Source organism: Aplidium turbinatum, chromosome 13 (genome assembly GCF_918807975.1).
Source record: "Aplidium turbinatum chromosome 13, kaAplTurb1.1, whole genome shotgun sequence".
In the NCBI taxonomy this organism is placed as follows: domain Eukaryota; kingdom Metazoa; phylum Chordata; class Ascidiacea; order Aplousobranchia; family Polyclinidae; genus Aplidium; species Aplidium turbinatum.
Window position 1 is genome coordinate 9,865,603 of NC_137484.1, and position 71,068 is coordinate 9,936,670.

General features: G+C 37.9%; 5 protein-coding genes across 6 annotated transcripts; 1 reads left to right on the top strand and 4 right to left on the bottom strand.

Annotated features, from left to right (window-relative positions):
* The first annotated feature begins 9,627 nt into the window (after window positions 1-9,627).
* LOC145782625 (oxysterol-binding protein-related protein 9-like) lies at window positions 9,628-30,638 on the top strand. Of its 2 annotated transcripts, none has more exons than XM_082594437.1 (20): window positions 9,628-9,810; window positions 10,008-10,137; window positions 10,375-10,448; window positions 10,772-10,864; window positions 11,361-11,411; window positions 11,566-11,595; window positions 12,622-12,672; window positions 13,049-13,247; window positions 13,637-13,876; window positions 15,543-15,624; window positions 16,981-17,156; window positions 17,873-17,922; window positions 18,355-18,467; window positions 22,981-23,167; window positions 24,537-24,726; window positions 27,058-27,262; window positions 28,147-28,225; window positions 29,177-29,246; window positions 29,569-29,723; window positions 30,201-30,638. In XM_082594437.1, the coding sequence occupies exons 1-20, from the start codon at window positions 9,700-9,702 to the stop codon at window positions 30,261-30,263; spliced, it is 2,349 nt and encodes a 782-aa protein (XP_082450563.1). In that variant the 5' UTR covers window positions 9,628-9,699; the 3' UTR covers window positions 30,264-30,638. The 2 variants fall into 2 exon arrangements, with proteins under 2 accessions (XP_082450563.1, XP_082450564.1); XM_082594438.1 differs by having other exon boundaries at window positions 15,546-15,624.
* Window positions 30,639-31,711: 1,073 nt separating this feature from the next.
* Window positions 31,712-34,273, bottom strand: LOC145782626 (uncharacterized). The gene is made up of 5 exons (XM_082594439.1): window positions 34,174-34,273; window positions 33,847-33,992; window positions 32,722-32,913; window positions 32,026-32,465; window positions 31,712-31,871 (listed from the first exon to the last, which is right to left on the bottom strand). The coding sequence occupies exons 1-4, from the start codon at window positions 34,271-34,273 to the stop codon at window positions 32,034-32,036; spliced, it is 870 nt and encodes a 289-aa protein (XP_082450565.1). The 3' UTR covers window positions 31,712-31,871; window positions 32,026-32,033.
* Window positions 34,274-35,596: 1,323 nt separating this feature from the next.
* Window positions 35,597-40,834, bottom strand: LOC145782509 (tetraspanin-18-like). The gene is made up of 5 exons (XM_082594310.1): window positions 40,714-40,834; window positions 39,250-39,447; window positions 38,829-39,014; window positions 37,051-37,233; window positions 35,597-36,938 (listed from the first exon to the last, which is right to left on the bottom strand). The coding sequence occupies exons 1-5, from the start codon at window positions 40,774-40,776 to the stop codon at window positions 36,777-36,779; spliced, it is 792 nt and encodes a 263-aa protein (XP_082450436.1). The 5' UTR covers window positions 40,777-40,834; the 3' UTR covers window positions 35,597-36,776.
* Window positions 40,835-53,756: 12,922 nt separating this feature from the next.
* Window positions 53,757-57,704, bottom strand: LOC145781624 (ras-related protein Rab-22A-like). The gene is made up of 2 exons (XM_082593299.1): window positions 57,493-57,704; window positions 53,757-56,062 (listed from the first exon to the last, which is right to left on the bottom strand). The coding sequence occupies exons 1-2, from the start codon at window positions 57,702-57,704 to the stop codon at window positions 55,561-55,563; spliced, it is 714 nt and encodes a 237-aa protein (XP_082449425.1). The 3' UTR covers window positions 53,757-55,560.
* A 2,202-nt stretch (window positions 57,705-59,906) lies between these two features.
* Window positions 59,907-68,824, bottom strand: LOC145781625 (ras-related protein Rab-22A-like). Its single transcript, XM_082593301.1, has 3 exons — window positions 68,622-68,824; window positions 67,902-68,191; window positions 59,907-60,082 (listed from the first exon to the last, which is right to left on the bottom strand). Exons 1-3 carry the CDS (start codon window positions 68,822-68,824, stop codon window positions 59,907-59,909), a joined length of 669 nt encoding a protein of 222 aa, XP_082449427.1.
* Window positions 68,825-71,068: the final 2,244 nt, after the last annotated feature.

Here is a 71,068-nt window from a genome sequence, read left to right on the forward strand (position 1 = left end):
GAGACGTAGACCTGATGGTTTCGGCCAGTAACTCTTGACGCCAAAAGGAAGCAGTGACAGATACGGTTAATGATATTAAAGGAAGATGTAATCTAAGTAAGAGAAAGCTGAGAAGAGTAGGCTAGCCTACTACTTGCAAGCTAAAGTTGTAGTGGCAATTATAAATTTAAAAGAAAATGATTTTTTTTTCCTGAGGACAGAACGCTTTTATAACTCCACTTAACTAGCTGAATCATTCGAAGGAAATGTATTCTACCGTACATTGCAAAGCATTCGATAGTTGTTGGAATTGACAAATGTATCAACAAACTCAAATATATCGTCGATGAGTTTGAAGTTCCATGAAAATTTCATCGTATGTCTGTTGTGCAGTTGCGGGCATGTGGGACATAAATTTAAACCATTTGTAGGCTACAACAATGACATTTTTCAAGACATTTTGGATGCGTTGGTACTTTTGAAAGAAAGCCACACAGCAAACTTCAGCTGCAAACCAGATCGAACCACCCCATAATCTCTGCACAAGGAATCATTGATTGCAACTTTCGAAAGGTTTTTCCAAAAAGTTTTGTTATGATTTTTTTTGTGTTCCGGTAGCTACCTCCAACGCAGGCCCGTAACTAGGGGGGGCGCAGGGGGGGGGCGAAGCCCCCCTGCAAAAACGTTGGCACCCCCTGGAAAAAATTATGTTAATTTGCTCTATCGCTGACTTTTCAGTTTTATACTCAATTTGTTGTATTGTTTAATTTTAAAAATTGTGTGTTTAATGGTGTGGTAGAATCAGAGTAGAATGTTGTCTCTAAAACAAAGTTTTCATAATTTTAAACGAAACTGCATTAAAAGAGCGAGTTTTGCCAATACCAAACATTCAAATATCTCAGCCAGGAATTAGCAACAAGAAAACATAGAGACTTAGCTTTATTACTGAAAAATGGCCTAGAAAACATGATCTTATCCTTTTGCTATACCACCGGACAGCACCATTTTACAGGAATATTCATACCCACATTTTTGTTGAAATTGCTCTCAGAATGCACCAAATTCAAAGTAATTTTTTCAAAAATTTCTGGGGGTCGCCCCCCAGACCCCCCGCTGCTGGGTGTCGCCTTTGGGTATCGCCGTCGGGCTTCGGCCGCCGGCCGTCAAAAAAAAAAAACCTTTCAAAATTCCTGGCTACGCCACTGACTGTTTGTCTGTTTCTATGATAAATTATTCTAATATAAACGTTTTATTAAGCCTACGATGAATGTTCTTGCGTAAATATACCCACATTGTGTACAAACGTCGTTTTCGTACATGATACGGAAGGTAAAAGTTGGGCCCCCTCTAGAATACTTTTTGCCCCTCCTGCTGCTCCAAGCTAGTTACGGGCCTGCTCCAACGGTTGCGCTTTGAGAACGTGGTGTTAGCAATTGTAGACCTGATGGTTTCGGCCAGTAACTCTTGACGCCAAAAGGAAGCAGTGACAGATACGGTTAATGATATTAAAGGAAGATGTAATCTAAGTAAGAGAAAGCTGAGAAGAGTAGGCTAGCCTACTACTTGCAAGCTAAAGTTGTAATGGCCTAGGTGTATGTCGGAAGGCGTCAGGTGTCAGGGTCAGGTGTAGTGTAGGGGTGGTGTAGGTGTAGGTGTAGGTGTAGGTGTAGGTGTAGTGTCAGGGTCAGGTGTAGGTCAGGTGTCGGAAGGGTCAGGTGTACGTCGGAAGGCGTACACCGATGCATAGCGCTCAAGTCCGCTTTCCCGCAATGCAGGATAAAGATAATAAAACAAAAACAAAAACAAACAATTACTGAAATTTGTAAAGAATTGTTTGCGCTCCAGTAGGCCAATGACCCAAAACCGATTGAAAAGCCTAACTATAGGCCTACATGTTGTGCATCAATTCAGACGTCGCAAAATTTTATCATTTGATGCTGTGATCCGTAACTTTGCATTGCAAAAAGTCCAGAAAGGGTTGAATTAAATCAGAGATGTCCAAAGTCTGGCCCGTGGGCCAACTCCGGCCCACGAGACATTTTTGTATGGCCCGCGCCGTTGTTGTACAATGTGTTACAAAAATCATATAAATTCAACTTGCAGTTTTCAGAAAAATTATTGTGACTGTTGGCCCGCGAAGACTTATTATCAAATCTGGCTCGCGTGGGAAAAAGTTTGGACATTCCTGAATTAAATGCTTGGTTGAACTATTTTCGTTGCCTGTAGGCCTATTGCGTGTTTACAAAGCTTTCTAGACAAAATAGTTAGCCTCAATGGCATTTTTGCTGCAAGTGTAATCCAGTGATTATTATGATTTTTACAGTGAACGAAGTTCTTTTCATGCTGAGGAAAGTAGGCTAATTTCAGCTTAACACGAACATGCAACGCAATATTTGCTAAAAAATATTATGGGGCCCATTTTTCGTATTGTTTTCCGACCAGTGCTGTCTTCTCTCGGAGGCCCTGCGCTTGAGCAACGCATTTCAGGACTGCTCTTCATTCAGCGGCACCTAGTGAATGGAATAATTTCCCGACAACAACACTTCAACAAACGGATAACCTAACTTCACTCTGCCAATCTTGGTAACCGGCTCTGCGTCAAAAGCCTCTACAAGTATGCGAAGCTACCAGGAATAACCAATCAAGGCTTCGTCAGTCCGAGGATAAAGATTCAAAACCAACCAACCAAACAAAAATCCGGGACTTTGGAGACAAAAATTATCATTTGGCCAAAGATCACGCAAAAAGCGACACAGGACCTTAATAAAGTTTCAAGGCAAGGCCACAAACCTCCAGCTCTAATCTTTGCTTCTTCGGAGTTCAACTTTTGCATTGCCCACATGCTCTCACTCAACTGCCGCAGCAGTAGCCTAAAGTTTTTTTTTTCATTTTTACTGAACATCAGCCTATCTTGTTTCAAAGTAATTTGCCGATGCTTGACATTTGTCAAATTAAGAACACGGGAGGCAACTGACTCGATGACTGATATAGTCTTTTTATGGGTAGGCACTTTTGACATAGCACAGTTTTCCTTGCGAATCAGCTGATTTCAGTCATGCGACTCAGCACGTACGTGATATTCCGACCGATCTACTTGAAAGATTTTTGACACAAAGAAAATTAAGAGAATGTATCACCACAACCAGCGTGGCTTAATGGGTTAAGGTTAGGGCAAGGGAATATTCATTTCGATTGCGTGGGTTCGATTCCCACCCTCTGCTAATGTTCTTTTTTCTTCTGCAACTGAACTGATCGAGTGCAAGAAGGATCTTTGACTGTAATCAATTGAGTTATTGAGTTTATAAGGAAAATTGTCCTACTTTTCTTAACCAATGCGCCGCGGCGCAATGGTGGTAGCTGGTTCGCATGGAAAACTTACCCTTTTGCTGCGTTCTGTCTGTTGTGGAGTCTAGATTGTTGTGGTGGTATTTTATTCGTATTGTGTAGGCTGTAAATTGTACCGTACTATTCTTACAACTGACGAAACAAAAGTTTTCTCTCCCTCTCCTTCCCTTTTCCTTCTTCTTCTCTCTCTCTCTCTCTTTCTCTCTCTCATATTATCAAAATAAATTGACTTGACTTTTTCATATTTGTGCATATTTCAAACATGTACCTATCAGTGGCGTACCGTGACCACTTTGACAGGGTGTTCAGTGACGGCAAAGCAACAGCGGGGGGTCTGGGGGGCCTCCCCCAGAAATTTTTTAAAATTAGTATTGAATTTGGTGCGTTCAGAGAGCATTTTCAGCACAAATTCTGAACATAAACAGAACTGACAAAAATAATGTCGGAATGGAGAAGAATACAAAATAGATCTTTATTTGACAGCGCCTATTGAATGAAAGACTTAACAATATCAAACATTAAGTTGCATTTCTAAAGTCACATAGCATACTTCAGTTCACTTTTTATTTCCGACCATCAAAACGAACAATATTACTTGCCATAACACAGCAGGAGTCTGAAAAAACGCGAAAGTTAAAGCGTGCTCGAGATGGAAATGATTTACTTCATGCAAGGATTAGGCACGGTCGCAACACCTTGAGAAATGTACAAGCGAATTAAAAACAAACAGGTGAAAGTTAAAACAAAAAACAATAGCAAAGCAACTCGATAATAAACAAGAAAAGAAAGTCGATTGCTATGTTGGTCGGCTGTACTTTTTATCCGCCGTACTACTTAAGTTAGTAAAAACGAAAATGTTTAACACCTCGACTGATGATGATTATGTGCCTGATCTGATACAGACGTTGGCAATCATGGTCTTCCAAACTTCTCTGTCATTTGCCATTCGTATAAAATCGTTCGTTTTAACTGTTGTGTTTGTGGCCCATTGATTCAAGCTGTTTAAATAAGTTAATCTTTGTCGACCTCTGCTTCTTTTTCCCTGTATCATCCCCAATAGAGCTAATTTTTCCAAATCTCCATGTCTGTGAATATGACCTACAAATTGCATCTGACGCCTTCTAACTGTTGTTATTAATCTCCTTTCTGCATTTGCCAATTTCATAACTTCGTCATTACTCTTCTTTTCAGTCCAAGATATCCTCAACATCCTTCTGAGAAACCACATCTCAGCAGCCTCTAGTCTTTTCTTCATATCTTTACTTATTGTCCAGCATTCACATCCGTAGGTTAGAATTGATTCTACATATGCTTTTAAAACTTTAATTTTGGTCTTTATTGTCATTTTGCGATTCCTGAAGACTGTGCTCATTTTACTGAAAGTATCCTTTGCTATGGCGATTCTCTTTTTAATTTCAGTGTCACTTTTGCCATCGGAAGTTATAATATATCCAAGATATTTAAATTTATCAACTTGTTTCACTGTAACACCATTGAGTGTTAGGTTGCAATTTGGATAAGTTTTCTTTTTTGATACCGTCATGCATTCTGTTTTTCTTGAATTTAACTCTAAACCCATTGCTTTACTGTTATTGACAACAGAATTTAATAAGTCCTGTAGATTGTTTGCAGATTCTGCTATCAAGACTGTATCATCAGCGTATCTCAAGTTTGTTATATTTTGTCCTCCAACCTTTACTCCATTCATATTTTCGATGTCTCTCAAAATCATCTCACTGTAAACGTTGAAAAGATCTGGAGATAGGACACATCCTTGTCTGACGCCACGTTGTATCGATTTGAATTCGCTAAGATCGTTATTTATACGTATTGCAGCCGTTTGTTCCCAATAGAGGTTTCGTATGACTCTGAGGTCTTTACCGTCGATATCTAAAGAATGCAGTATATGGAATAATTTGGCATGTTGAACCTTATCAAAAGCTTTAGAAAAGTCTATGAAACATAGATAAAGATCCTTGTTCTTTTCTATACATCTCTCTGTTAACATTTTTAATGTAAAAATTCCATTTCTGGTCCCTTTGTCTGGGACAAATCCAAACTGTGCTGTTGAAATTTCGACTACAGAAGGAAAATTCATCTATAGCATAATTCGATTCTTCTTGTTTGTGCAATAAACTTTTGAATTACATCGTCGTAGAAAGCTTGCTTTTGCTTCAGTTCTAGCAAAAGTTGTTTCCAACGCTGATCACCTCAAACTCTAATCCAACAAGCTAAAACTTGCTATTGCCTGGGATTCCCCCAATGACGCGCCAAGGTGTGCAGATCAGCGAGTGCACAGCCTGGCTGACCTAAAACCATTGCTGTTTTCGCTGCCTTGTGACGTCATTTTTCTTAATTGTTTATTTTAAATAGCACTCGCAAAGCTGTCAGTGCACACCCAGCTTAAAGGTAATGACCGAAAAAAATTAAAGGCAATGACCTCAAACGTTGGAGTATTAAAATTAGAAGGGGATGAGTTTTGCAATTGAAAAGAAAGCAATCAGCATGCAGCAAGATGTTAGAATATCATGAAAGTAAAGAACATCGACAAACGATGGAAATTTTCTTTTTTTCTGGATTTCTTGGGGTGTGCAGTGCACACCTTGAACACCCTGAATATACGCCACTGGTACCTATGTTCCTTTTACTGACAAATAAAACATTGATTGACTTGACTCATAAAATTTCTTTTTTGATACCGGAAGGGGTTAATTTTGACATACTTTTAGCTTTTATCTGAGTTTTGAAATTTGGATCTGGCAAACCTGAATTAGGCTCAACGTCAGAGAACTGAACTCACAAGATCAGAAATTGAAAAATTCCGTATACCGTATAATTGCACAAAATGGCAGCCCAACAAACTTAGCAAGTATTTTTGGGTTGCTAACATTTATTAAACCATTGATTGAATATTTGAATAAGCTAAAGATGCTATTACTCTAGGGAAATCGATTCTTAATAAATTACACTAAGAGGTTAGATTGTTGTGCAAATGCCAGCATTTGATGAATGCAAAATAGCAGTACCATTGATTGATACTGTAGTAGGTTGCAGTTACAGTATATGCCAGTTACAGCTGGACTTTTAGCCTCCCTTTTAGCTTGTTATTACTGCCTTGTTGTTGCTTAGAAAACAAATTGGTAGGTTATGATATTTCTAGTTTGTGGGTGTAGGTAGCCTACTTCAGCTATTTATGCACCCCATGGCCTTGATTTCTGGATATAGCACAATGAGTGTGTTTGATAAACGCAATGTCAAATCTTTACTTTTGACCAAAAGAGCAATTTGTTGTTATCAACTTATCATATGTCACAAATCTGACGTGATATGATAAATCTGACGTGATATGATAAATCTGAGCTCAGATTTGGATTCAGCACCCTAAAATTACTCCACAGTCCACAATCAGTTCTCAAAGTTGGGTGCAACCTAGTTCGTACCCTGAACAGTTCGTACGCTCAGTTTGTACCCTGAAAAGATCCAGAGAAAAAATTAAAAAAGCCGAAGTCGCTGATCGCAGTTTAATAGCACAAAGCCGAACTCACTAATCGGAGCTTCCGCAAACAAACTCGAGGGTTAGGGTTAGCGGAAACTGCGGAAAAATGAAACAGCGGAAAAATATTTGCGGAAACTGCGATCAGCGAAGGTTAGAGCATAGATTACTCTATGGTTAGGGTAAAGGTTACCGGGAACTGCAGTTAACGGAAACTGCAAAACTACCAAAAAATGTTTGCGGAAACTGCGATCAGCGAGGGTTAGGGTTAGAGCATAGATTACTCTATGGTTAAGGTAAAGGTTAGCGGAAACTGCAGTTAGCGGAAATTGCGAAACAATGTTTGCGGAAACTGCGATCAGCGAGGATTAGGGTTAGAGCATAGATTACTCTATGGTTAGAGACTTAGAGTTAGAGTAAGGGTTAGCGGAACCTATGGAAAAATGTTTGCGGAAACTGCGATCAGCGAAGGTTAGGGTTAGAGCATAGATTAGTCTATGGTTAGGGTTAGCGGAAACTGCGGAAAAATGTTTGCGGAAACTGCGATGAGCGAGGGTTAGCGTTAGGATAGGGTTACGGTTAGGGTTAGCGGAAACTGCGATCAGCGACTTCGGCTTTGTGCTATCTTTCCCTCAATCTTTTCAGGGGGAAAATTTTAAAATGTTTGCGGAAACTGCGATCAGCGACTTCCGCTTTTTTCAATGTTTTCTCTCGATCTTTTCAGGGTATTTCTCTTTTTCTCTTTTGCATAATGAAAACATGTGTATCTGTATCACCAAATGCTTGATTTTCTTTTTTTGTATGTGTGTTTGTGTATTTACTGTATATATGTTATTTAGGCCTACATCACCAAGCTTGAGGTGGCTGCTGACTAGATGACCGTTTGGTCTTTTCGCAGTCTCCTCGTCATATGACACACAACCGATTATTATTGTATACTTTGTATTCTTTTCATGTTTGTGTTTGTGACAAATAAATAAATGAACTGAACTGAACTGTACGAACTGAGGATACGAACTGTTCAGGGTATGAACTAGGTTGCATCCCTCAAAGTTCATACAGCAAAAATCGTGTAGACCAGTGTAATAATATATATAGCCTACCTATGAAATGTTGTAAAGCATGGTGCTTATTCATTTTCCAATCTCATAAGGTTCATATGCTTATTGGTGACCATCGACGTACTTGCGTTCGTTTCACAAATTTGTAAATAATTTGAGAAAAACTCTGCTTTTTATAAAAAAATAAAAAAAATGGAACCCTGACTTTCAAGCAGTATAAAAACAAATTTGTCAACGAGAAGTCGAGAAGTGCTTTTATCAGATTCCTCCTGTTGTTGCTGTCATCGCATTATTTATCGCGTGTTTTTGCAGTAAACAAAATAATAAAGATTAGAACAATATTGAAGTCAACAGTGATTTGCATGCAAAACTAAACAGCTACCGTATGCAAGATCAGTGAGTAGGTTAAAAAAAAGAATAATCTGAGCCTTATTTGCTGCAGTTGTCTTTAAAATTTAGAAAAGCATACTTTCATGGGCAAACTTGACTGGTGACACCAGAACTATTGTATGAAACTTTTTCTACGAATTAATAAATTGTCAAACATCCACTTTGACCAGTTATTACGTGTGGGTTAGACCAGTCAACTTGATTGGTTTGTTACATATGAAAAGAGAGCTGGAAGTGAATCTTACATAGGCCTACCCTATACCAGGGTTTCCCAAACTTTTTGGGCCACGGACCACTATTTGTGAAATTTTTTGGACCACGGACCACTAATTTTTTGTAAACAACTTTTTAACTGCTACAAAGGTACAACAAGTAAGATTTACGATACTGGATAGCAAAAGCTTTCGAAATCATTTAAGTTGTAAGGAACTGCGGCAATTATCTTTGACAGGGTAAGTCTGTACACAACGTACGGTATGCTGTATGTGTAACTTTTTAATTTCTTGTCATATCGCCACAGACCACCTGTGCAGTCGTCGCAGACCACCAGTAGTCCGCGCACCACAGTTTGGGAAACCCTGCCCTATACAGTATTATATAATATGTTGTGTTGTTATGCTGCAATTAAATTCATAAACCTAATTACAGTTTTCATTATGTGGGTTAACTCTAAATTTGCATGTTGTTTCCAAGGTTAGTTTGCTAATTAATAAAACTGACATGCCATGGCGCATTCATTGAGAGTTACATTGTGTGGTAAAGACGTTTTATCACAAAACTTCTTGTAAAACGGCATGCTGTTTAGCTGTCAGTATTTATTGACCACAAAGTAGGATTTAAATTTGCCTGTAGTTAATTGACAACTTTAAAAAAAGAAATTGATTTCAAACATTAATGAAACTAATTCCTTATTACACTCATTTGTACCATAAAACCTACATTAGTGTGACTAAAAATACTTGTGTTGGTATATTGCTATAAATATAACCAGACAAATACATAAAACGATATGTTTCAAGGTATAACTTGTAGGTTTCGAGGATACAGTCATGAAAGATCACAAATGGTCATCAAGCTAGCCATCTCTCTGCAACAAAAAATGCAATTTATTGTGGGAAACTCTGATTAGCAACTTTCGTACTTTTCCATTTTTTGTTTCAATCTTGTCAGGGGACAAAGTAGTTGTCATCACTTGATTTCAGTACACAGGGGTACTCGTTTGAAGAAGACCTTGGAGTGGAGAAGATTTTGCATATATGCAAAACTGACAAAAAGAAGATTTGTTATTTATTATATCAAACAATTTTAAAGTTTTGTTGAAGATTTACATTATTATTTTTGTTGCTTTTTTGTAGAACATAGGTTTTACCATATTTTTCATATAATTATTGCAACTTATTATATTTTCTGGTTACTGATTTCTCCAGTAGCATGGCGGCATATATGGAAGGCCCTCTCAGTAAATGGACAAATGTAATGAAAGGGTGGCAATATCGTTGGTTCGTGTTGGATAATAATGCTGGTCTCCTATCTTATTATACAGTAAGTAATAGTATGCTTAGTAAGACCTTGAGTGCCATTACATATTAATATTATTTCTGTAATATAGTTGTAGGTTGTTTAGATCACATTGCAATGACCAATTAGAAGCAATCCATTGGTATTCAATTATTCACGCATGGGGTAAAAACATTTGTAGGTATTGTTGAAATCTAATTGTCTTACGTCGAAACTTTCAGTCAAAAGAGAAAATGATGCGCGGATCTAGACGGGGATGTGTTCGTTTGCAAGATGCAATCATTGGAATTGATGATGAAGACGATTCTACATTTACAATCACAGTGGATCAAAAAGTTTTTCATTTTCAAGGTTTAAGGATGAAAATGCATTATAATGAATGTGTTAAAGATATGAAAATGAGACCTGATGTACACTCACACTCATTGCTATTTTTGATGTGCTTGGTTTTTTGGTGATGAATTTGATCAGCAAGTTTAAGTTCTGGTTGAAATAAAATATTTTTTAAATCTACATTGAAATATTAGATTTAAATTTTGTTAGTTATGTAGGCTAACTTATTGATCTAGTTTTTATTTCACATTGTAGCTCGTGATGCTGATGAAAGAAAGCAATGGGCTTGTGCACTTGAAGATACAATTTTGCGCCACAGCCAACGCTTGGTATGTGAATGCTTAGTGTATTTATACACTACAATTTTTCTAATGAGTAGCAACTGAAGTACCGTGAAAGAACTTAACATCGCTCAACAGCTAACTGTGCTTATTATTTTCAAACTTGAATCAAAGCCACTGATGCTTAAGAGAATGTTACAATTCTTGCATTGGCCTCTGCTCGTTATTGGGGATTTGACGACATGGCATGTATAAAGTCTGTAAAGATATATAATTAATCATTCTGTATTGTGTTGTTCCTGATGAGGAGAGAACTATTTATCGAAAACGTTTAAAAGTTTTTTTTTTACTTGTTTACAATTTATTTACAGTTTGAAAATATTTCATCACCATCATTAGAAGAGTTTGACAGGCGGCTGGCAGAGGCAGATGCATACCTCCAGCTACTTATAGAAAATGTTCAGGTATTCAAATCTATACTTCTGCCCAGATTTATTACTGTTTTTGTTTTGATGAAAATACAGTAGTACTGTAGTAGGCTACATTCAAACTTCAGCTCTCTCTTATTTGTTTATAGAAAGTTTTTGAAAGTTGAACGCTTCATGTGAACTAAATGTTTATATGCAACATCTAAGCTTAGATTTCTGCTCAAGCCATTAGCCTACTTGTTTTTGCAAAGAAAAAAAATCAAACTGTAAAAAAATCATTGATAAAACACATAATTTTTGTAATTGAAACATGTAATTTATTGCATGTGAAAGTAATTGAAATTGTAATTTGAAAATTTCAAAACAATGTTGTTGTAATGTGATTCAAAATTTTGATGGTGTAATGATTGTAATGTGATTGAACTGAAAACTATGTAATTAATTCAACTCTGATGGAGAATACCAAAAGTATTTTGTAGCAGCAAAATATTTACTATTTTTCTACTGTGACCACAGTTGCTTTTGTGCTTAGGGAGTCAGCAACAAGGTTAATGCAATGGAAGGGGATGCAACAGAGAAGCAGGTATGTTGATTGATGACAAGTTATTTTCAAAATAAATCGAGCAAATAAATGAAACATGACTTATGTAAATAGTCTGGATGCAACATGAAGTATGTTGAATTTTCCTGAAACAGATTCTGAAAGCTTGAATTTTAACTCAATGTTTCTGTTTTAGGACCTGGAGGGCATTTTGATCACTGCTCAGGTGAGTTACCCGTCTTAGGCCATACTTGTGAAGTTTGAAATCTTCCATTTTAAATTATAGATTACTCTATACATTTTTCAATCAACTCTTTACGCTGCTTTTTCTGTCATTGAAGAAATGTCTCACTTGTATAAAGGGCGAAAAATGGCCAAGTCGTCTACTCCTGTGATCTAGTGAAATGTAATAAGGCTGTTAATCGATAAAAACCCAAAATCTGTTTTGCCCCTGCCGTTTTCTAATAAACATCACAGAGATTTTTCTAAGGGTAGTATCTGCGACAAGGAAGCAGTGTCAAGGAAACATTTTGAGATGATCAACAGCTACAGAAAAACCTCGTAACGTCAGAAGTTGACTAAGCTCAATTAACATATGAACCTAGGTTTTTCCAGATTACAGAAGCACTATAGGCAAAAGGTCATCTAGTATGGCAGTTATCAAACACGTTAATTTCATTCTCTGTTTTGTCAATCGTTCATTTAAGATCTCCTACGTTGTTCAGTCGGAAGCGCGGATTCATCATTTCCAGCTTATTAAAACAACATAGAAGGTTGTGCCACAGTCCACAACCAAGCAACTTCACGATGTTCAACATTATTGTAGTGAAATAAAAAAAACACAATAAATTAGCGTTTTCGGCGCAATCCTCGTAGTTTTAATTCAACCAGTTTTACTGTGCAAGAAATTCAACTTAATCGCAAAGGGTCAGCTGACTGTGGCCAGCGTTTGGTAAATTTGTCTCCTGTAGATAATGGTAGTGACATTTTGCTGCTGTCGCGGTCCAGTTGGCCAAAACGGCCATACAGCGTTTATCACAATCGACTGCCTCTCTTGCCACGTCTGCTAACGTTGAATCAACATTAAAACCACAATTTTCCTTTTAGGTAATTGGCAGACAGCCAGTTGGTTTCTTTCAATTTGGATTGAAATAAATTAACTGTTGATACGTTGTTGATACTGTGTTTTTATTATTAGTGTTAATCTTTTATCCTTCTAATGAATTATGATAGTTATATTATTTGTTTGCAGGAAATGGTTGAATCAGTCAAGAAGTCAATAGTTTTGCTCCAGCTTGCTAAGGTAATGTTAAAATTTTACATAAGTTTTTGCTTATGAGCCACATGCCCTTAGTCAACAAGACAAGAGAGGTTAAAATGTGTGAGGATCGAAATGTAATGGTATATATATAAAAAAAAAAAAAAACAGATTAAGCTGGAGTATCGAAATCCACAAGGTAATTTTCTACCTTCCAGTGATATTTGACTTTTGCTTTACGTTTTCAAGCCTTTTGCACTTAAACCACGTCTGTTGGAATTAAGGGCGGAAGTTTGCTAGAAAAACTATAGTTGTATCCTTGCAGCTACTGCATTGTATTGTGCGAGAAAACGTAAACTACTTAGTGTAGCTCCACGTCATAGTATACCAACCTTTCATGGCTGCATGTGTTCTTATGCAGACCGCTGTCACTTCGAACGCTTCTACACAAATGAGCAGACCGATCACAATTCCTGCTTCCACCAGGATGCGAAGCGACTCGCCTGCAAGCCAAAGCGAGAGTCCATTACTGAAACGCACTGACGTAGAACGTTCTGACGTAAAAGGCGAAAATCGAGAGAGTGATGGAAAAAATGACCAACCCGACGCCGTTTCTTCAGGTGAATGCATTTGTCTTTCGCATTCCTTGGTGAATCTTTATTGACTGATTACTATTCTCAGATCAATTCACTTTGTATTACATTAGTGTATTTTAATTTGAATGCCATAAAAATTATGGTTTTCATCATGTCAATATGAAGTCAGGTGTATTCGAATTACTTAAAAATTCGTACCAGTATGAGTGAATTTTCAGCTGTAATTTCTAAGCAATTTCAACTGTAGCTATTTCTTACGGTCATTTCATCCAGGTCATATTCAAATTCGCATTTCACGCAGATTGTCAGAGTATGAGCGTTTCTTTTAATGTTGCTGTGTAGCAGCCACCTTGCCGAGTAATTTCATTTCTTCATCTTTTTCTATATCATTCAACACTCACTTTTACTTTCAGAACACGGTACTCCACCTCTCAATGGACTTGCAGATCAAACTCCACAAAGTCAAAAGAGAGAAGATCCAAAATCAGAAGCTTCCGAACCTGCTCCTGCTGAAGAGAGAACCGCCACTGAAAGTCCTCCTGCGGAGATGGAGAGCAGTGTTGACACGCCAGTACCGCTGAATTCCGTTCCTATGGAATCAGTTGAAGTCGTGGTGAAGCCGCTCTCCGAAATGCCTCCAACTTTGCTTTCTAGTGAGTCTACTGTACAGCCTGCAGTTTTTCAGTCTAACTCTCACATTAAGTTTATGGTTGTAATTTTTTTAAATTACAAAAGACTTGTATATATTTAAAATCTTGAAAAAAGATGCACCCCCTCCCTCGGAACCCCCCACGGCAAGCAGTCACTTAGAACTACATTAAAGCTTTACCACATGCCAGACCCACTCAAAGCATTGACCGACCCAATTGGTATTTCTCTATTCTAGAAATGCAGCAGAACAATTTGCTTGTGTTTAATTTAATAGAATTTCATAAGTTAACTGTTTACTTCCTATTCATACCCAGTCAGCAAATCAGTCGTTATTTACATTAAATCAACGTCCACAGACGTTGATTTGCTGTCTGGGTAACTTTCTGTTTGTTATTTTGCTTTCTGAATAGAGTTTTCCTCCAACAAGATTTTCTTTTTCCTTATTTTCATTTTCCACTTCTCATATCTTATATGCTGCTCGCTTCAAACAAAGCTAGAGACTATGAGACGTATTTCAGTCTGCAAGTGTTTACAATGGTTATCGTTTAATTATATTCATTCATTTTTGATCATTTGGCCTTTGATATTTTATGTCTTCATTGTGTTTTAATAAATTGTTTTAGATTACCAAAATACCACTCTAGAGCACAAATGTTACACACTGCTGATCGGTTATTGATTTTTAAAATTAATGACAATATTGCTTTGCACGATGAATGGTTTTTTGCCTTAAATTGTAAATCAAACCTTTTATATTAAACTTTTAGTATTATTTTTTTTATAATTTCTATATTCTATATTATTATACGTTTGTTTCCCAAACTAGTTAGAGACTTTGAAAAGATGGTTTCTATCTTCAAACCTGATTAAACTTCGATCGTTGATACGTACGTTAAAGTAATTGACGTCACCAAGATATTTTTTGTGGACCAATTGACATATGGCGAGTTCAACTTCATTTCGGTTTCTAATGGTTTTATCGAGAAAGAATCAATACTACTTTTAGGAATTGATAAATTATTGCAAAATGGCGGCGCATTGAGTAAACAGCGAAGAATACGTGGACCACAACACAGCGTATATAGTGTAACTGTAGTGTAGAGCAACTCAAAACTTGGACAAATTTAGACACGGCGTCTTCTGCAGCTTCCTTAGAACAAAGAACGACGACATATAGTGTTGTCAGACCCCGCTAAATAAATTTTCCTACAACTGCTTCACAAATCTCTCAACCTCATTTCTCCAGCATTCTTTCACCTCAAATTTTTTTATTAGGGTTTTACATTAAGTTCAAGGCAATCTCTAGAAAAAGGTCTGTACCTGCTTTCGAAGCTGTTTTTTCTCTGATTTATGCATGTTCTCATAAAAACAAACTCTTGAAACACCAGTTCCGCCGGATTCGAATCACGCTGCAGCTTGCCAGAATCTAAAAATTTTGAAAATCATGGTGCGCTGTCTTATGCCTAGATCGGGCTGTGAACGACAGAGATAGAAAACTTTCGCTTTCGGAGCCGGGAGTGGTTGCTAACCAAAAACCTAGCTCGCAAGTGAAGTTGAACTATGTCTATCACCTTCCATTGTGAAGGTTTGCACAAACCCTTTAGTTTGAGTTGATGACAATTTTGTGATTAGTAAATTTACAGTACAACATCGGGCGTTTGTTTTTAGCAGTTCCTCCAACGTCCTACTCCAGCAGCGAAGATGAAGGGGAGTTTTATGACGCCGACGAGGACATATCAACACATAGCAAGTGAGGAAATATAGCCTTGTCAGTGTCCCTTCCCATACAGCAAAATTCGTCATTTTTTTACATTGATTCAATGTCTGCAGAGGTTGAAAACGTTCAATCAATGCAAAAGAACCTGATTTGCTGGTTGGAATATCTGTGTTCTTAAACCTCTGGAGCTTTGTTGCAAGTCATTTGCTTGTTAAATATTAATTCAGGGTATTGGTTTGGTGTTAACAATCTAAAATAGTAACCGCCGTAAAATCGTTCTTGTTCTGTTTTCCTCTACAGTTGCAGGCTGTACTTTGTAGCATGGGGTGCTGTTACAGTTTGCTTAAAGTTGATCTCAAGTTTATATCGTCTTTTTAAAGTGGCAATGTTGCCTAAAATTTTAAGTGTCTAAATTAAAGGTTTTCGACATAAATTTGATGGCTCCTAAATAGAAGAAAAACACTTCAGTCTTCCTATGAGTTTGTGCAACCATCATCTACAATTGAAATGAGTGGCGAAGCAACAGAATGCCGATCAACCGGAAGCTATCGAGGCTGTTACATTTGATGAGAGTTTTATCTTGGAGCAGTTCCACCTCTTTCCCTTCTCCCACTGACGTATTGTTGTTTCATTCTTTTATCTACAAAGCGAGAAAAAATGACGTACTTTGAAGCTCTTGGAAGCTCTTACTGTCTTTTCGACGCCGGTCACACTTGTTAATGGTACCGGTGGAAGGCTGCACGTCCTATTCAGATATTTTTGTACAATTTTAGATAGAAGTCGGGGTTGGTAGCAATGCATTGTCAAAGAACACAAAACTGACGATATTGCTTCAAAGTGATTAGTTTTGTACCTTTGATCTGAACTCTCGTTAATGTTTGGCTAAGGCAGTGTCAGATACATACCGCAACGTTGAAATCAATGCGTTAACATTGTGTTGGAAACATAGCCGTAGTTTTGAAGCTTATTTGCATTCGAATACAGCAAACCTTCTCGCATCGTTGGCGTGGCTATTGAATAGAGTGCAGGCTAGCTTTTCCTTTAAGTGTCAAGTCCGTTCAGGTTTTAAAAAATACCAAAAATCGCGTAGGATTGTGGTTGACATCATGAAATTAGAGCGTTGTTGTGTCACAAGTAGCAGATATTTTTATTTATGTGGAAAGTGTGAATATTTATCACTTTTTCATGTTACAGACATAGTTAGTGTTTTAGCTTTTTCGTTTCTGATTTTTAATACATTGGAGGTAGTTATGGGAAACTGACAGCATGCTGCAAAAAAGGGCTACTTTTGAATTTCAACCTTTTCTGTACATCAAAAAGTACTGTAGTTAGAATGCCACGCTTTTCCAAGTTGAGCGAACGATTTCATTTTGTTCATCACAATCGCAGCAAAGCATCTGGAGATGAAGCCAAAGGCAAAAGTGATGAAGAAAACCCAGTGAAAGATGAGCGTATAGTTGAAATTACTGAAGTAAACACCAATCAGTCTCTGTCATCAACAAAACCACACACTCACAATCACGAAGACTTGTATATGAAGGAAGAAAATCACAACGAAAGTGAAGGTACTTGTGAGCTATTTGTTACAATAACCAAGATGGTATTGTTTTTTTTTTTTTGCGCCTTTAAATTACCGCAGGCTTTTTATTTTTGCCGGTTTGAGTAGAGAGCATTGAAATAAACTTGTTTAAACTGAAATAATAACAACCGACTTACGAATTCATGGGCTCCCTGATGTGGTGGATAGAATACGAACAATTGAAAATCGGTGAATTTGGCTCTGATTCGCCACCAGATCATACCAACGTTTTTCTGAAATTGCTGTTGTAGCTTGTTCCCTTGTTATTCCAGCTGATAAAATTTGCCTTTGCATCACTCAATGTCCAGTAATATTGAAGCGATGTAAAAAGGAAACAAAATTTGTTAGTTGAAGTGGTACTTATTTGACTGGAGATATCTAGTTTTTTTACTGTACCTTCAATATATATATATATACAGATAGACCAGAACAATAAGTGTGGATTGACCTGAACCTTTGCTGTAACTTGCAAATAGGAACTCTTAGACCATCACGGTCGTTATACATTCGGCAACTTTTCTGAAATGTGGCGGAATTTTTTTAAATGTTTATTTGTTTTGCATCCTCTGTGATGCAATGATGAACTGACGTAATTTGCATGGAGTTACAAAAAGTTTCCTTTCACAAACTAAACGTAAATTAACGTTCCATATATAATATATATATTGCTTGCTTAAATATATGCCTCTCGTTTAATTGCAGGAGAATCTGTGGAGGAGCACAAAAGTGTGATTATGCATCTTTTATCACAAGTCAGTTTTGGTTTTACTTTTATTAGAAACTAGTGACATTTATAGCACTGAAGATGAAGACAGTATAGTTTTCGAAACGTTTGCTATACATGAGTTTAGTGTCTACATTTTGGGTTCTTTATTTTCTGAGTAAAATATTAATGCTTTCAGAAAGTGTTGTTGTATCAATGTCTAACGTTGAGTCATTGAGCTCACTTTGGTTTATTGTATAGCTTGTGTGGTGTGAACTGTGAAGTGCTCATTTGAGTTCAAGGCATTGTTTGATCAAGAAATCTCTTCTGAAGCTTTTGCAACAGTTCTGTGCATTTGCAGAAATTGTAACCACTGTTGCACTGTTGCAGACGATTTTGGCTCCATTTGTAGGGGACTTGAAATTTTCACGTCCCTAGTTTTAAACGATTCTATCCTTAGTTATTCATTTATTTTGAATAGGTAAAACTTGGAATGGACTTAACCAAAGTTGTGTTGCCAACGTTTATCTTGGAAAGGCGTTCCCTTCTTGAAATGTACGCCGACTTCTTTTCCCATTGTGACTACTTCCTGGAGTGAGTATTTTCATTTATTTCATTGGCCTGAACATTTGGACTGATTTTTTTTATCTCAATATACGTGGAGGTCCTCTGCGAGCAGTGGCATTACTGGTTAATAATGATTATATGTTTAAAATTTAGTAATTGTGTTTCGTGATCAAGAACTCCAAACAGATTGTCGTATGTGGATTAAGCCGATGACTTGTTGTTGTCGGCCCTTATCTTTGTCTCTACCAGGCCAGGGAAGTCTTGGTATGTATGCATGACGTTGGCGAAACCTGAACTATGCAGGCCAGAACTATGTGCTTCATTTGGTACTTCTCACGCAGGGCACTTAAGAATCAACAATGTACTTCGCGCAGTCCGCTGTGAGAACCAATCTGATTTGTGCAATGTGCATGCTGGTGACTTGGTGTGCAAGCAGCCTTACTTCCGTTCCTAGTTTGTTGCGCTTGACCCTATTGGATTAAGACAGGCTTACTCCCACATGAAACGTATCCGGATGGTGTATATCAGCCTCCGATCCTGTAGTAACCGGTACACTATTCCTTCTTCCAAGTTATTAGTATCTGGCATCAGAATCGTTGGATGAGTTTAGAAGTGGGAGTGCAGTTAGCCCAATGGTGTGCCTTGATTCCAGTTCTGGAAGATTATCGAAGTTGGTCAGTTAGGTATGGAAGAGATGGCTATTGACTTTCCTTTTCCCGTCAAAGCTAAAATGACTCGTGGCTCTCTTTTCGCGAAGCCCAGCAAGTTGGGTTCATGCACAATTTAGTGCGTGGTCCGTTTGAGTAGGATGCAAGCGTTCAGTTACGATAGGCAGTACATAATCTTTGAGCAGCTCTTGAGACTGGTGTGGCCACCACGGCACTACATTGGTTGTACTCGGTGGTGAAGTGCACGAAGTTTGCCATTTCGTATCGGTGCGAACATTCTTACTTGCAGGGAAAGATGACTTTTGCATCCCTCCCTTGCTGTTTGCAAGTGTGTGGAGTCTGTGTTGCTTTATTAGTTTTAGATTCAATTTTTTTTTCAAAATCTGTTTCAATCGCAGTCAAGGTCTGGTTGTAAAAAAAATTTTTTTTTAAATAAAACCCAGCCCGCCCAAGTTTTTATGGGCATAAACGTTAAACGGGCTTTTTGGTAAAAAAAAATGTTTTATAGGCAAAAATAAGTTTTATCAAGCAAAAATAGCCAAAAATTTTTTTTGGGAAATGGTATTATTCATGCGATATGGATTCATGTGAAAAATAATGCACCTTGGCAGTGAGTTGCTGGTTGCTAATCCTGCTGAATGTAAAGACTTTGATTCAAACATACACTTTACTTTTTTTCTTTGCTGCAATAGTTGCAATAAAACTAATGCTAGAACAGATGACAATCCCGATAAACACCCAAACTTTGCTGTATTTATTGGATAAGTTGTTGGAAATAAAACTTTTGAGAAATAGCTTTATTCCATCACTGGTGTTGCCACAAGTCTTTTGATCAGCAACTTTGAAGTTTTCTCAAATTGGAGCAGAGTGCTTCATCTGGCAACACTAATTTTGGAGATCAAGCCTTAACCTTTTTAAAAAAAACGTTTTTTTTTTTATAAAAACCCAGCCCACCCGAGTAGCTACCCACTGCATCCCTGATTTCAGTGGAAGTTTCAAAGGCATTATTGTTTTTCTATTGATACGTGCTTTGCTGCCTTATGGGTAGATTTAGCGTGAAAAGTGTGGCTGTGATTACATTGGAAGTTCTTTGTGTTTGCATTGCTACTGATACAAGTCCTTTCTGCAGACCGGGCCAAATAGCACATTGTGATATTGCTGGTTTTACTGACGTCACGTCCACCATAGTACACCTAACGCGGTGTCATTTGTCTAGGGCTGTAGACCTGCAATATGTGGCTATGGCCTATGCATTCGAAGAGAAACGTATTGTGAATTGTGATGGTACAGTAAATGTATTTGTCTTATCACAACGTTGATGTAGACCAGTGGTTCTCAACGGGGGCGGTACCGCCCCCCCAGGGGGCGTTTTGACTTTGTAGGGGGGGCGGTATGATTACTTCGGCTTAAGGGGGGGCGTTTTGATTATTAGGTGGCATTTTGGTTGAACCCATCTACCGCCCAGCGTAACGATTTCATCAAAGAGCTTCTATCTTCGTGGTAGCATTTCCTACCTCATACCTGGTAGAAAAGGGATTCAGCTGTGTTGTTCTGCTACTATGCTACATACCAAACTGCGAAACCCACTTGACATATCCATAAGAGGTGATCTTCGAATGTTGACTTTACACCAAACTTACACCAAACTGACTTACACTCTTTACACTCACTGACTTTACACCAAATGTGAAGAAACTGGCACTTTCTCACCAAGTCCAAGGTTCACACTGACTACCAGTAGGCCTATAGGCCTACTGTTTTCATGCTCGCAAATATATACTTGCTTTTATCAAATATAGTTACTAGTCTCTAAAACCCTTAGTCCTTACAGCCTGTTTCACCCTAAAAGGGGGACCTTCAAAAGGTCCTTATTCTAATAGAAATATAATTCTATTTGAAGAAGGACCTTCTGATTAAGGCAAAAGTTTTAAGGCAAATCCCCCTTTTAAGGCAAAACAGGCTGTAAGGGTTTGGTTTTAGAGACTGGTAACTAGCCTATATTTGATGTAATTCGCTCTGCTTGGCTTTTTGCATGGCATTGAGCACTTTTGTAGTATTAATACTATTTATTCTTTTATATTCACTCAGGGATATCTAAAGAAGGGGATACGAAGGCTCAGAGCGATTGCCTTATTCTCATGACACTAGAAGGGCGGTAGTTGGTACCGCGTTAAACATGCGTTTCTTTTTGTTAGCAAGTGTTATGTAGAACATATTTAAAGAATACTTGTTTGAAAAGACAGTTGAAAGGTTACCAGTTTAGCTGTTTTTTTGACAAAGCCTTTGCAGTTGGCTAGGTGTAAAGCAAGTATACGGGTTGTTTAATTAACAAGTAATTATGAGCATTTATTGAATATCCATACCTGGTGGTAATAGTGCAATGCAGGTTGTCATAACAAAGTTTATTAAATTACTATAGGTGCCAGTTGTTATTTTACCATAAACAGACATTATTTAAGATTAATAGAAGCCCTTCTATTGTCAGACGTAATAAAAGCCTTCATATCCCCTTCTCTAGATATCCCTGTATTCACTTTTCGTAATTAATCGTTTTTTTGGAGGGCGGTAGCATTTTTCCAGTTCATGAAGGGGGCGTTGGGCCAAAAAAGGTTGAGAAACACTGATGTAGACTTCAAACTGAACAAAGTAAACATCTGTGATAGTCTGTCTTTGGCGACCATCAAATGAATGGTTAGCTTGAGTTTACAACAGCGTTATTTTACGTGTAAAGGCGTTTCGGGTCGATTTTAAGATAAGACTTACTCTTTATTGGAGAAAGTTAGAACAGATGGTCGATTGTGTAATAGTCGAGTTGAGCTGTGCGTTTTCCCTGTTAAACCAATTCCATCATTACTTGTGCCTGTTTTGATGTAGATTGACGTAAATGCAACGTTCACACACCGGAAAATATCACTGCATTTGCATCCGTTGTAGTTATCTGGTGCGCAAGGCAAGTTTTAATTTTTGAAATCGATTTTTGTTTTCCCCACTGCTCCATACGCCAGTTCACAGACTCACCATTTTGCAAAAAAAGATTGTCATTTTTTTTATGGCAATCGCTAAACTAGGAAACATCATAAATTGACATTATAAAACGGATTTATCAAGAGTAAGTTGAGCTTTGGTCTTGTTTATCGCTCATTAAGCGGCTGTTTTTGTTACAACTTTGTGGACACTGGACAGATGTATTCTTCCTCAAGCAACGTATTCTTCATAATACACTTTCATGTTAAATTATGATGCTTTCTGTAAAAAACCTAATCTTTCTGGTTGCCTTACTTGATAACCCCAGAGTAACAGCATTTGTTGATTTGATGCGCTCTTTTCATGTGGGGTTGTTGCCTATGATGTCAGCACGTATTGTATTATTTGGTATTTTATAATTTGGTTGACTTGCCCAAATGCCCATGCACTGAACCTAAAACAATGGCTTCTGCAACGATAATATCTAGAACGCAATTGTACAATTACATACTTAAATTTAAACAGTTGCAACATTTTGTATTGTTGTCTGCATGTTCGAGCGGAAAGAACACCTGAACGGCGTTCAAAAGGACGTTTGTTCGACACCGCCCTAGAGCACGCGGTTCTGTCTTGACAAGGCACTTAATGGCATGCCAAAAAGAGGAGTAACTGACTCCGAAGACCATACTAACAAGTGATCCCTTCGAATGAACTTCTTTCATTTTTGACATACCATTGAGTCTCTACTAAGACTGTACCAACTTACGATCCCTTTCTGACGTAGTCGCATCCTTGTTTGCAGATATGGGAGCTTGTCATCGTCGTATGTGTCATAGCCGGTTTAGTTTTGAAAAACTAAATGCTGAGTCATCGTTGTACGTCATCACTAAGTTACAATTATCTTGTAGGATTGCCCAAAAGCCAACAGCTGAAGAACGGATGGTAGCTTGTCTGAGGTTTTATCTCAGCACCTTTGCCGCCGGAAGAAACAGCTCCGTAGCCAAGAAACCCTACAACCCCATCTTGGGAGAAACCTTTCAATGTTTTTGGAACGATCCTTATACGCCATCAAAGGATCATCCTACTCCGGTTCCGGTAATCTATTTTTCATTGGAAAGTTGTTTTTAACTACAGTGTTGATGGAGATTATTGTTATTTAACCACAGATCGACGCATTCAAGAAACAACACGACTTTTATCAAGATGCAAAAAACTATCCCTTTATTAACAATTATATAGCTCTTTTGACGTAACTTTTGAGAAACGCGGTTCAACAGCCGGTGCACATGCTGAATTTGATAAGTTTATCCTCTATGCCGTGTGGTGGAACGTTTGATAAGTTTATCCTCTATGCCGTGTGGTGGAACGTTTATGCAAAGCTGTGGTACTTTTGAAGTCCATGTGATAGTACACAACAAAGTTTTTTTTTTTTAATTTTCCGTGATTGTTTTCAACGATGCATTTGAGTAACATGGTATCGGCACATCGCTATAGCAATGACAACAGAATTGATCAAGTGTTCGGCGGGTTATTCAGTGAACAGATTTCTGCAAAAATAAGAAAACCGTATTGTTTAAAGCTCCACACACAGACCAGAAATAGTCTGTCCTGTTGACCAATGTATGTTATCTAACTAATAACTACAATGTTTTCATGACATTTCACTTTCAGTCACGTTCCAGCAAGAGTGTCTTCTATTAACATTCTCTTGGTGTATGAGTATCTTCAAGCACTTTCAAATGTACAATAAAAAAGTCAATCTTGTTTTTTTGGGTTTAAGGCTGTTTCAGTTTGCTTGGTTGCTGATGCTGAATGGCGAAAGCTTTTTATGAATGACATTTATTTCTTAACTGATTAGTGAGCTGCTTCTCACTTTAGAGACTAGCAGCAAAGTTGTGGTAAAATGTGGCAATGAAAAGCGTTCACTATGTCTCTGTGGCTTACTCAACGCACCAACTGGAAGCTTAATTCGCTCATATACGCGAAACTATCACTTATGTGTGATTCTAATCATAAATATTTAAACACTGCTCCCAGTCCCAGCAGAAGATTCCACGGGAAGAAAAGTGAAAATAAGCTTTTAGTTTTGTTTTTAGTGATCAGAGTATATTACATTTGTTCAAAGTTTTAAGGAAATGCTTGCTTCGTTTCAATGCAAGTCCAATTTTGCGACCTGACATGGCCTTATCTTCCTCTCATGTAAGCTTTGTGGGTAAGGTGGGGGTAGGCACCCTCATGCAGAATGATTGAGGGTGTGTTATTCCGAGAGAAAGCAAGTTTGGTTTTCAAGCCAATCTTTCATTTCACCTTCGAGTTTGTCTTGCAAAGACACAGTCACATGCTCTTGGTAGACGTCACTGACGACACGCAATGGCTTAACGTTTTGACGTTTTTCAACGTGTTTGCGTAAACGGTCTAAAATCCTTGTTTTACATACGTTTCTCATTAATTTTAATATCTTCAGGTTGAAGACGGTCCAGTTCCTTGGGCCAAGTCAAACCAAGTTTCTTTTCTTGCTGAGCAAGTTTCCCATCACCCTCCAGTATCAGCGTTCTACGCTGAACACAAAGAAAAGAAGATACAGTTCAATGGCCATATATGGACCAAGTCCAAGTTTTTAGGCTTGTCGATAGGCGTACATAACATTGGACAGGGTGTGTTATACCTCCATTTGTATTTCATTGGAGTTTTATTGGTTTGTAACTTTTGTGTTGTCTATTAAATCTACATAAGAAAAAACGTCACTCAACCATCAATACTCGCACATATCATCGATGGTTTACATAAAACCCACTGTAGCATGAAAATGCGTCGAATCCCAGAATATTGCCAAGGTTTGCAAAGTTAAAATTAGGTGAATGAAAAAATATCAGTAACCTCTCATAGAGCTCGACCGATATCACTTTTTCAGGCCGATACCGATATTTATGAAATTTTTAGGCCGACACCGATATATATCGGCCGATATATATCAACTACAAAAAACTTGTTACCAACAAGGTTATTAAGCAACAAACCAGTCCAAGAAAGTTTATGCATTGGTTGCTGTCATAGGCGCCGAGTTTTCAAAATAGCTGGGCGGGCGAACACATACTGTCACGTCACGTCGTGATCACCAATAATAATGTAGAACTCCACTGTTGTTTTCCTACCACCAAGGTCCAAGATCTAGGCTTCCTAGTTCCTACTAGTATAAATTGCAAATATCTAGCGATAAACTGCGCTATTGAACCGAGCTTACATTGAATCTACAATTAGAACAGTTATATAACGAAGGAGCTGAATTGCAACTAATGACAACCAACGGTTTCATCCGGCCAAACCAACACGTGTGCACTGTGCAGTAGTGCACAGTTTAATATCAGTGACGTAACAGATGCAACTGTGATGGTTGAGACGACAAAATAGAGCATTTTAGCAGCAGAGTTAATTGATGACGTCGTTTGAGAGAAAATTACTCCTTTGAAGAACAATGCTACAGTTTTTAAACCGATTTAACATCTGGCGATGTTAAAACGATGTAACAGCAGTGGAAATTGCGGTCAGACTTTTGCTGCGAATGAAGTTCCTCACAGGTTTGCGCAATTTACTTGATTTATAGCACTGGGCTTACGAGTGGCAGAGTGGAGACAAACCGCGCGGCTGGACACTTTTGCTCGTTTAACGGCGAATCAACGTTGATTAACGTTGCATGAATGTAACATGGCAATAATTGACGAAAACTAATCGCTTAATTAGTAGGTCTAGTAGGGCCTATCATATGGCAACAAAACCTTGCGAATAAGGTAAGTAGGCTAGTATTAGAAGGTGGCAGATGGTTACAGAAATTTTTGAACTTAAAATTGAATTAATTTTTTTTTCAATTCCTGAAATGTACGGCGGGCGCGGCCCACCCGCCCGAGACTCGGCGCAGGTGGTTGCTTGCTTAATTACGCCGCAGAACTTCCACCGAAAGAGGTCGTGTGGCTTCTTGCGTCACAATGCTCTGGGCACAAATCGGAAAACTTCTACAATGACGCTACTATTTTCTTCTGTGCAAAGTTTCACTAGGCTTTTTTCTTTGGGTTTATTTTTGCAACTTCTACAATGACGCTACTATTTTCTTCTGTGCAAAGTTTCACTAGGATTTTTTCTTTGGGTTTATTTTTGCATGTCATGTGAACGAAAGTTAATTTTCGCTGGACCTTTTCTTTCTTACTGTAATACCAAAACTTGACAAATTTTGCTGCATCTTGCTGCGATAGCCTACTCGTATAATCTAATTTTGTAACGAATCTTGTCTTATCAATATTACTCGGAGATCAAAGCCAGTCATTGTGACGTAAGACTTGAAATAAGCTGTGCGTGGTTAGTGTAGAAGTACACCCGCACTCCAATCAATTCTTAGCGAAAAACTCACCTTTGTTACACTGATTAAATGTCATCAATCGTTGAAGCAACGTAAAACTCGAAATTTTTCCTGCTTGAATGGAAGCTAAGGGATACAGCATTAACATTTTCTAGATGCGCGCACTAGAATGGGCGGGAAATTATATTCTCACAGCAATTGTTTGTGCTATGCAAGCACGTTTGAGCAACTTGTATTTCTTCTAAAGGCATGTATGGCTGGTTTTGAGTGTGCTCTTGCTAGCCGATGTTTATCGGCGAAAAATAGCCGATACGATATATCGGCTACACCTGATATCGGCCGATACATATCGGCTGACCGATATATCGGTCGAGCTCTAACCTCTCAAGTACATGTAGCTTAGCAAACATCTATAGGATTGATCCATGATACAAGAGAAAGATGCTGGTACACTCCTTTATTTTATTTTTTGAATTAAAATTAGGTATTTTTGATTTCACTTTCCCAATTTTAACGTAACTTCACCAGCTCAAAAAACCTGTGACGTATGATTACGTGATGTGATAAAAAAAAAACGTGATGCCAATGAAAAAGTTCTATCAGCGCAAAAAATGAATTAATATTTCTCGCTACAAAGGTTGCATCCGCCTCCTGGAACACGACGAGGAATACATCATTAACTTTCCCAACGGATACGGCCGATCCATACTCACCATACCCTGGGTGGAACTAGGCGGAGACTGCACCATCACTTGCGAGAAGACCGGCTACAATGCCTTCGTCAAGTTCCACACCAAGCCCTTCTATGGTGGGAAAGTACACAAGGTCACAGCGGAAGTTCTGTAAGTATGACCCAGACATCAAATCAGGCATTTTTTACATAGATTAAACGTTTGTAGACGCTGTCTGGGTATGGATAGGAAGCAAAGACAGTTAGCTTATGAAATTCTATTAAACTAAACACAAATTGTTGTCCAGATTTTAGACGCTAGTTTTAGTTGATCCCAAAGATTAAAAAATTTCTTTTTTCATCGTTTCGTCAAGGGTTTAGTGACTGAAACGTCTAGTGACTTAAAAAGCCAACTTTTACTTGCTGGGACGTTCACATGCGCATGGGTCTTTAGCTCCTTTTCTCACGGGAAATTTGATAATACATGTCTGTTTGATAAAGAAAGCTACTTTTTCACTATAATGCGGCGGAAGTAACGGCTGTTCAGTGTTCAGTGTCACAGAAGCGTATAGGAAAAATTGCTAAAACCTCAAACGCCTCTCTTAGCATTGCTCAAACATTTCATGTTAGAGCATACTTTGACATTTTTCAGCAGTCGAGTGCAGTAAGGAATGACAGCAATAGACACATATTTCCCCCATGAGGCTGGGATCATCAGTATCGCACCACTAATTCATGCCACAGAGCCCTCGTCCGCTACTTTTGCCAGGCAATTGAATAATGAAGTACAATACATTACCTTTGTTCAAACGAATCAACTCATTGAGAATCATGTCAAACATTGGTCATCTTTATTTGCTTCAGGAACGAATTCTGTGGCAAGAGCTCTACAGTGCTCATGTTATAACTCTGTGTTCATGTTTAGATATGCTTTATATAGCCAAGGAAATGGAAAATTTAGACGTAGAGCCGAACTATCATACGTCATTGTCTATCGAGTGAACCAGACTTCGTTCTTTGTTTAATATGCAATCATCCGTGACGTTTTATTTTCAGTCAGCCAAACGCCAAGAAGCCATTTTGTACAATTGAAGGGGAATGGCACACAGTGATGTACGCAACCTTTTCAACAGGGGTGAGTGAACAATGAACATACTATGTACTTTTAGATGGTTTTGCAAAATTGAATGCCTCGAAACCGCTTTATTTTGTTTGTCGTATCCAAGCTTACACCCGGTGGTTGAAGATTTAGATTAAGTGGACGGGAAGGCAAGGAAGCCAATCTTCGTGTCCACCTTCAGGCATGCCTTCAAGTGTCCTGCCACAGACACAGCCGCATGCTCTTGAGTGGTGTCGAACCGGCGCCCTTTCGATTGCCGTTCCAGTGTTCTCACCCCTCGGCTCTGCAGCCGACGCTTTATGTCCGCATGTGATAATAATATGTAACATGAAACGTAATATGACAAACAAAACACTCTGTGACATGAAAAGTTGTCTAATCCTGGGATACTGGCGAAGTATACAAAGTCAAAATTAAGTTATTTTTGATTTTACTTAAACCTCAAGTGTTACGCAACTTACCCCGCTCGGAGGTCCTATGACGTACAATCACGTGATGAAAGTTTTATCAGTGCGAAAAAAGTAAATTAACTTATGAAAGTGCTCCGAAACCTTATTAATGTCCTCGTGCATTCTCATCTCCCAAAATGGCGTCGGCTGCATACTGCATAGTCGAGTGGTGAGAGTCCTGAAACGGCAACCGAAAGGGCGCCGGTTCGACACCGCTCAGGAGCATGCAGCTGTGTCTTTGGCAGGACACTTAAAGGCATGCCTGAAGGTGGACACGAAGATTGGCTTCCGTGCCTTCCCGTCCACTTAATCTAAATCTTCAACCACCGAGCGTAAGCCTGGATACGACAAACAAACAAAAATCTCCCAAAAATGGTCATTGATTGAACGTCTATGGACGTTGGTTCTATAAAAAACAACAATTTCGCTGACTGGGCTATGAAGTTTTTCTTGCTAAAGTAGCTTTTAAAAGGCAATTTTATTTATATTTACTAATGATTTCCTTATTCTATTGCAGAAAAATGAGTGCTTTGTTGATGCTAAGAAGCCGAAGTTTTCAAAGATTGTTCGAAAAATTGATCGCCAAGGTGAATGATGCAATAAATGAATCAACCATCACAAATTTTGCGTCGTATTACGTAGTCTAAGTTATTAAAGTGTGCCGTTATACCGGGTATTATTGTAGTTAAGATCAATAACAAGCACATACCTCGTATGCAATTTTGGCAACACTAAGCGATCTTTTTCAAAAAGAGAATAAATTCATGCTTAAAACAATCTTAATAAATAAAATAACAATCTATTACAAATACAACATACCTAATCCTATCTAGGCGTAGCGTACCGAATAAGATTGGGCAACTTGGCCCCACGTTCACGTGTACACCCCCTAATTTCTTTCCCACATAGAACCCATGGAGTCGAGGAAACTTTGGGAGAAAGTGACGTACAACCTGAAGACAAACAACATCGACGAAGCCACCAACGGGAAGAGGTTTTTGGAGGATCGTCAGAGGAAGGAGGCCAAGGAAAGGCTGGAGCAGGAAATCGTGTACAAACCAAAGGTAGAGTTGTGAATTACGTAACAATTGCAGGCTTGTACCAGACAGCAAATCAGACGCTTTTTACATTGATTCAACGTCTGCAGAAGTTGAATCAATGTAAAAAACGACTGATTGCTGTCTGGTTAGTTGTGACGTTTCTTCACCGATCTATATCACTTTCCGCAGTTAACTCTGCATTAAACGGTAGTCAAACTTCCTGCAAAGAACAAAACCTTAAGGTGTGAAGTGTGCACAGAGTCGCATGAAAACATGAACATTTCAAAACTATCCTACGATCAGCCGACTGATAACTATATGAGTTGACACGCTTGCACTTCAGCGTGCACAATTTGAGTTGGATTTTCCCAGTGGAAATACATCGATAAGAAATCCGTTGTTATTTTTTGGAATTGTCGCATAGCGGATAATTGTCTATTCTAGTTGTATCAATGGCTGTGTGATGATTAGTGAAAACTTTCAAGCACTTTTGCATTTCAGTACTTCCACGAAGACGATTGCCAAAATTGGATTTTCAATTCATCTCTCACTGATCGGACTTAGATACTTTTTATCGCATTCTTGTCAAGCTCAGAACTTTGTAGAGAAATTTAAAGTCCTTGTCGTCGTTTTCTTACGTTGCAAACAATAACGCAATCAAAGCAACATAAGATTCTTGAAACAAATGTCTGCGGTAATGTGCGCCTAATGCTTTGTCTTTTTAAGCAAATAGATAGCCTATCAATAAATTTTCTGTTATTTATGTGAAACTTTCCGACAAAGTATTGCTTTTAGGCCGGGTGCCTCTAGTTTCGTGTACTGTTCACCCATATCCTTTCCGTGTATTGTATATGCTTCAATCTCGATAAATCCTTTCTAATTTCGATAAAAAAAAAACGATCTGTGGAGTGTGGCATCTGCAGACTGAATGTATTGCCATGATTTTATTACTTAATCAAAACTTATTCCTGATGCTTAGCCTGTTTCCTCGTATTTGATTTTAGTAAAAACTAAATGCTTAGCTAGTATAAATACTTGCATGTTCCTTTCCTTACTAACGAGTACGAGACAATACTTACAAAACATTTACATCACTTTAATGCTAAATAATTGAAAAGTTCCGTACCCGTAGTCATTGATTCCACTTTTCATTCCTACATGACGTGCTGTATTGATCTTTTTACAGTGTTTTTGTGTCGTTCGTGACCCAAGAGTTACTCAACCATGCGAAATATACTTTGAACGAAAATGTTGAAGTCACGTAGAAGTGCAGCCTATACTTTGACAGCGAGCCTACAATAACCAATGTGAAAAGTAGTGATCAGCTGACTTGCGTAGGTCTTATGACTTCTCGCCTACACTTTATGGTCCCGCGAAAGCATTTCAGATTTTCCATTCATAATTTGAGGCTTCATCATCGATGGTAGATTGGTAGTCACAATATCAAGGCACATATTTCTTAAACTTCAACATCTATATTAGTTATTGATTTCGTACGTTGTGATATCACTCCGTACAAACTGTCACTAACTCATTAAATCTACATTTTACTTGAGAACTCCACCCCCTTTCTCCTATTTGAGACGTAGGCCTATCAATATTTTTACGCATTGAATCTTGTAGTTCATAACCTTCTGACTACGTAACTGCTACGTACACAGGGTACAGTCACTGACATGTTCGCTTTTGTTTGGCCCGGTGATGATCAATACACATAGCATCGAAGCCTAATTTTGAATTCTTGGAGTGACTTCCACCGGACTAGCTGCAGGCTCCTCAAACTTAAGACTGCAAATGACAAGATCGTCTGCAGACGTTAAATCTATGTAAAAATGACGGATTTCGCTGTCTGGGATCGTAGTATGTAGTGTTTCAATTCCTCTCGTAGACACTTCTCTTCTGCTCGTGAACGCAAGACAGAGCCCAAATTGCAGGCTGCTACCTGCCTTTGTAGGTTCTACAAAATAATTATGTTGCGGCTAGCTACAGTTCAGAAAACCACGATTTTGCAAAGAGTCGATATCAAAAGTTTTTAATGCAAAAAACGTGAACAAAAAATCAAAAGCAAACTGTGAAGACGAGGACGAAAGCTGAAGAGGCAAGCAGCATTTTTGTCATCTCGGCGTAGACCATCTTAGAAATTAATCGAACGAAAATTCGTGTGAGTACAATCTGCAAGAAACAAGTTTGAAAATTTGTGACAGGCTTATGAAAAAGTATTCTTAGCATGAAAATATGTAGTTTGAGATAACTGTTTATTACCACAAATAGATTTAACCTTTGGCCAACCTGATCCTCACGCGCATAACAGGTTGATGTTCCTCACCTCGTGTGCTAATAATCGCTGCTGTCATCAAAACTGTCAGATTCGGAGTCGGATGAATATTCCGAGCTTGTGTAACCGCGGCGCCTTCTTTGGCTGCTGCAACACCCGCCTCGAGACCCTTGACGTCCATTGCCACGTTCTTGGCAGCAACCCGCTTTCTTTTTGCGACTTCCCATGTCTTGGCAGCATCCTGCGTTTCTGCGACTTCCTGTGTCTCGGCAGCAACCTCCACTTCTACAATTTTCCGTGTCTTGATAATAGCCTCCGCTTCTTTTGTTTACTTTCCCTTGATTCCGACTACTACTTCTTTCTTTGCAACATCTCCCATTTTTCCTACTTCCTCCTTGTGGAGCTTTTGAGCGGTAGCGACCGCAATTGCAGTCACGGCAATTTCCATCACAACTCTCCTCGCTCGATGTGTAGTCTGAAGAGCTGTCATACTAAACACAGATAAGTTGGTCAGTGCTTTATCATAATTGGGATGAACTGCAGCAATTAAATGTATGCAAACAAGATTAATATCAAGATATTACGGTACTTCATAAGTTTGCTCCAGACGATCACATGAAACTTTTGTACTAAAAAGATTTTAAGGCCTTGCTGTTAATATTGTTAGCTCAGCTTGGTACACCAGGTATTATTATTGCAACTGCTGAGTTTCTGAAATTAACAAATCCACAGCAACAGCTAGTTTACCTCGGAGTCTGAATCCTCCGTGTCATCTGCACGTCTTCGAGAGATTCTTCCGCTTCTGTATTTATTTCTGATTTTGCTCATGACTATTTCTTGTTTCGACTTTGCTGCGACAATTGTGTTGACTTTCGGTTTGATACTGGAAGTGATGGACGTTTTCGGTTGTGAACCGCTGCCCTTTCCAACGATGCTTTGCTAAATGTAGTAACGTACTAGTTCAAAACATAAAATTATATAGCTTTAGGCCTATATCTGCAAATGAAACGTCAACCGGATTAACAAACTGCGTTAGCGTTAGTTTGATTACATTTTCCTAAGAGGAATGACGAGTTTTCATCTGGCCACATAGCGTTAGCCCACTGTGAGGCAATAGCCTACTTAGTTCATGTCAGATTAAATTTAAATAATTAATCGAGCTTAGGCTACAATAAAACAACCAAGGTTTTGCAACAAGCCAGAGTAGTTACAGGCTAAGCCTAACCATATTTTGATACAGTATAACTATAAACACAAGGTCAGATTTTGAACTTCCACTGCGTGCTAGAAAGCATTTTTTTCATACTGGCTTCTCGTTACGCGAACTCGCAAGCTACGCTTTAACTAAAAACGTTCGAAGTGCCTAGTGTCAAATGGGATCCACCAAAAATCAAGATTTACGGTGTGTTGTTTGCTTTGATGAGGCAAATGGTTTTCTCCGCATGTAACTCCGCTCTTTTAAGCGTAATTGTAGAAAAAGATTATTACGTAAAGATAGCCTACCACAATCTAACTTGAACATAGAGTCGGACTTCTAACTTGGAAAAGCGTCCGACACGTCCGGAAGATGTTTCAAAAGTCTCCTACAAGTCCGCATTTGTGAACTGAGCAAGCGACAACTGAGCAAGTGACAATTGAGCAAGCGGCTGAAATTAACTCAGCAAGCCGAAACTTAGAATGTCACTAGTCAATAAAATGAGTTTTAACAAGCGATGACCAAGCAAGTCCGACGTGAGCACGTAAATCTCATTTACTAACTTGGCAGTAGCAGAAATGTAGGCCCACTTGCTGAGTTGTCGCATGCCGAATGGTCTGGCGACCGTTTCATAACTATTAGCCTACTTCATATTTGAAAATTCGGAAGTGTTCTACCTTTTTAGAAACAGTTACTAGTTGAAGTAGGTTGGTGATTGTTAAGTTTGCTGGAAAAGCAGCCACGCCTTTAGAAGTCAGATTGGTCGGTTTTCTGCAAACTGCGCACTTGATCTCATTGGCCGATTGATTGGCTTTTAAGCAACCTGGTGAAAAAATTGACACATCAGCGTGCTGATGTACAAACTTCCAATAAAATAAAATTCAGACCTTAGCCAATAAATTTCAATTTTTCTTTTGATACTACCGACTTCATCACTTCTTAAACCCAAAACAAATGATTACTTTAGGCCTACATCTTGTTTGAGATCTATCCTGGTAGCCTACCTTGAAGACAGCGCAAGCAGAAAGTGTGTTGACATTTTAAGACACGTGGATTATTGTAGCGATCACAGCATATGGGACAAGTTAGCAAATCTTTTTCCATTTGGTCTTTCAAAGACTGACTTGAACTTGCCATACCGTAGGCTTTTCACTTCGTTAGCAGCCAACTTAATGAAAAATAATGAAAAAAGCGGCAATATAGAAGGAAAACCTACAGTAATGTGAAAAAGTTAAGGTTCAACCTCATGTTATTTTAACGTACTTTGCGGTAAAAATTCATGAAAACTATCGGTCAAGATAATTTTCTAATTTCCAACTATAATCAAACGCTAAGAAAATTCTGTTTTGGCAACATATGAACTACACAGCAATTTGTTTCCTCAGCTGAACTATAACGCCCTTTAGCGGCAGTCTTCTCCGAATTCACTGTCAATGTTGTAACGGTATGAAAAACAATGTGTGCCCTTTATCACTGATAGCCATCAACGGTTACCGCTTTACCTGATGCAATCATTAGCTTCTAGCCTTGATAAGATTGGACCGGGTTGATAAAGCAAGTAGGCTACAGTAATTAAATAATAAATAGATACAAGATTAAGATCGAGTCCATCGAGTCTAAGCAAGATTAACTACGTTTCTTAAAAGGCTGGTAATGTTTAGCCAGCACTGATATAAATAGCCTATTACTTTCCAAGTATTCCATTGTTGACGTTTGCATAGCCTTGCAATATTAATCTACCTTGATTGCTTTAAAGAACTGATGCCAAATTTTAAAATTGTTTATTACTTCCTTTACAATTAAATGTTGGTGGTGGAATGACAGTTACAGAAAATGTGCTCCATTCCAAACGCATAACGATCGCGCACGCGAGAACTCCATTACAAAACCATGCTCTCATGGAAGCAAATTTCTCACTCACAGCCGCTTCGTAAACCTTATCTTGTTAAAAATAGGGACCTTTTTATCATGCCGCAGTGCTGGTACAACTGTATTGACATTCTGAATCAAAAGAGATGAAGGGTCTTCTTCTAAACCAAGCTGGAAGGTATCGCTTACTCGTCGTTGCTTTGAGAATAACAATTTTTTCAACGTTGTAATTTAAATTGAAGAATTTGCCTCTAGTTATGCACTTGTGCACATTCGCGCAGTTATACGCCAGGAACGTTTGGAATTCAATTTTGAGGGCGTAGGAATCTTGATTGTAATCCAGCCGCAGCCTGGAGAAAAATCTTCCAAGTCATGCCATTTCAACATCATGCAACGTTAAATCAACAGATTTTTTTCAATACTTTGCGGGTAGTTTAGTTTTATATTCCCAATAAAAAATATAAAAAACTCTTCACGCTGAAAGCTGATGCATCAAACAAGTTTTTTTCGTAGGCCTTGCTTAAAGATCAATGTATCTTTCTTAAAACACTTTTAAAATGTGCATATGTTATAATTCTATTTCTATACATACAAAAACATTCAAAACAGAAGTCTTTTGAAACACAAAATTCAAAGCATTCAAGATTTCTCCAAAAAAAAAAACAAAAAAAAAACTAATAATAACACCTGCATCAAAATAACACTTTTCACCTTGAAATACTTCCAATAGCTTTAAATGTGCCACTGCTAAATCTAATATTGATTGAAACATTGCGTTAATGTGCTTCTGTATGAACTTGGTCTACAAGAGGTAGCTTATGTGTAGGCTGTCATCAAAGGCTAGCCAATTACTCTCGATGGATGGAGTACGCAAACGTAAAATCCCGAATGCAGTTGGACCCCGCTAATTCGACCATCTTCGAAACCGTAGTCAAACCGTTTAGTTAATGGATTTTGGTTTGCATGCATCACGTTTTGGAAAAAGTTATTCAGTACTTACCAATAACTTACTACTGTAGTTGCAAATTTTTACAAACTTTCGTAAAATGGCAACTTTTAGAGCCCAAGCTTTAGCAAGTGTCTATATAATGTACAGGTAACTTTAAATAGTTCTTTTGACGAAGTTGATGCTAGTTTTCCAAAGCCGAAGCCTCTACAAATATGCAAAACTGCCAGGATTAAGTTCTCAAAGAAGCTTTCCCAGTCTGAGAATAAAGATTCAATCTATCAATCATATACAATTTTTGCATTGTAAGTGCTCATAAAACGTGAGTGTTTTTGGATGCAACATTTTGTTCTTCCAAAGCTGTAGTAGCCCAAATTTAGCCTACATATTTGCATTAAATTAACATAGCGTTGACAATATTTATCACCGAGTAAAGTTGGTTTAGTTGAAATAACACAAAGCAAACATGACAATTGGCTTCCCCTTGCCACATAAGAGCCCTATGGGCTACAAATGTGAAGATAAAGCTAAGATATTCACAGTGATGAGTAAGTACAAAGAAAAATACTAATTTTAATAGATATAATATGACGCTTGTGTAAGCGACAGTAATCTTTTGTTCAAGCCATTTTTTCGAGGTCTCTTCCACGAGATATGCATATGAGATACATTTCAGTTTATTTGTCTTTTTAAAATCGAGTCTTTTCTGCAGTAGTGTTCTTTTAAAACATTGCAATAAGCGCTAACTGAAGTATTACAAAAGTCTTGTAGAGTAATGACCGAGTAATGTTTTTATTCCCAAACAACATGAACTTTCCCACTTTCGTTAATGTGTGACGAAACACAGCAAGCGAAAATGATGGCGAGTATTTGAACCGCCATGACCCCTCCAAGAATTCCTCCTACCACTGTAGAATACATGATTACCAGGCTCCGGAGTTTTGGATAGCATCCCTAAACAAATAATTTTAAATCAGGTGTTATCTTTTACATGTCTTAAAATTAAGCTTAACATAGAAATAAATTTCAAAAACAGTTATCAAATTGATATCTTTAAACAACTTACCGTCAAAGCATGAGAGTATGTTGGGGAAGCTGATAGTAAGTTCAGGCACAGAGTGGGATGGACATAGCCACCGTTTGAATTCAGCAAACAACAAGATAGAGGCCATGGCTGAGCTGTGTTAGTTGCAACGTCAAAAACACTTTGGTAATAGTCTGTCCCATTGTTCAATCCACAACAACCAAACTATAAAACAAGATGGTCTTTGGTATTGTTCTCAATCCTGTAAACAACTGTATCAAACTTTTGAAAAAATTGTTTAAACAAATCAGTCGTGCTTGTTTATCTTTATCCTGCATTGCGGGAAAGCGGACATGAGCGCTATGCATCGGTGTACGCCTTCCGACATACACCTGACCCACGCTGCAGCCGACGGCAATGTCTGTTTCTGGTTGTCTACTCTGCTTATGTGTTCCAGACAATTGTTCACCTAATCAAACGTCATATAAAAACCGTTCAGGTCTACTGAATCTTAGCGTATTACGTCATGGAATTTTTCCTAAAAAATGAGCCAAAATTGCACCATCGTTCGTAAGACTTGTGTCAAACCTGTTTAAACATGAAACATTGCATCACCAATTTTGAACACCTGTTAGAATTGCGTGACAATGTCTTTCATTATTGCGTCACAGTTACTGTTTATGTTAGTTTGAGATATCGCAAATTATTCTAGTCATTTTAAAATTGTTGCTTGAAGAGGTTGGTCGCATGTTTAACTGTTTTGCTTAGTGCTTGTCAGCTGGACGAAAATTTCCGTCTTTTATCCAAGTAATCTGTTCTGTAGTGACAAGTTTTTAGTGGTGTATCCCGTTGCACCCCATTTTCGACAGCTTTGAGGCTATTTTTGCAGAGATACAATTCTCGAATAGACGTTTCCTGAAGAGTGTTTCTTTTCGGTCATTACATACAGACGAACGGATCTGGGAATCTTATGTTACAATTTTCCCACGAAGAGATTATGGTTTACCGCTGTGACCATTATGACTTAAATTTGGTACTACCCATTACTCGAAATCGATCACTGGGTAGAGGCAATTATCGTAAAGTTTCTTGCCCAGAGAAACAACAGCAAGTGCGGGTGGCTGGAGTCGAACATGCAGGCTCTCGACTGCGAGCCCAACGCGCTAACCACTCGGCCACTGCTGCCGATAATTATGTTATTGGCCGTGTCTGTTGGTTGTTTGTTTTTTTGAGTTTTATCATTTGGTGGGAATTTGCATATAGCCTACTGCCCTACTGTACATCAGGTCACAAATTTTTTTCAGAAGATCTGGTCTCAAAGATGGGGTGCAAAATCAAATAAGTTAACTCGACAAAGCTATAAATGTCTAAGCAATGACGAAATAAGTTCAAGAGAAGAAATACAGACAGAAATCTATTTCAAAACAAAACTTCGTTCCAAAACTTTTAATCAAATTTTCCTATAATTCAACTGATGATCCACTGGGATGCGCGGTGTGACAAAACATTTCAAATAAAGTAAACAATATCACACCAAATCAGAAGAATCAGTTTATTTAAATACAGAGCTTTCGCCACACAAGTGTGGCTTCATCAGTATAATCTTATTCAATATTTTCTATTTAAGAGATTCTATTTGAATAAGATTATAGTGATGAAGCCACACTTGTGTGGTGAAAGCTCTGTATTTAAATAAACTGATTCTTCTGATTTGGTGTGATATTGTTTACTTTATTTGAAATTTATTCCGTTGAGTATTTTCACTTTTTGAATTTCTACAAATACAAATTGAATTGCGATTTAACGGTAAAATAGCTCACAATTGCTTGAGTGGAATCCCACGCAATCGTAACGCTTGATCCAATTGCTGAAGAAGTTCCATATTGAGTCTTGATCGTATTGAGGGCTGCATCTGAAAGAATTCTTTCGACATCCGAGGAGAACACAAATATCATGATCAGGGCAGAAATTTCAGCCAGCAAGAATAGAATCAAGACCAGAGTGAACTATAAAGAAGCAAATGTTTTTAATAATAAAACGTAGCTGAAATATTTCCCATATAGCCTAGCCATCCTACTTTTCTTATAAAGCTGACAAGAACTCTTATATTCTTTCAATTTAAGCTTATAGCTCATTCATATCATAATTCTGTTAACATCTCACATTAACTCTAATATTGTTTAATATGCAGATATATTCTTCACACTTTTTTATCTATAAAAAGTCTTCATGCTGTCTTACCATAGTCAACAAGCAACTGTTTTCCTTCCACGCCCCCACACAACCGCACAAAGACATAATGACTGTTGTTCCACCGATGACAATTGCAATGTAAGCGGCATATTGGTACAGCAAGCTACTGGTTCCCAAGGTAGCGGTAAACGATCCGAAATCCACTACTACCCATATTCCCAATCCCAACATTGCGGCACCACCAATCTGAAAAATAGCAAGGTGGCCAACAAACTAATTAAAGATCTTATTATTTGAATACTGTTGATTAGTGGTTTCCAAACAGAAATTAGTTTTAGCCGAAGGGTACCTAAATTTTTTTGGCTCATACCGATCAAGGAATAAGCGAATAACCAAAAGAGATGAAATATCATGAGATTGTTGTCATGTTTGTTACCAAAGCTTGTTACCAAAAAAAAAAAACCAAAGCTGTTGAGAGGGCATTCCACCGAACACTAATGATATTCCCGAGCTTCCAAAAGAAAATCAGCAGCAAAAAACACTTTTTAAAAACCCAAAGAGGGAAATGGTTACATCTACCCACCTTGTAAAATTATCGAGGAAAAAGTATTTTTTTCCAAAATAAAATGTTGATGCAAATGCACTTTAGAAAAAAATAACTAAGCGGTACTCCCGACCCCTAGAAAAAGTTTCGGGGTCTTAAAAATACTCCGGGCCTGTCTCTAAAACTATCCTCTGGACCAGTGGTCTCCAACCTTTTTAAGAAGCGACCCCAATTTAATTGAAAATGCAATCAGCACTTACATACGACCCCCATTTAGTTTTACAAAACGGAGAAAAATATTTCAAGTAATGCTGAAGCTACATAATACGAGCAAGTATGCACAATTACAGAGAAATGTGGCTACACAAAAGTATTCCAAAATGATTGTTTTTAAGAAGTTTCAATTAACACAAGAATGTGATTTCACGAACATAAAATTGTCAATTTGTTTTAACACTTAATTTGCAATGTTAAATGTTAATGCGATGGTTGCGCCTGCACACTGTCCACGAGTTTTAAATAAATCACTATTCGCTCATTCTGGAGTCACCCTAAATAAAAAGTTAGTCTTAACTAGCATCGTGAATGCTTTCGCTCTGTCCTACTACAAAACTTTTACCTTACAAAGGTAAAGTGTTGCGCCTCCTTGTCGCAACTATTCGGTTTTTGATTGTTACACTACAGGTGACATCAGGTAGCAAGCTGTACTCCAAAACACAGGCAAAGGTTGTAAACTAGAGCAAAAAAGTATCAGTCCTTTGTTTTGGTAATAAATTAAATATGGTGAGTTATAGCGACCCCAGCAAATGTTAAGGCGACCCCACTTGGGGTCGCGACCCATAGGTTGGAGACCACTGCTCTGGACCACCCAGTCTACATTTTTGTTTGTCAAACAAATAACGATGTTTTAAGTAAGAGGCTACCATAAGAACTGAGTAAAAAATTGATTGTGGGTGACTACAACTTACCAGAAATAGGATGTTAAAAAATATCATCAACTTCTTGCAGCGACTAAATCCGTTTTCATTCATTTTTATTTTTTTGTGTGTAACCTCAAATTATACTTCAGTGTATGGTATTGAGTTAACTAAGTGAAAAATGATTGTTTTAAGAGTTTCGCATTAGTTATTCAAAGCCGTGTAAAGTATTTTTACTTTAAACTAGGCCTACATGCAGGCAACGCCTATTCTATTTCAAACATTTTTTTGTTTTATTTTCAACATTAAGAGAAGCCCAATGCTATACTATTGTTAAGTTTTGTTAGCATTTTTTAATCACAACTTGAACTGCTTTAGACATTAACAACAAGATGTGGTTACGTCATGTAGAAGCAATTAAACCGAGATTTTTCTGTAGAAATAATTTTTACTACAGTAAGTCCAGTAGAAGATGAATGATGCATCCAAATTTTCATTAAATTGAAATCAACACGTCATTCTTCTATTTATTTAATTTGTTAACTTATTTTGGTCTCAAGCGCATCTCAAAGTCAGCAGTTTGTCATTTCTACCTTTTTTTAGACCTCTACATTGTTTTTTGCGCGGTCTGAAATGAAAATAAACTGAACTGATATCATCCGTGGCTTTTTAATGCAAAACTTCTATCAAGCTTGTTACTTTAACAGGATTGCGATGGTAAGATTTATGCCTTGCTTACGACTAGAACTTTGCTTTAAATGGCAGAAATTTATTTATCCTTTTTTTCACTAAGTCTTAAAGGTGTAGTGAAAACAAACGCACTCTCTGTTTTACTTTCTCACAAAACTGGTGATGGCTAACAGACTGGCTGTCTCATTTTTTCATGAACGTACTGTTGCTACAGTATGGTTTTGTGACAAAACGTTGACAGCATCAAGCAACAATATAATTTAGGTATAAGCAAAACAAGCGACATTTTCCTGAGAGAAAAAAAATTGCGTTATTGTTGGTCTTATTGCCAAACACAACAGGTTCTTTTCCTGACAGAGAGCATAAAGTTTCTGATAGAATAAGGAACCTTGCAAACCACGTTGGTCTTTACCAGGTAACAAGATATTCTTTTTCTCTTGAACAACAAATACCAGGTTGCTAAAACATAAGAATCACAATCCTGAAAAAATACTGAAACAATGGAACAACTATACAACAAAGGCTTGACAATTATAGATGTTACGTCCAAAAAAAACAAAACAATAGGCTAATCTGGTTTCTTGTGATTCTACGTAATTGGGCATTGAATCAACATTGGTTGTACGATAACCCCCAGTCAAAAAAAGAAAGAAGTTAATCCTGATGTTGAAAATGAAATCTTCAAAATGTTTGCTAGTGGACAAACTGATAAACTGAAACAAAAAGCTTTGGTAGTGTGCAACGTTATTCAACTCTGCAGCGTGACAAAATTTAAAACACTTTGTGGTTGTTCTTTTCTTTTCAAGAATACAAAGAAAAGACCTAGATTAAAAACAAAACTTATTTTTTTGAAAGTTGTCGGCTTTCGTTTGGCCAAAACAAAATGAAACAAAAGGTGTTTTGTGTAGGCTTTGTTCAATAGCGGATCTACAAACAATTCTGGAGGGCACCCAGTAGTGGATCTGAGTGAGGCACTTGGTCAAGCGTCCCCCACCCCCCCCCCAAAAAAAGCTGTAAGTTTTCTCCTTTTTTGCAGATTTATTACGCTCATTTCATTCGCTCAAACCCATTTATTAACAACTGGCAGCATTGGGTAAGCGTATATTTAGGAGCAGATTTAAGGTAAGGAATTTTATGTGTCCCTTAAAAACGACGAAGAATGCAATCGTCGTCCTCGGCTTCAGCTCATGTCTGAGCACTGGTTTTGTCTTCTAACAGGATTTCGCTTTTGATGGTGATGTCGGATGTGGCATTGGAGGCCCAGTCTATGGTGGAAAAGACCTGGGAAAAGTCACATTGTATGGAGGGTAAGGAAGGTGTTTTTTAGCTTTTCTTTTCTAATGTTTCGTTTTTCCTGAGCTAACTAGTAAACAATTAAATTAACTCACCTAATGTCCAAAATAAGTAGGCTAGAAGGTGAAACATGCCTTTTTATTCAGTCTGCAATAGGCACAAGTGGGAGACACCTGGCACTATTTTTCAAAATTTTACTGAAAGCTTAAAGTATAGTTACAACACTACACAAGATTATAAAAATATTTGTAAAAAATAAATTACTGAAAGCTTTTGTTGGTAATGAAAAAAAAACGATTGAAACTTAATTTCAATAAGTTTAAACAAAATTTTGTGGCCTACCTTTAACTTTTACAAAAATCTACTTTTAATTAAACTAGATAAATTTTGTAAAATAGGAAGTGTACGGTTTGACAATAAACCATCATTTGGATATAAAATGCATGAATAGCCACCAAAACTTGCAAACTTGCCTATTTTTCTCCACACTGCATTAAAGCTGTATCAAAGTAATCTTGGAAAACATCAAACAAAATTTTATAACAATGCAATAAAATAGACTACAAAATAACAATAATTTATTCAATTTTAGTTTTACTCAGTGCAATATCTTGGCCGGTTTGAATGAGCACAAAATTGGTATTTGGGCATGAAATACAATAAGGCAAATTCGAAGTTCTTGTGATTTTGATTTTCGACCGGTGTCTCATTAGTCTGAGCGTAAAATGCGAAAATATAGGGCCGCCTGGAATAAATTGCGACCTTAACAAATTTGGTATCGTTGGAAAGCTTAATTCCTCTAGTTTAGGATTATCACTCTCCTCCAACCAGGGACCCTTGGCAAAAAAAGTTGTGGCCGTTTTTTAAGCAACACCTTGCGCCGCTAGTGGCGCAGCTAATCTAGCTATGTTTTCAGCAGAAACAGCAAGCCGTGTAAAATTCGGTAAGCACTTTAACGGCAAAATTTCATTAACTGTCGAGAAAACTCGAGCCAATCAGAAGCTACGTTCTGTGTGACGTGAAATCATAAAAAACGCGCAAAAACCCAAATGGACGCCATTTGCAAAATTGCATTAGTTTCATAGCTGGCGGTGTGACGACATTTGCATTAGCTGACATTTGCATTATTAGCTTGCATTATTATTAGCTTGCATTATTAGGGTGCTTAACCACTGAGCAAATGGGGCGGACAGATTTTTGTGGCCACTGGCCATGTCACCTTTTCATTTACATACTGGGGTATTGACTACGGTACCTCAACTAATGGTATCGTTTTCATTCCGGATGCATTAATGACAAAAAATAAATTAATATGATAATTAAAAAAGCACTACCGGGTGTATTGATATGCAACATTTTGATTTTAATTAAATTAAATTCTTACATTTTTTGTATCATTGTAAAGTGTCTTCAACTTATACACTCAATGATATAGGTTTTCTACAGCTTAAATGATCATGTTAACATGAAAGAAATTTTTTTTAATTCAACCATCCAGTTTTTCTAGTGTGTTCTACCTTCTTTACTTTTTTAAGGTATCCACACAAACTTCCACAACCAAAAAGGACTTAAACAAACAACTCCGAGTGGCTTTAAAAACAAACAAAGCAAGTTTAAGTACGACTAGATGTTGCATCACCTTTCCTAAACTAGATGCACAGAGCCATCCCTGTCAGGTGAATGTCCATAGTAAGATTAAAAAAGAGCATAATTAAAAAGTTTAAAAAGATATATATTGTGTCATTACAAATGTTCTTTGTGATTTTCAGAGCTCTGCAGAAGTAGAGGAAAGTGATGACACTGAAAGTCATGGACTGGTACAGGTTTGTAATGTAGTTGCTGCAATATACTAGGGCCCAAGACCTTCAACAGTTCACCAACCAATATTCAACTATTTTACTGTTTCCAACTTCACACAATTGGTATACGTTGAACTCTTCTATAATAGTAAATGGTAGTACAGAACTTGAAAATAGCAAGTAAAAGGTAGCTCGAAGCTGCAGTTTTTTTTTACTGACTCATCAGGAGCTGTCATCAGAATAAAACAAACCTAAATGTGGTGAAATAGTCTATTTATAGTAGAAGGAAAGAAGAAAAACTGAAGCTTCAAACTACCAGCTACCTTATACTCGCTAAACCCAGATTTGTTGCATGTGTGTAGTATTTGCATTTCTTCACTGTTAGGCTATGGCATAAATGCTTTGCTTATAAAAAACAAATTATTTTTTGTTGTAGTGGTTGCCTTCAGTGGAAGATGCCATGAGATCCATTGAAGAGTACGAAGCAAAAGCAGGAACAAAACTTCTTGTTGTTCAGAAACAAGCATACGGTGCCATGTTAATGTTGATTTTTAATATCTTGCCATTGCAATTCATTAGTGTACTAAGTGTTGATATTCATACTACAATAATAAGCCTTTTCCTTGTTGACAAAGATTCTAAAAAGGTTTCTGCAAAGCACAGTGTTTTCACCAAAGTGGAGGTTAGGCATCACAAAAGAGGAAACATTTTACTAACTGCAATAAAAAGAAAGCTATAAAGATTTGCAAATGTGTTCTGTTTCATCAACTTTTTCCATATTTTATTACAACAAATTCTTTAAATGTTGTGTATGTACTATGTATTGATAGATTTTGCAAAGAGTCGTATTCATTGGGATCTTTCATCTGATACACCGTACATCAATTCCAGAAGTGTTGCATTGATGTGTCAGCATGGGAAAGACTACAACAAAGTGCGGAATGACAGAAAACGAGAGTTGGTTGTTTCCCAAGCAGTACGTTACTTTTCTGGATACTTGTGTTCAATAATTCACTTCAGATATGGCTTTGCATTAATTTAAGAGAATAAAGCACCGTAGCGTTATTTCCTTATTCCATATCATTTATTACTTTCCTGTCAAGCTTTACTGTGATTCCTTTATATTATTGTGAGAACGTCTTTTCAAGTTAGTGAATTGCATTCACATTTTCGTTACTTGTGTGCTGTCTTCATTGCTCATACATTTGTATCGTCACTGCTAAGTTGATACTACACTGTACCACTCAATGCCCACAACTTCTTGTTCCGCAGATTGCTCCGTTTTACTCTGTGCCTTTCATCGCGAACAAGCCTGGGAAAGGTGGATGAGGAAAAGTGACAATGGCGTTCGTGATGATAAAGCAATTGTAACCAAACCAAACCCCTACACTCACCGTTATGGAGAGCATGCGGATGCAATGAGGGCTGCTTATGGTGCAACAACTCTGGACGCAATGAGGAAAGCAACTACATAGAATTGACTTGTTTGCAATCAAACCAGGCGACAATGAGCGATTGGCAAACGCGATACCCCCCAATTCAGGGATAATATGCGTGTCTGTGACCGCAGGGGACCTGGAGCCGAGTTGTTTTGGACTTTGATAACACCGTGCAGTTGCAAGCACAGTTCTGTGATCTTCACACCAAGGTTTTTTTCAGTTGCTAACACGGTCACAAATCGCAGCACATATGCGTGCTTAACTTAACGTGCTAGTGTTAAATAACAGCCTAATGGAAAGTGTTGTGGACTGAATTTGTTAGTTCAAATATATTGATTTCGGTGACCAAAGCCTCAAATGAATTCACAAATGTCGCAATTGTTAACGACGACATATAATTGAGGATGTTAATGCACACACAAACTAGGGAAAGTATTGCTTGAAGAGTTAATTCCTGGGACAAAAATTGAAAACTGTAGGCTATGTTGAGCAGAAGCTGGTTTAGTGTGTTAAGGTGGTCAAAACTGTTAGCATGCGTCTACTTACATCCAACAAATAACGAAACTCTAAACTTCTCAACTTGGTCCGGAAAAAAAGGGTTGCGAGGACAAATGGCAGGTCTCATCTAGGCAAGGGGAGGAGAGACACATGGATGATGATCTGGCCTAACAATAGTGGAAGTGCCATAGTGCATTGGCTATTTACAAAACGTTAATACCGCACATGTTAAACAAAAATCATATATTTTGGGTACCGCAGCGGCAGAAAAAGTTGAGAAAAGATTTAGACAAAGGCACTTGGAGCTAATTGAGCTAAACTTTTAAATGTGGCAGAGTGCAGACTTACACATTTCAGCTAGAAGTATGTTTGATTAAAGTAATTTCACAAAGTTATTGGGATTTATAGTACCGAAGATGAAGAGCAGTTTTTTTGTCGTATCCAGGCTCACGCCAGGTGGTTGAAGATTTAGATCAGAGGTGACGAACCTGCGGCCCGTCAAAGAGTTTTGTTAGGCCCGCAAAACTCTTTAACAATCGCTCATGCATTAAAGACATCTCAAAGCTGTATTATGCATTCACTGGTACACCTTTCCTTTGCTATTTTCTTGCCCTAAACACTAACTTTCAAGGTACGGTATAAAGTTAGAAAAAGGAAAGCTATAAGGCAAAGTTGTTAAAACACTATTCACCAACTTCACCTTGTATTTTTGGTCGATTCCAATATGTGACGTCATAGAATATTGACAAGCGTTAAGTTGTGTGGCCCGATAACCATGTGTAATTGATAAAGTGGCCCGCGACCGCAAAAAGGTTCGTCACCCCTGATTTAGATTAAGTGTAGCTGACACACGCCATGTAGCTGACAAAACAAGTAGGCTAAATTATTGAGTTTCATGATGATCATTCATGATTTTGACGTTCTTACGTCACGGACAACGTAGCTTCTGATTGGCTCGAGGTTTTCTCGACAGTTAAAGAAATTTTGCCGTTAAAGTGCTTACCGTAAAATTCTGGCAGTCGAAGTTGCTCCGGTGACCACTGACCAGCTTATTAGCCATGTAGTGGTATCCATCTTGAACTCTGAGCGTTGCGCAAAAAGAAAAAAAAAATAGCCATGAGGTTTGTAAGTAACTAGGCAGTACTGAGTAGGTTTGGAACAGCAAAGATTCTTGATCTACCACTCTGCACTGGCTGCAGTACTAGCCTAAATATTACAGAACTGACTACCGTACTAGGCAAGCCTACCGTAGTTTAATTTGTTTTGGGAACTGTTTGCAAGAACATCATTATCGGTACCGTAAGTTATGTCAGGTTATTCATTTAATTTGGTTTGCAACAGAAGTCAAAACGTTAGATAGGATACCGGGCAGCAGGCGATACACATTACACAGGTGCACTAGGCCTATAACAGTGTACAGTACGGTATGCTGGGCTATGATGAAAGTTAAAGGAAACAGGTCTAAATGTTTTTTACATGCAGCATGTCTTATCGTCTCTAGCTTATGTTAAATTTTTGAATTTACTGTTGTTCCTTTAGTTGAGTTCTCTTTCATTTAACATCTTGGATTTTAAATGGCATTGCATGCAGGTGTGAAGTATTTGTACCAATGAATGCAGTATGGTAGTAGTAGTAGGCCACTGTTACCAGTATACTGGTGCACAAACTGACAAAGGAAGGGTGTTTATTGAGACCTGGTAGCTTCTAGTGATATCCATGCAACAATACGTTTTCTGGTAATTGCACACACTATCAGTTAAATAAGGAGGCCAGCCTACCAGTAGGAGCTATGGTTCTTGTTACTTCTGAGACCACCTGTAAAGGCTATAGCATATTCAGATATAGATTAAGTTTGAAAGAGCAAATGTTCTGTGTGGCCATTTTTTTCCTAGGTCTGATGTTAGTTTTCTCTCTTTACAGCTTTAAAGATTTTTATGAAATACCAGTAATGATTTTTAAGTTGTATAGCTTAGTTTATTAAACAGTTAGAATTGATAGACTAGTTTTCAGATGTTATGGAGATAATTGAATAATGGAAAATCAATCAAGCTTTTTATAATGAAAGTTTATGCATCAAATGCCAATCTCATAATTTATCAAAGCTACAAGAAGTGAAACGAGGTGGACTGAAGACATTAATCAGCTATGCACAAAACATTGGTGACACTCATCTTTATCAATATCTAAAAGAAAAAGAAGAGAGCGAAAGTAGTTGTAAGGTGCATGAGGTGTGTCAAAAATTACTTGCTGTTTGCTCATGCTTGGAGTGGATGTGATACAACTTCTGCAATATATCAACAAGGTACCAATATAATTAATCAGCTTTGGTAGCAGTACATTTTAATCTTGCTTTCAGTGTTTTATCTATAGTGTTTGTTACAGTGTTTTATATATTTCTGAAATGCTTACCATGCTTGTCTGAAAGTACATTTTTACCATTTTCTGATCAGCTTTTAAAAGATATGCAAGAATTCAGATGGCAGTCATTACCAAATCCACTCAATATTATTCTAATATTGTAATACTTTTATTTGGAATGCCAATGTATGGAGTGTATGCACACATTATTTGGTGACAATGATTAATTATGTCATCTGTCTTGTTGCTTAGGAAAGCTAAAGATGTTGAATTACCTGAAGAAGGAAGAATTTCAACAATCTGCTGATGTATTTGATGATGTATTCTGATGTATTTGAATTTCAACAATCTGCTTGATTTATCTAAGTTGATATAAAACTGTTGCTTCAGGTATGTCAGTGGAAGCATCTTGACACTGAAATCTTGGATCTCGCACAATGGGGATGGAAAGCTGACGCAGCAGGACAGCAGGTGCAGTTATGCCAATAAAGGCCAATTTAGCTCCGGCACCAGAATGGCTATTGAACGTTGTACGATGCAAATGTAAAGAAGGAACAAAAAATCAATGTGGTACAATGTCTTGCAGCTGCAGAAAACATGGCTTAAAGTGCGTACAGCATGTGGAGAGTGTCGTGGGGAAACTTGTTGCAATCTCAGTTGTGTACAAGAAGACTGCCCTGAGGATTGCGACGGTTTGATCATGTTTCAATAAATGATCTGTTCTGCCAACAAATTAAAATCAAAATTTTACAAGTGCTCCAGTGATATTAAAAACGTTCTATTCCGTTCATATTGTACTCCAATGTATGCATGTCATCTGTGGGAAAATTATCATCAACGTAACATTAATCGCCTGCGTGTTGCCTTCAATAATGTATTTAGAATTATACACAATTTGCCTAAACATTATAGCGTACGTGAACATCAAGTCTTGTGCAACATTATAACATTTGATGCATTACTTCGGAAATATGTTTTTTCTTTTGTTGGAAGATGCGAAGTATCCGAGTGGTTAGCGCGTTGGGCTCGCATTCGAGAGCCTGCATGTTCGACTCCAGCCACCCGCACTTGCTATTGTTTCTCTGGGCAAGAAACTTTACGATCATTGCCTCTACCCAGTGATCGATTTCGAGTAATGGGTAGTACCAAATTTAAGTCATAAGTAAAGTAGACAACCGGAAACTGACATTGCCGTCGGCTGCAGCGTGGGTCAGGTGTACGTCGGAAGGCGTACACCAATGCATAGCAAGTCCGCTTTCCCGCAATGCAGGATAAAGATAAACAAACAAACAAACTCTATTGTTGCCTCCCTGATGAGGTCCGATTGCCATCGTATATCAAATTATCGTCTTCATTATAATAATTCTATGTATGCTGATATCTAGTTTTGATGGCTGCCATGTCATCTGATTGTTTTTATCGTTCTGAATACTTTCAGTTCTTCTAACTTGCAACACTACCGTACCATTGTCTGTAAACTTGTAACATTAGATAGCCTATTTAGTGAGATTTTGTGCATTTGCAGTTTGTGTATTATTTCGTTGTTGTTGTTCGTTATTTGTGCATTTGCAGTTTGTGTATTATTTCTTTGTTTTGTATATTGACAGCTTTGTCTGATGCAAATAAATATTATTATTTGTGTAGCCTATTGCCCAAATTTGAGCTACCCGAAAGATTCCACTGGATAGTTGAGCTGTACTCCTCAGACATGGCATATCCACTAGCAGTGTGAGTCGAATTTTCACCGTCGACAAGAACAATAGTTACACGCCTTGGGCACTGGCAGCAGTGACCGAGTGGTTAGCGCGTTGGGCTCGCAGTCGAGAGCCTGCATGTTCGACTTCAGCCACCCGCACTTGCTGTTGTTTCTCTGGGCAAGAAACTTTACGATAATTGCCTCTACCCAGTGATCGATTTCGAGTAATGGGTAGTACCAAATTTAAGTCATAAGTAGAGTAGACAACCGGAAACAGACCTTGCAGTCGGCTGCAGCGTGGGTCAGGTGTACGTCGGAAGGCGTACACCGATGCATAGCGCTCAAGTCCGCTTTCCCGCAATGCAGGATAAAGATAATAAAACAAAAACACTCCACGGCATAATTATTGAAGTAAAGTTTTAAAAATTTTCGCTTTTTTTGTATAATGCCCATAATATACTCTAGCCACTTGTAGCGTTTAATTTCGTCATTAAACCGGACCTGGGGTCAAAATGCCCCCTTGAATCATTATATGAAGCTCCGTCATGTCTAAAAACGATTTTTTAGAACAAATGTATTGGATCTGCAATTATCAATGGGCTGAGAGTAATAGCTAAGCAATTTTAATTTGATGACGTCAGAGTGACGTCATTTAAATATAAATAATATTTTATCAAATGTGAGTTGTCTCTTTCTTATACACATAGGGAAAAAAGTTAAAAATGAGCCTAAAAACTTGTTCAAAAGGAAAAATACAGTTTCGCCACTAGCGGCGCAAGGTGCTGCTTCAAAAACGGCCATAACTTTTTTTGCCAAGGGTCTCTGATTGGAGGAGAGTGAAAATCTTAATCTAGAGGAGTTAAGCTTTCCAACGATACCTAATTTGTTAAGGTCGCAATTTATTCCAGGTCAATACGTTTTACGCTTAGACTACATGCAACACCAGTTAAACTAACAAATTTCTTGCGGAACACCCGACGATTTTTCACGAAACACTAATGTTCCGCGGAACACGGTTGAAAACTGTTGTTTCAAACTTTTTTAAATTTAAAGTGTTTGATATGAAACGATTAAGGTTTATTTCAACAACCTGCTGCATTCGAGGTGAAAGATCGATGGTCTCTACCACGAGGTGCCACAAAATATTTTTATCTTCTGAAGGACACTGTAAGCCTAAAGAGATTGGAAACCACCGGGTTATCGCAATGTGATCCGGCGAGAGAGGAAATTTTAATGAAACCAATAAAATTTACAGATTTTTCTCGGTTTTAGGATGCACGTGACTAAGTTCATGCTCTTTGGGTTCGAGATTGCCTTAGTTCGGTCGAAGCGACCGTTAACTTAGAAACTTAATGCAAAAAAAAAAAAACTAGAAAACTTTGCACCAAAGCGAAATTTTATTACGTTTCAAAATATTTCTGTAAAATTTCAAAAGGTTTGGTTGGTTTTAAATCTTTATCCTCGGACTGACAAAGGCTTGATCGGTTATTCCTGGCAGTTTCGCTTACTTGTAGAGGCTCTTGACACAGGGCCGGTTACCGAGATTGACAGAGTGAAGTTTTCCGATTGTTGAAGTGTTGTTGCCGCAGAATTATTCCATTCACTGGGTGCCGCTGAATAGAGAGCAGTCCTGAATGCGTTGCTCAAGCGCACACCCTGAAAGCCGAATCAGTGCCGCATGATCTTGAGTCGAGCGCGTAAACACTGAACTAACGGGGCGGACAAGTAATTGAAAAGTTTAAAAACGTTTGGCACATAGTTTTAAAAGTATTTGCAGCACAACAACATTTACCAGAAACGACGGCACACAAGGTGTCATGGACGTTGGAACTAGGAATTTTTTAACTACGTTAAGCTATTGTGGTTAGTTCTGCTCAAATCAGTGCCGTTTATACCTTTGTCTTCTGCATGCGTCTGTAACCAAAGGTTGTTCTGATGTTGCAATAACTTAAAATTTTCTGTGACAGATTTTCTCTTAAACTGTAAGTATTTATGCTGTGGTAGTCTACTGCTCAGGGGCAGATCTAGCAAGTAATAAAACACAATAATGTGCAGGTTTACATAAATCCGATCTTCCACAAAAACCGTGAATAAAGTATCTTTTCTGTGTTTTAGGAGGGAGGAGGCAATTGTCCCGCATGGATCCGCCACATGAACTGTTAGCCCGTTACAGATGCATAGCTTCAATCTTTGGTCAATTGTCTTTATAACTATGTCTAAACCAGCAAAGTAAAAAAATAGCAAAGTAATAAAATTCTTCTTCTTCGTGTGAACCCTCTTTGCCATTCTAGAAGTCGATTTCATGCCTTGTCTTTTTTGCTGTCTAATCATTCGTTTCATCGAATTGCCGTTTCCTTGTTCTTTTCGTTCAAATCATGAAGGAGTTTCCAGATATTTGCTAACTTCAATGACATTAACTAAAATTTGCTGTAAGCCTTTATTGGATCTGCCCCCATCAAGAAAGCTCTTTGTGGCTTGTAATTGCATTGTACCTACATGCATTCAAGTCAAGAAAATAAAATAAATATTTTCTGGCAGCAGTGCCGGATTTAGCTGATGGGGGCCCGGGGCACTTTTAGATCGGGGGGCCCCCGTGCAAAAATTTTTTTCGCGCCGTCGGCGCGAAAAGCCACCTCTACGTCTACAGTAGCATTAATCCAGTACTGCACAGCATTTTGCAGAAACTTTAAAGGCTGAAAGGAAAACAAATAACACAAAATCACATTTTTTCCACGTAGGGGAGCCCTTTAAAAGTGGGGGGCCCAGGGCACCTGCACCCTCTGCCTCCCCTAAATTCGGGCCTGTCTGGCAGGTGTCAAACCCATAACAATAGGTCTACTTGATTTGAACCACTCAGTCAGGCTACGATATATGTTTTGTAATACAAACAAATTTATTTTCACATTCTCTATTGCTTTCAGCATAACTGAAGATGGTCTAGCACAGAGGTGCCCAAAGTTTTCTTTTTTTTTGCCCTTTGCCGCATTTTATTTTTTGCGCGTCTTGGCGGCCAGACCCCAGATGGGGGCCGCAGATAGTATTCTTACCGCCCGCAGTTTGGGCACCATTGATCTAGCACAGTGGTTCCTAAACTGGGGGGTGCGCCTCTCTTGGGGGGCGTGTGAGGCTCACAAGGGGGGCGCAAGAAATTGAAAACTCTTCATGAATTATGACTAAACATGTCTTCACAACTACCCTGAACAGCCGATTGTTGAAAATGAAACTTTGTGTTACAGTGTCACAGTGTTTGTAGAGCGTGCTGTTGTCACATCTCGCATTCTTTGTGATGTTTTAAACCTTGCTAAATGTTTGCGCGACACCACTCTCGTAACACAACGGTTTGATCTGCTAGATGCTAGCAGATCGAAATCGCTTTTTTACTTATTTAAGATTAACTGACTCGAGTGAAAATGGATGTGTTTGTACTATATTGCATTCAAACCAACATGATAATTTTTGATGTTTTGTTGTTGCGATTTACTGAAGAAGATAGCAATCACGTGACCAAGCACACCACAAATTTGGATTTGCGAGTTTAAACTGCAAGTCTGAAAAAACGATAGCACGTGAATTTCAGTTGAAAGAACCATTTCCAGTTGAATCTACCAATCTTGTGTTGTTGAAGATTTTTGTAAGAGCGTCATAGGCGCAGCCCACACATTTACACGACAAAGTCAAACCATCAACATCACCTGACACATGTCACTTGAGAGTCTTATTGTAACATTGTGCTTAATTGATAAGAAAAAAATGAGACATTTTTTGCCTTAGTTTTAAGACATAAAAATTTTTAGACTCCAAAATGTAACGATGAAAACCTTTATGGAGCATAATGCAGTATTTTTAACGCATGCACAATTCAAGCCGAAAAATAATAGTAAAGATGCTTGAAACTAAACCCATAGCTACAAGGCAGATATTTTAAATAGCTTACTGCAAAGTGCGAACTGTATAGTTTACAGTAGCGTATTCGAAATGCAACAACATTTTCAATAAAATGATATTTAAAACGCACTTCCTGCGACTCCCTGAGAAGGCTGCTCAGGAAGGCACGATTACCGCAAGCTTTTCTAAATCTTTATTTCGATTTTTTTTCTTTAACTTGGTAGTTCTCGCTTCAGTGGGTAATTATTAAACTAGCCAACTTTGAGTGATGTTGTCAACATGCATAATTTTTAAGTGTAATGTTTTTGAACTGGGCTTTTCCGCTCAACCATGCACCAAAGGAGAATGGCCTTATCCTTATCTCGTGGATGTCGAGCTGAAAAACAGACTGCAGACCACATCATCAACGATTGTAGGCTACAATCGTCAAGTCACCTAACGGAGTGGAAGGTTTGCGCGTCTTGGATGATAAAATCAAAGACTGGCTGCTGCTCTTTAGAAACCATCCAGTGTAGTACGGAAACATCGTGAATCTGGAGTGGTAAAAGGATCTCCAGAGGCCAACAGGATGAAGAAAAAGGACTAGATATTCAATTGTAGGCCTAAATATTTTACTCTTTTTACAAGGAGTTTGCACTGTGTTTAAGTAGAAAATACAATATGTTTAACTTCTTAACAAGGAACTGAAATATGTTGCAATTGGCTAGGCTACAGTTTTATAAATAAAAGCTATGGCAAAGCAAAATCACTTATGTCAAACATCTTGTAAAGCGACTATGGTTGATAGGCGTTGGCCACTTTTATTCTAATATGCACAAGTGGAGTTTGGTTCCCTCAGCGGCCTGAAAATGCTACTCTTGAAAACAAGCTTCTGACCATGTCACTGTTGGGGGTCACATGATACATCTACTAAGCACCAAATGAAATGCGTGGTATAACGGCACTGGACAAAGCTATACTCCACCACTTGGCTCAAAATTTGAGCAAGTTTTGTTATATTAAAAAAAGTAAAATAAAATAGTTTCACGACCTACCAGTGGCCGTACCAGCTTCTGTTAAGTTTTCTGGAAGTGCAAATTCGTAATTGCATTTTAAAAGGATAAAAGCAAAGCTAAAGGTGTAATAAATACTGCAAAAAGAAATTTTGCCACGTTCAGTTCAGTCAGTTAAACAAGCCAGCTCTACACTAATTGAGACATTTTTCTTGCTGGATGCTCTGCTTGTTTTGTGATGGGCTACTTTAAGATGAGCAACATTTTGTAGCAGTTGTAGCATTTTCGTTTGAATTGTCGTTTTTGTGCAACTTGACGGTAGCTTGTTTAGTCCAATCATTCTTTCCTCTGCCTTGCCTCCAACTCCAAGACAATTCAGCCTTTCTTCCTATTTGTGGAACACATGGTAAGTCATCCTGTAATCTCTCGGATATATGAGTTTCCAAGCAGTTGCCAATGTTGGAAAATATTTTCTCAATGTTTTCGCCAGTTTTTGCACTGCTTTCGAAAAACATTGCTCCAATACTGTCAGCAAAGTCTTTTGCATCTGTCTGTAGTACTTCTCTTTTCTCAGATGCTAGATCCAACTTGTTTCCTATTAAGACTAACAGTGCGTCCGATGGACCCTTCGTCTGCAATTCTTCAACCCATTCTCTTACCCCTTTTGTAAATGATGCATTATTAGCGATGTCGTACACAATGAGAACGACTGTAGCTCCTCTGTAGTACATTGGAGTTAGCGACTTGAATCTGCAATATATTGTAGCCACATGATTACAATAAATTTCAAGTTAAAATATTAACTTTTTTTAGAACTACATTTTAAATTTGTAACATATATTTTTTAAGTCTACATCAAAAATAACTGCAGAGTGCCCTAGCCTAATAGACGCTATAATAGTAGGCAAACACTACTGTAATCTACTAACTTTCTATATACGCCACGTATTGCTGCAGTGGGCTAGAACAACAATTTCCAAGAGTATTTTGCGTCCTAGTTTTGAATATCGTAATGACTGAAAATTTTGCTCAAGCTAATTGTATTCTTGAGCTGTGCAAGCACTGTCGGGCTACAAAATACGCAAAAAAATAACGTTTTTCAAAGTTTTTTTGGAGGTAGGCTAAGCCTCCCAAAACCTTCATTTAGGTTTTTCTGAGCAAGAAAAAAAAAACCATCACAAAATCTTTACTTTTTCAAATCCCATTAACTGTTATTTTGTTAAATCCATGTCTCTCAACCGAGATCCAGTTAAAATACTAAAATATATGTTCTTGGTGCTAAAGGTATATTAGTTTAATAGGCTAGTATAGTTGCCTAGTAATAACTGAATGTTTAGATTATGTTATATATTTATAGAATAATCAGCAGATTTTTAATTGTTAGTACGATATTGTCATTCATAATGTTGCAATGTTGCGTAGCGCTTACTCGACATAAAGTTCACTTTTAAACCACAATTTATGCATGGTTGGTGAAATCACTAAATCATCGATGTTTTCTAAGCCATCGAGTATATCGTCTTTAGTAGCCTAGTAGATAAAGACATGTAGTGATACGATATAGTTGGCAAAGGATATGAGTGTCTGTTGAATTTGTGCTGACATTGCATATACACCAGCAGTCTTTGCTGAGTAATTTGAATATGAGCTTTGCAAATGCTCAAAACGAATTTTATTTGTTGTTTAAGCATTGTGCTCTTAACTTTTGCGAATCCGGTGGGCAAACTTTTTTAAATTTAACATACAGTATAGATTTATAGAACCTTCGTCAAAGCATCTTGAATAGGAGATTCTCGCGAACAAGCTTAATAAGAATAATCATGCTTTTATTTGCACCCATTGCGATAACATACAGTACACTGCGATCACATATGCGATACAACAGACGACAGAAAGCAGCGAAGTGACATACAGTCTTCAAGTCAGCTGCTCCTCTTAGTTTGGCGGAGGCTTTGCCATTCTCTGAGGACCGTTAAGAGGACAATTTGGAAAAGCACTTCTAAGAAAAACGTACCATGTCTAAAAAAACATACGGTAGTTTCTTCAAGCTTCCAGGCCCTTGAAAAAATTAAATTAAAATTATCCCGGAAACTAGTCTAAAAGTATCCCCTGGACCTTCCTGTCAACGCTACTGGCTACTGCTGTAAAAGTCTGAAAGTCACAATTAAAAATCAACTGACCTTTCTTCGCCGGCTGTATCCCATATTTGTAGTTTGTATAAATTTCCTCCTGGAGCAGTTATCATTCGAGAAAGGAAAGATGCTCCCAGCGTTGGACGTTGATTAGGATCAAAAGTATCATTCACATATTTCAACACAATAGATGTTTTTCCTACTTTGGTACATCCCAATGTACAGACTTTTACTATACGACAATGACTGTCATTAGTCATCATACTGATGATCTGTTTAGTAATAATTTGATTAGGAACGTAAAGAGCATGGGCTAAGGCCTAGGGCAGGGATGGCAAACCACTGACTAATCACAGATTTTCAGTGACCCATTTGTCTTTCAAAAATAACAAATTGTAAACAAATATTTCAGTAAAAAATCAATGTTTTACTAAATCTTTGAAGTAAGACCCGCCGTATTTTAAACTAGTAGACTATAGCACCGTCCCGAGTCACAATGTAGCATGTATGACTGTCAAACTTTGTGGCGCACCCAACTAAGGCCCAAGCCGTAGTACTGCGTTATCGCGGCAAGTCTATGTGCGCTTATGAGTTAAAAACTTATTGATTGCTGCTGCATTAAGTTCTTTGCAAGAAATTCGTTTCGATCTGTCTTTGCCAAAACCACGTCTTTTCGAAGAGGTCTGCTGTGTGGCACTGCGCACACACTTACTGTCACAAACAATATGCGTAGTTTTGCGGTAGACTACATTTTTATTCTAGAATGGGTAAATTCTTTTCTTGCGTCATTTTGTTATGGTGTTTCGATGCTTAGCCTACTGACCGATAATAACCGTTAGTCAGGCTACGCAATCTGTTATTGTGAAATTTGCTCTAGAAAGTTTCTGTGTACGTAAAATTCCGTAAACTTTTTTGCCTTGTTGATCAAAAGAATGAATTCTTGTGATGTAGTATTACCCTAGTCTCTGGAAGCTTCTGATACAAACACACCTGTTATAAATAGCAACGTGACTTGATTTTTTTTATTAGAGTTATGTTGAGAGTTGTGTATTGTGAGGATTAGAAGTAGTAATGAAAAGTATATATTGAAAACGATTGTAGAATTCCAGCCGGTATTGAATAGATTGTAAAAGTGGAAGTCATTGCTAATTGTAAAGTAGCTGTTGCAACTTGCAAGGAGTATGGTATATTTATTTTGAAATCGACGAACGCGTTTGATGTTCAGCATTTGATTTCTTTATGTGCTGGAAGTGATGAACCATTCGTCAGTTTAAGAATTTTCATCTATCATCTCACAAGTACAACTATTCGATCATTTATTTGATTGTTTAACGCTTGATATTCCAATAAACTACGTCATCAATCTTTCTAAAGTCTTTTTACGTGTGAGAAATAGAAGGAATCGTGACATTTACTCATTCTGAACCAAAACCGGATACGACGTTGCCTTTGTTGTGGCACAGGCCAACACTACAATGCAAAGATCCAGTCGATTTTCTTTAAACTCAAAAGTTTGTATAAAAAAAAAAGTGAACTGCACAATTTGGACCATCCTTATGGCTAGGCTTAGATCATCATCATCATTATGTTCCTTCCTCGTATTGAGGGTTGGATACAATGCGCCATTGTTCTTGATCATGAGCTGTTCGTACTGCATTTTCATAACTTATATTTTTAAACACTGGTAGCCAAAAATGTGGCTCGTTTTTCAATATTTGCAGTAGGTTATGTAATTTAGTTAGCCTGTAAAGTATGAAAAAAAAATTACCTGGAGATTTTATCGATAAAAGTTACTATACTTTTTATTTCTAATCATTTATTCATCTCATCTCTCCGTTTTGCTTCAAAAAAGCCTCGTCTTCATCCCGAAACATCATGGTTGACCGGTTGTCTACAGCAACTCCTCCATTTCTTTCTATCGTTGGCATTTATTCATCCAAATAAGTTTACTGGTAGAAGGTAAGCTTGCTTATGATTGAAATAGGAAATGCAAAATCTTCAAAACATTTAATATTCGACTCGTCTTTTTAACCGTTTTTATTCAAGGATAGCCTAACCACTGCATTTTTCCTATCTCAGTTGCACACAACTTTTTGACAAAGCGACGCAGTAATAAACTTCTTTGTTTCTTTTACTACTTCATGTAGCACAAGTTGACAAGTTTAGTAGCAAGCTCTGCTGAATTAGCTTGCTTTGTTTTAAATTTTCCAATAACAAATGTGACAACAATATTTCGTGTATTGACTGCAATCAACGCCTACATAACCAATCAGGCTTGGGATGGCTGACTTGCCTAAAATGTTCTTTTTTTAGTAGCCTACGTTACGCCATGGCTACTCATGGTAACGCTATAGTGCAGTACCTTTCTGTACTTTAAAGGCAGGCTTATTTCCCATTGTAAGTTTGTTTATTTGCATGATCTCATAGCTGAAGGAACACGCCGACAATAGGATAGCAGTAGACTACGTTACTATAGGTATGACGTTAACAAGGAAATGCAGCTCAAATGCCTGCGGATTTGAGAGATAGTTTAGCTGAATACTAATGGCCTGCAATGGATTTAGATATGGGTAGAGACAAAATTTTATGGGGGATGGGATAACCACTTTTGCAATCCTGATAATCAAATCAAATATTGCTGCAAAATGAAACTTTTGCGCCATGAAGCAAAAATTCAGAAGAACTAGATTTCCACTTGCTGTTGGCTGTGTTACCTGCGATATTTGTGCATGCTAAGAAAAAGCGTTGCTATAGATGTTTCTTAAATTTCAAACAAATATGCCACGTCAAAGTAATGGTCGCCTAAAGCTTATCCTTGCAAGATTAGAGGTTTTACAGAATTACTATGACGGTAGAATGGCGCAACGGATAAGGCGTTGGCTTTCCATTTATACAAACCTGGTTCAACTCCCGTCTTCAGCTGAAAACACCACTCACCTCTACCTAGGCCCTAGGGTGTAATAAATTGGGTGGGCATAATTGCTGCAGGAAAGGCGGCCGAGAGAAAGGAACTGGCCACCCTACTCTTCTTAGTGCCGAAGGCTGAGTACAATGAGAATCTTATCTTCTCATACCCAACACTTGAATCAAGTATGGGATCATCTTCACCTTCTCCACAGAATTACTACAAACCAATGCATAATAAACTCATCTTGTAATGACATTTGTAAATTTTTTATAGAACTTCATCTTAAAACAAACAAAAAGTAACTAAACATCCAAATTACAAAATTAAGGAAACCTGAAAGTCAACCATAGCCTACTAAACCGGCTCAATGGCCTGGTTTGAGTGCCCGTCTTTGCATCGGTGGATGTGGGGTCAAATTACCATCTGGTTATATAAAATATGTTTTAAAACGGTGCTAACGTTCACCCCTGCTCGGCACTCTGCAAAGTAGTGAGATAAGGATAAGGGTATAGCCTACTAATTAATAACTAGCCTACTAATCTACTTCCCCAACGTTGTTCGTAACCTCTGAGCATTCTGGTATCAATATCGAGGGATATAAGCCCGCTCTCCCTGACAGTTGAATGAATTGCGTTCAGTCGGACAACAAAGAGAACTTCTTCAAAGAACTCGGCAGTGGATCGGGATTTAAGATGCTCTCGTCCTAGGAAAAATAACAAAATACTGTTTACTAACAAACAGCAGCCGCCAGCAGGAGTCAAGTGATGAATCTTCAGTTTGTCAGTTAAACTAAAATTTTCTTTGAAAATGTTTTGAATGTGTAAACTTGAAACTGCCAGTAGGTTAATGTTCTAAATAACACTTATGGTGTGGTATGGGTTTCTTGCGGGAAGATTGGTGTTACAACATACTAGCAGTGATGTACGCGCATACAAAAAATATTGACGCCGTCAGCGTTAACGCAAACGTTCGAAAAACCATACGCCGTATGCGTCAACGCAACTTGTAAAAAAAGTTGGCGGCGTCAGCGTCAGCGCATACACTAGCGCAAACTAATTTTGTTTGTTAGGTGCCAAACATTCACACGGTATAAACCAGTTGAAACAAACAAGTTTTATTTTGAATTTCTACGAAGAAACACAAGCATCTGAAAGTGTTCATCTGACATTTTGCTGTGTTTTGGTTGCAATATGTCTTTGCCCATTGAAAACATTCTTTCAACTGCAGCGCTGGAAGGTATTGGCGTGTTGTAGCGAAAAAAATACATTAAAATGTATGCGTTGACGCTATGCGCTAAAAAACCGCGAAAACTTTACGGCGTAGCCTCAAGCGCAAACTATCCAAAAAAAGTGTGGCCGCAAGCGTTAGCGCAAACAAAAAGTCTACGCCGCATGTATGCGCCGTAGAATTTGCGCGTATACGTACATCTCTGCATACTAGGGATGGCAGAACTGTCCCTACGTTATGTTCTCCAAGATGTTGCATTTGGCTTTGGTAAAGCTTTCCACGTTTAACTGCAAGAGTGTTATTCCGATCTTTGCGACAGGTGAAACTGTCTGCACTAAGAAGTGCACTAGCTCGGGATCAGGCGGGTGAGTTTCTCTCGTTAAAGATCGGGGCCGAGGGTTTATTCTTTTCCCGCCCCTGTGAGTTGCGGTCTCGGGTTGTTGCCACTTGCTTCATAAACTTGAATTACCTGCGCTCACCACAAAATGCTTGGCAATATGAGTGCCAATTGATAACACTTAAGCTATAAAGTTAGAACAACATCTGGTAACACTTAAATATAACGGCCTCTTTTTCTTGGAGGTAGCCTATACTTGGATACTCCATTTTCCAGGATTGAACCTCCATGACCATTTCTGTTTCTCATAAACTTGATTGAGAGTAGTTCCTTGACTGGAAGGCCGCCATGCTCACTTCGCAGCTTTCCATAAAAAAAACAAAGATTTTTTTTGGTTGTTCCGGATCCCTATAGAAATACCGGACCTGTAACCAAAATTACCTCCTGAACCGCTAATCAAAACGATTGGTTAGGGGCTCCAAGGTTAGTAGTTATAAAAAACGACTGTTAGTTCGTTGCAAAGTTTGTTATTTTTGCATGGGACACAAAGGGAGACTAACCATCACAGTATTCAGAGACATGCGTGTTTAGACATTTTTTCATTGCTTATTATCTTATTGACGTTTTAAAAAGTGATGCATTGTAGGTCATAGTTTTAAACAAGACATTTCACTAGGATCCCAAAGACTAAGAATTTTTACCAGAAATTTTATCACTTAAAATGTTTTGTTGAGGGCATAAAAAGTCTCTTAACTGTAAATATAGGCTACAACTTTCTATTCCGGAAATTACCGCAATTTAAAGAAAGAAAGTCTCGATTCTTACATTTTTGGTTTTGGAAGCGTTCTGAGAGTTGGAAGTTGACCAAAATAGGATGATCGTTTTTAATGTCAAGATCACAAAAAAAGTTTCTATTCTTATATTTTTGGTTTTGAAACCGTTGTGAGAGTTAGAAGTCGACCAAAATAGCCTGATCGTTTTAATGCCAAGTTCACAAAAAGAAAGTTTCGATTCATATAACTTATTTTTGGTTTTGAAAGCGTTGTGAGAGTTGGAGGTCGACCAAAATAGCCTGATCGTTTTAATGTCAATTAGAAAACACGCCTGGCAAACAAAAATGCGGTATCCTGCCAGACTATTCAGTAGCATAAACCTACTAGACTGCTGTAGTAGTAGACTTCTGCGGTAGTAGTAGTAGTAGCCTACTCGCCCGCCCCGTTAGCTCAGTCGTTACGCGCCCGGCTCACAATCAAGCGGCGTTGGTTCGACTCTCGGGGTGTGCGCTTGAGCAACGCATTTCAGGACTGCTCTCCATTCAGTGGCACCTAGTGAATGGAATAATTCCCCAGCAACAACACTTCAACAACCGGAAAGCTTCACTCTGTCAATCTCGGTAACCGGCCCTGCGTCAAGAGCCTCTACAAGTAGCCTATGCGAAACTACCAGGAATAACCGATCTAGGCTTTGTCAGTCCGAGGATAAGGAATCAAAACCAACCAACCAGTAGGCTACAGTGGTGGGATTCGGCCGCGTTTGCGCTTTCCAAACATAAAAACATTTGCAAACCCCAATCCTGCCGAACCTCTTCGAATGAACCGAATATAATCTCAGAAACACATCCAGAAACATTGAAGAAGCACTGCTATGTTAATGTGAAGGATGAAACTGCTGACGTCTTGATTTCTGTACCCAGGTCAAGTATGGTTCTAGATGGGTAGAAGACAAGCGTAAAACATCACGTAGATGAGAGTCGCTCAGCTTTGATCTCAAGTGCAAGTTCATAACCGAATACGTTGAACCGAAGAAGCTCAACATTTTTTTGCAAACTTTTACATTTCTGGAAATTTGTTTTTATGCAGCTGCTGGTAAAAAGACTAAAAAGACACGAAAGAAAGATATTGCTGTCGACTTTGCAGAGAAGCTCAATCAGCTGCAAGTGGGTTGAAATTTCATCAGGGTTCAAGCAGAAAGAAGTGAAGGGCAATAAGTCCTTTACATTTGCGTTTAAACTCGAAAGCGGTCGGTAAATTTGCTAACAAAAAAATGAATAAATGCTCTACTGTATCACTCATTACTCTTCAGGCAACAATAGTTGGCTGCATAGCATAGTTCTGAGAGCTCTGGAACGGCAATCGAAAGGGTGCCGGTACGACACCGCTCAAGAACATGCGGCTGTGTCTTTGGTAGGACACTTAAATGCATGCCTGAAGGTGGACACGAAGATTGGCTTCCTTGCCTTCCCGTCCACTTAATCTAAATCTTCAACCACAGGCGTAAGCCTGAATAGGACAAAAAAATAGTTAACTTGGCAATTTGACCCAACAATGATTCTAACTTTTTTTGCCTTGTTTTTGTCTGTCAGAAAAAATATGAAATAGTGTCTTCATTAACTTTTAAAAACATGCAAGCTCAATTTGTATGATTTCTGTGTGCCAGCCGGTTAAAAATAGCACTTTGTGCAACAACAGGCGCGGGCCATACAAAAATGTTTTGAGGCCGCATTTGACCCGCAGGCCCGACTTTGGACATTCTTGGCCTTCATGTAAAGCAAGGGTCTCAAACACGCTGCCACGAGGAATTTTGGTGCGGTCCGCAAGCCATTTTTAAACTTTGAAATAATATTAATAATTGCAATGGTCTAAATATTTTTTCAATAGAGTTAGGAAGGTAAAATTCACTCTAAAACTGCTCAAAAAATCTAAAAATATCCATCAAATCTCACATAACTTTTTGTTTGCGTTCTTTTTGTTTTTCGTTTGCGTTTTTTGCGTTCGTAAAGTGTTTTTCCGTCTTTTTGTTCTTACTACTTTTTCTTGCAATCTAACGTTTTTGGTGCGTTCTTACTAGCTTTTTATTGTTTTTTTTTTTACTGTGTCATATTGTTTGTTTACTTCATATTGTGTATTGCAACCCCGAGGTTAATTTACAAGTGTTCATGTGGCCCTCAAAGCAATTTGAGTTTTAGACTCTCGATGCAAAGAATAAAAATTGATAACTTTGTGAATAATATTTTTTTAATCAAATTTCCGACTTTTGGTTTGCTGCAAAAACTTTTGAATCCTGTTTTGATCCTGGTTTTTCGCAAAAATCAAAATCCGTTCTTGATCCTACCAATTTACAATGATCCTGCAGGAAAAGCATCCTGATCCTGTGAACATCTCTTATAAACCGATTAGCGAAGCGGTTGCTAACTAGATTGAATCCCACCACAGTCTACAATCTATCTACATCGTAGTTTTCAAAAGTTTTTTCCGTTTGCTTTGTGTTTACTACTTATCTTAATTTTTGTAAATTCTTTCAAATAATAGGCTAAGTAGAATTGATCATAGACTACAATCTGATTGCACCTCTTTCACAATATATGACTAACCAAACGGTATATGGCAGTTTTAATTGCCTTGAGTCACAATATTTTATGACACATTTATTTACACAACTGAAAAATTGCACATTGAAGTAAAAACAAAAAAAACAAAAAACATGGAACAATATTTTCAAAACAAATACCGTAACAAACATTTTCTTAACACAATATTGTAGGCTGCAGCCAATCATAGTTGCAAGATCTAACTCAAATTCTCGACCTTTTTATTCTTGTTTAGCCCTACCCCTTGCCGTAAATATAAAGACAAATTTAAACCACCAAGTTTTTCAAATCAGATGTTGGTAGTTTATCAGTGTATTGTTTATTCTTTAATAAATTTACCCCCATGATGTGTTAAATTTACTCCAGGAGATACACTTACATCCGGTTGAGAACTTGTGTTACAATTTGTTAAATGAAAAACAAAAAATCCACACATAGACTACCGGTACGCAATAAACATGTCGGATAAGCTAATGTGGTCAAAACATGAAGAGAGCAGGAGCCACAGTAGCATTTTGGTGGAACAAACTTTCACAGTGACAGCAGAATTTGGTATATGCAATTCTGCTGCGGTTTAATTTGTAAAACCAGTAGTGGCTTTATTGCATGGATCAAATCCAGACAGGAAAGTAAACGATAGCCATCTGTTTTATGACAGTGGCTGCACAAGTGCACAATGGTCTAGTGGTTTGAGTGCTTGCCTCTACGTCGAGAGATGGGTGTTTGATTACCTATCAGGTCATACTAAAGATTTTTAAAAATTGTTACTAAACATCATTTCTGCTTGGCACTCAGCAGAGCAGTGCTTTTAGGTACTTCCTCGGTGTCGTTCGCAACCGCTGAGCATACTGCTCTCTGTGTCGGGGGATAAACCCATGCCCATTACCCTACGGGATGAACGAATTGTGTTCAGACAACAAAGAGGACTCCTTCCAAAACCCGGCAGTTAATTGCAACTCAAGAGCTGTTGATTCTACGAAAAAGGCAACATTGCTCAACCAACAAGCAGTGACATCAAAAGCATCAGTCTAGCTTGCCAGAAATCTTCAATCTCCTTCATGTGAGGTGATATGTTTTGATTTTTGCTATGAAGTCTTGTACTAACCAACTTAGAGCAGAAGAATATAAAATTGAAAACTCTTGTTTCTTCAGACAGCTTTTGTTAAGAGCTTGTCCTCTTTCAAATTTAGAAAAAATGCTTTCTGGGTAATTTGAATACAAAGTAGCCACCGTACGTCACTGTTGAGCACTCGCACACGGAAATGAATTTGTCTATGTGGTGGACAACTCGACATACAGTAGGTTAATGGACAATTTCCATTAGGTTAGCGGCAAAAATTATAACTTATTCGGCCTAAAGTAAAGTTATTAACAAACGATTTTTATGTGAAACAACTCCATGATCCGCAAAAAATTCTTTGGCGGATTCCATTTGGAATATTTTGGGCTATGACAATGAAGGCTATAGAAGGAAAAAAATTTGAAGAAAAGTTAAAATCAGCATGATCGTTTGCGGCGTTTGCAAAAAATGACACTAAGTATACAAATATCAGACAAGTGAAACAAATTATCTGTTAAAAATTAGAACATCTTGAACTAACGATTAACATACTTTTAAACTCAAGAGCTACATTTGGGACTAACAAAGCGTTTCAACAGATTATTTCTGCACAAATACAAATTCATAAATTACCAATGCACAACTTGGTTGAATTAAAATTTTGTGATGCGCTTTAGAAAAACAAAATTTTTGCACTTTCAATGACTTTACAAGAAATCAATTGTAATATTTTCATAAACAACTGGTCAAATTTGGCTCTGTGCCATTCAAATAGGCTACAGACATTTGACCCCAATCCATTGTTTAATGATTAGATAATAATAGTGTGGAATTTGTTTCAAAATAGTTCAACGTGTAGCCTATCACTAAGCAATAAATAGTATAGGCGCAACGAGTATAGCAATGCAAGGATTAGAACCAAGAATTCCTCTAGCCACAAAAAAGGCTTTACATTGCACAAAAACAAATTGGAAACAACGAAAAAAAAGATATGTTTAAAAAACATCAGAAACTCCACCAAAGTATATAAACATCTTGGTACCTCGAACAAAATCTTTATAAGATTTGTTAAAAAAAAATTTAAAAGCTATAAAAATCAAACGCAAACTAGCCTACTTCATTTTTAAATATTAAACAGTGCTGCGACGAAAATAGCTTTCCATGCATGCACTGGCAAAACCATCCTCCAGCACAGGTATGAATGTCACCAAAAAATTATAAACTGAAAGTAAAAATAGAATAAAAAACATTAGTACTGTCATACAAGTAAAAACAAATACTAATAGGTCTTATTGCAATATACGCTACAGAAGAACGAAAATTCCTAATAACCTTGGTTAGCCTAAACAGCACGATGAATCGTCCAGGTCTGTTCCGTATAAACGTAATTTCAAAGTTCTGTGAGGCAGAATTTCTTCTTTGTGAATGGATGCATGACTTTGGAACAAGGAAAACCAACGCTTTTGGCCTTTGTCTTTATTGTTATCATCACTTTCCAGTTCATCGTTGTCTTGACAAGGAATCAGCGATTGCTCCTTCTCAAGACTTGAGCAAAGACTTAAGAAAAGGTCATTGACATTATATCCTGACTTAGCGCTTGTTTCGCAATACACAGCTCCGATTCTATCAGCAAACTGCCTTGCTTCTTTTTCTTCAATTTCACGGAGACTTTCAGCGACGTCAATTTTATTGCCAACAAGCGCAAAAAGTGCGTTAGGAGGCCCATTTTGACGTAACTCCTTTATCCAGCGCATAGCTCCATTGACAAGACTTTCTCTGTTTGTGACGTCATACACAATAAGGATAATTGAAGCCCCTCTATAATAAAGGGGAGCGATCGATTTGTATCTAAAAATCAAACAACACATCAGTTGAAATCACTTCGAACATTCTTCAGGTATAGGCCTACGATTGTCTGGAAAGTGTTAAAGTTAATTTATGCATATAAACAAGTAGACTCGGTTCTTTTTTCTGTTTATCCGTAGGCTACACTTGAGAAATGTTGCTCCATCAAAAGTTTATTGAAAGTTTTGCAACTTTTTGATGAATAAATTAAGAAAAACTGTTTTCTAAGCTATGGCTTTGCAAGCTTCATAAGAAGAAATGTGTTTGAAAACACAAAGAATTGCAGTTCTATTTAATTTGATTCAAATACTACAAGTTTGTTATATTTAAAAAAAATTATCGATTTATAAAAGTTGCAAAAAGTATAAACTAATGTTTAAAGCCAATATATCTTAAGTTTTACTTCTTTACCAAAAGTAGCTTTGCTATATACCTTTCTTGCCCTGCTGTATCCCATATTTGCAATTTGTATAAACCTCCGTGCTCTCCTTTGACGCTGCGAGTTAAAAACCCTGCTCCAAGTGTTGGCAGCAAATTGGAATAAAAATGGTCTTTTGTGAAACGGACAACCAAGCTAGATTTTCCAACGCCACTGTCGCCAACAACGCAAACTTTGACAACGAAGCAACTCGACATTTGCAGCAAGAATTTCAACACTTTATCAATCTTTTCAAGTTTTGCAAAAATATAGTAGTTTAATTTTGCTGAAAAGCAAAAAAGTATAATATTTATTACGGTAACACTGGCAACACTGCTATGGAACAAAAAAAAATAAGTTTTTTTTCTGCCTATAAAATATTCTCCTCAAAATCACAGACAGAAGCCACCTACAGCATATTGCAAGTGGACTTTTGTGGCTTGCCTCAACCTAGCAACCAAAGACTTAGAAATGTCGTATGTCGTAGTTATGTCAAAGGTTACATAATCTGGCACGCGATTTCCACTTATAACACGTTTACAGCAATAGGACAAACCATAACACACGGAAAAATACGTGGTTAATTAAAATGTCAAAACTTGTGTTACATAATAAAAAAATTCCGATAATTGTATAATTAGAAGATAACTTGACCTAAGCATAATAAATGCCTCTAAAAGATTGAATTTCAGACTAAAATGACCCGCAGGTTTGTCGCAAAGTCGGACTAAAAATATTGAAGCCCGACATAGACTCCAGACTGACGCTATAGTTTGAGGACCAACTCCACTTCCGGAAGCGCCAAATCTTTCCGAGTACAAAATTTGGCCTCGGAACTAGCAGCTCTGTTAGCTAATAGAGAAATAAAATCAAAGAAATTTGGTTGAACGAAATGCAAAGGGCTACTGTCTCTCATTATCCATTTCCGCAATAAATAACTTACTTTGTAGATTGCATATAAGTTTTAGCCAATATGTTAAAGTTTGAAGCCAAAATATAGCAACCTCATAAAAACGAGACAGTCTCGTGGTGTCTCTACTTGTGGTGTCTCCTGTAACTATGACAAAATTGTGGAACACAAAATTGTCGAAAAACGATTGTTTAGAATGGCAGTGCTCTTTCCTTTGTCAAACCGACAAACTTTGATGTCAGGATCTTTGCAGAGTCGGAAGAAGGTCTTGTGTATGACCTGATTTCTCTTAGAGGAGCACACACGTTTAGCATCCGACATGGATTGCCCAACAAAAAACTTGATGTCATCTTTTGTGTTGTCATCTAGACAGAAATCGTTGGTTTGTTATATTAAAGAGACAAACCTCAACTAGCACTGTAACCTCCCTTTTCAGATAGTTGCAGTTCCACCACTGCCGTCAAGTACAGTCGTCGAGCAGTTTGCTCAACGACAATAACAACAATACGTCAACCACGGCCACTTTAAAACAAAATGTTTACGTAATTATTGTTATATAGTCCATAAATTAAAAAAATAACCTTGCAGGTTTTTGACGTACGTCTTGGTTACTTTGGCATAAACTCTTCGATTTAAAAAAACAATTTTTTATCAAATGGTTGTCTGCAACACACAACACAAGCATTCCTAGTCTAAACCCTATCTAAGTTTCTTGTAAAATGGCCTTTCTTCCTGCTCGTACGCATTTTCTCAGACTAAGTTAGCACTGATAGATGTTTTGTAACAAAACATGCTATAGATAGTCTTCACTTAGCATTCATATCAGTTGTTTGTATTTTTTTGTCACCGTTATTTAGCTTTTTTATGTTTGAATCTAACATTTCCATTCTTTTGCCATACAACAGAGCACGCCCTTTCGATGACTCATCTCAGCAAATGACAGATAAAATGTGACATTTGCTATCTGTATAAACTCTGAAGCAACCTCTCCTGTGTCTGGTTACTTCCTTCTTCCATTCGAAATGTTTTGACTGCTAAGAAAACCAAACTGATTTAACACTTGCTGCTAACTTCACAATTTGAGCCATTGTATTTGCAAACGTTAGCGATTCAATACTGGTCAAGCTATAAAAAGTTGGCATTTTTGAATTGTTTTCAAGCGTTGCCAATCGTTATTGAAACGTAAATAATGCAACTTGTCAACAGAAACCTGTGTAAAATGGACGCTTTGATACAGCAATGCGAGAGAAACGGAAGTATGGACTTGGTTTAGCCCACAGAGCAGTAAAGTGAGTTCAGACAGAAAGGTTGAACGGAATCCAAAACAACTTGTGAAGTTTGCTGCATTTTGCTTCACTGCACGAATTCATGACTTGCAATATCGTAAATTTCCACTACAAAGTTTACAAACAACATCAGCACAATGATGTAATCCTCCACATTCTACGGTGATCTACGGCCTGTCATTGTCCTTTTCCTGAATTTGCGATTGCGACAAAGTTCAGTTTATTGATCAGCGTATGCTATTGCAAACCGTAGGTCAAAGTACTGT

What these genes read in the sequence shown, in the direction of transcription:
- LOC145782625 (XM_082594437.1), top strand. Translation starts at nt 9,700, where the DNA reads ATGGCGGCATATATGGAAGGCCCTCTCAGTAAATGGACAAATGTAATG. An exon ending in GTCTCCTATCTTATTATACA is followed by an intron (nt 9,811 to 10,007) that starts GTAAGTAATAGT and finishes CGAAACTTTCAG; the next exon opens with TCAAAAGAGAAAATGATGCG. An exon ending in TACTTATAGAAAATGTTCAG is followed by an intron (nt 10,865 to 11,360) that starts GTATTCAAATCT and finishes TTTTGTGCTTAG; the next exon opens with GGAGTCAGCAACAAGGTTAA.
- LOC145782626 (XM_082594439.1), bottom strand. Translation starts at nt 34,273, where the DNA reads ATGGAAAAAGATTTGCTAACTTGTCCCATATGCTGTGATCGCTACAAT. An exon ending in CTGCTTGCGCTGTCTTCAAG is followed by an intron (nt 33,993 to 34,173) that starts GTAGGCTACCAG and finishes TTTTTTCACCAG; the next exon opens with GTTGCTTAAAAGCCAATCAA. An exon ending in CGGAGGATTCAGACTCCGAG is followed by an intron (nt 32,466 to 32,721) that starts GTAAACTAGCTG and finishes ATCTGTGTTTAG; the next exon opens with TATGACAGCTCTTCAGACTA.
- LOC145782509 (XM_082594310.1), bottom strand. Translation starts at nt 40,776, where the DNA reads ATGAATGAAAACGGATTTAGTCGCTGCAAGAAGTTGATGATATTTTTT. An exon ending in ACAGTTGCTTGTTGACTATG is followed by an intron (nt 39,015 to 39,249) that starts GTAAGACAGCAT and finishes GCTTCTTTATAG; the next exon opens with TTCACTCTGGTCTTGATTCT. An exon ending in GGGATTCCACTCAAGCAATT is followed by an intron (nt 37,234 to 38,828) that starts GTGAGCTATTTT and finishes CTTGTTTTATAG; the next exon opens with TTTGGTTGTTGTGGATTGAA.
- LOC145781624 (XM_082593299.1), bottom strand. Translation starts at nt 57,704, where the DNA reads ATGACTAATGACAGTCATTGTCGTATAGTAAAAGTCTGTACATTGGGA. An exon ending in GATACAGCCGGCGAAGAAAG is followed by an intron (nt 56,063 to 57,492) that starts GTCAGTTGATTT and finishes AATATATTGCAG; the next exon opens with ATTCAAGTCGCTAACTCCAA.
- LOC145781625 (XM_082593301.1), bottom strand. Translation starts at nt 68,824, where the DNA reads ATGTCGAGTTGCTTCGTTGTCAAAGTTTGCGTTGTTGGCGACAGTGGC. An exon ending in GATACAGCAGGGCAAGAAAG is followed by an intron (nt 68,192 to 68,621) that starts GTATATAGCAAA and finishes TTTGATTTTTAG; the next exon opens with ATACAAATCGATCGCTCCCC. An exon ending in TGTCAATGACCTTTTCTTAA is followed by an intron (nt 60,083 to 67,901) that starts GTCTTTGCTCAA and finishes TTCATTTTGCAG; the next exon opens with CAATATTTGATTTGATTATC.